The 68,574-nt window shown below is 60.6% G+C and overlaps 1 pseudogene; it reads left to right on the top strand.

Annotated features, from left to right (window-relative positions):
* The first annotated feature begins 12,801 nt into the window (after nt 1–12,801).
* On the top strand, nt 12,802–63,148 carry LOC140405574 (selenide, water dikinase 3-like; annotated as a pseudogene).
* The last annotated feature ends 5,426 nt before the right edge of the window (nt 63,149–68,574 follow it).

Here is a 68,574-nt window from a genome sequence, read left to right as displayed (position 1 = left end):
TCCGTCTTCACCACCAGGCCCTGTATATCGTCCTCATTCTCGGCTGCCTTCGCCTTCACGACCCGAAGCTCCTGCTCCTGGGTCTTTTGTTCCTCCTTTAGCCCTTCGATCGCCTGTAGTATCGAGGCCAACAGCTCTTTCTTCATTTCCTTTTTTATCTCTTCCACGCAGCATTTCAAGAACTCTTGTTGTTCAGGGCCCCATGTGAAACTGCCACCTTCCGACGCCATCTTGGTTTTTGCTTGCCTTCCTTGCCGCTGTTCCAAAGGATCCGCTGCAATCCGGCCACTTTCCTCTCCTTTTTCCATCCGTGTCCAGGGGGAATTCCCTTCTGGTTTACCGCACGGTGTTTTTAGCCGTTAAAATTGCCGTTGGGGCTCCTATCAAGAGCCCAAAAGTCCGTTCCACCGGGAGCTGCCGAAACGTGCGACTTAGCTGGTCATCGCCGCACCCGGAAGTCCGGTGGGGCTAATCTACAAGTTACACCTCTAAGTTAATTATTGCAAATTTAGAACAGATTCCCAACCAGCCACACAACTTTACTGTGTCGTCCCTTTTCCATTTTTTTTCTCAGTCCCCGACACCCAACAGATAAGCTATTAATACTTACTGTTCCGAAGCTCCTCCGCCCCGGGTTCAAACCAACTCTGCTCGCTACCGACTAGGCCGCGAATCCCCGAGATAAGTTATTAATACTTACTGTTCCGAAGCTCCTCCGGCCGGGGTTCACACCAACTCTAGCTCCCTACCGACTAGGCCGCGAATCCCTGAGATACGTTATTAATACTTACTGTTCCGAAGCTCACCGCCCCGGGTTCACACCAACTCTAACTCCCTACCGAGTAGGCCACGAATCCCCGAGGTAAGTTATTAATACTTACTGTTCCGAAACTCCTCCGGCAGGGGTTCACACCAACTCTAGCTCCCCACCGACTAGGCCGCGAATCCCTGAGATAAGTTATTAATACTCACTGTTCCGAAGCTCACCGCCCCGGGTTCACACCAACTCTAGCTCCCTACCGAGTAGGCCGCGAATCCCCGAGGTAAGTTATTAATACTTACTGTTCCGAAGCTCCTCCGGCGGGGTTCAAGCCAACTCTAGCTCCCCACCGACTAGGCCGCGAATCCCCGAGGTAAGTTATTAATACTTATTGTTCCGAAGCTCCTCCGGCCAGGGTTCACACGAAATCTAGCTCCCTACCGACTAGGCCGCGAATCCCCGAGGTAAGTTATTAATACTTCCTGTTCCGAAGTTCACCGCCCCGGGTTCACACCAGCTCTAGCTCCCTACCGACTAGGCCGCGTATCCCCCGAGGTATGTTATTTTTTTTTTTTTTATTAAATATTTTATTGAAAATTTTTGGTCAACCAACACAGTACATTGTGCATCCTTTACACAATATTATAACAACACAAATAACAATGACCTATTTTATAAACAAAAAATAAATTAATAAATAATAAATAACAAAAATGAAAACTAGCCCTAATTGGCAACTGCCTTGTCACAAGTAACACTCTCCAAAAATATAATTTAACAGTCCAATATATAATTATCTGTAGCAACGACCTATACATACTATACAGTATATATTAACAACCCTGAGAGTCCTTCTGGTTCCTCCTCCCCCCCCCCTCCCCCCGCCCCCCCGATCCTGGGCTGCTGCTGCTGCCTTCTTTTTCCCATTCCGTCTATCTTTCTGCGAGGTATTCGACGAACGGTTGCCACCGCCTGGTGAACCCTTGAGCCGACCCCCTTAGGACGAACTTAATCCGCTCTAGCTTTATAAACCCCGCCATGTCATTTATCCAGGTCTCCACCCCCGGGGCTTGGCTTCTTTCCACATTAGCAATATCCTGCGCCGGGCTACTAGGGACGCAAAGGCCAAAACATCGGCCTCTCTTGCCTCCTGCACTCCCGGCTCTTGTGCAACCCCAAATATAGCCAACCGCCAGCTTGGTTCGACCCGGACTCCTACTACTTTTGAAAGCACCTTTGTCACCCCCATCCAAAACCTCTGTAGTGCCGGGCATGACCAAAACATATGGGTATGATTCGCTGGGCTTCTCGAGCACCTCGCACACCTATCCTCCACCCCAAAAAATTTACTGAGCCGTGCTCCAGTCATATGTGCCCTGTGTAATACCTTAAACTGAATCAGGCTTAGCCTGGCACACGAGGACGACAAGTTTACCCTGCTTAGGGCCTCTGCCCACAGCCCCTCCTCGATCTCCTCCCCCAGCTCTTCTTCCCATTTCCCTTTTAGTTCATCTACCATAGTCTCCCCTTCGTCCCTCATTTCCCTATATATATCTGACACCTTACCATCCCCCACCCATGTCTTTGAGATCACTCTGTCCTGCACCTCTTGTGTCGGGAGCTGCGGGAATTCCCTCACCTGTTGCCTCGCAAAAGCCCTCAGTTGCATATACCTGAATGCATTCCCTTGGGGCAACCCATATTTCTCGGTCAGCGCTCCCAGACTCGCGAACTTCCCATCCACAAACAGATCTTTCAGTTGCGTTATTTCTGCTCTTTGCCACATTCCATATCCCCCATCCATTCCCCCCGGGGCAAACCTATGGTTGTTTCTTATCGGGGACCCCCCCAAGGCTCCAGTCTTTCCCCTATGCCATCTCCACTGTCCCCAAATCTTCAGTGTAGCCACCACCACCGGGCTTGTGGTGTAGTTCCTCGGTGAGAACGGCAATGGGGCTGTCACCATAGCCTGTAGGCTAGTCCCCCTACAGGACGCCCTCTCTAATCTCTTCCACGCCGCTCCCTCCTCCTCTCCCATCCACTTACTCACCATTGAAATATTAGCGGCCCAATAATACTCACTTAGGCTCGGTAGTGCCAGCCCCCCCCTATCCCTGCTATGCTGTAAGAATCCCTTCCTCACTCTCGGGGTCTTCCCGGCCCACACAAAACCCATGATGCTCTTTTCAATCCTTTTAAAAAAAGCCTTCGTGATCACCACCGGGAGGCACTGAAACACAAAGAGGAATCTCGGGAGGACCACCATCTTAACCGCCTGCACCCTCCCTGCCATTGACAGGGATACCATATCCCATCTCTTGAAATCCTCCTCCATCTGTTCCACCAACCGCGTTAAATTTAACCTATGCAATGTGCCCCAATTCTTAGCTATCTGGATCCCCAGGTAACGAAAGTCCCTTGTTACCTTCCTCAACGGTAGGTCCTCTATTTCTCTACTCTGCTCCCCTGGATGCACCACAAACAACTCACTTTTCCCCATGTTCAATTTATACCCTGAAAAATCCCCAAACTCCCCAAGTATCCGCATTATTTCTGGCATCCCCTCCGCCGGGTCCGCCACGTATAGTAGCAAATCGTCCGCATACAAAGATACCCGGTGCTCTTCTCCTCCCCTAAGTACTCCCCTCCACTTCTTGGAACCCCTCAACGCTATCGCCAGGGGCTCAATCGCCAGTGCAAACAATAATGGGGACAGAGGGCATCCCTGCCTTGTCCCTCTATGGAGCCGAAAATATGCAGATCCCCGTCCATTCGTGACCACGCTCGCCACTGGGGCCCTATACAACAGCTGCACCCATCTAACATACCCCTCTCCAAAACCAAATCTCCTCAACACCTCCCACAAATAATCCCACTCCACTCTATCAAATGCTTTCTCGGCATCCATCGCCACTACTATCTCCGTTTCTCCCTCTGGTGGGGCCATCATCATTACCCCTAACAACCTCCGTATATTCGTGTTCAGCTGTCTCCCCTTCACAAACCCAGTTTGGTCCTCGTGGACCACCCCCAGGACACATTCCTCTATTCTCATTGCCATTACCTTGGCCAGGACCTTGGCATCTACATTTAGGAGGGAAATAGGTCTATAGGACCCACATTGTAGCGGGTCCTTTTCCTTCTTTAAGAGAAGCGATATCGTTGCTTCAGACATAGTCGGGGTCAGTTGTCCCCTTTCCTTTGCCTCATTAAAGGTCCTCGTCAGTACCGGGGCGAGCAAGTCCACATATTTTCTATAGAATTCGACTGGGAATCCATCCGGTCCCGGGGCCTTTCCCGCCTGCATGCTCCTAATTCCTTTCACCACTTCTTCTACCTCGATCTGTGCTCCCAGTCCCACCCTTTCCTGCTCTTCCACCTTGGGAAATTCCAGCCGATCCAAGAAGCCCATCATTCTCTCCCTCCCATCCGGGGGTTGAGCTTCATATAATTTTTTATAAAATGTCTTGAACACTCCATTCACTCTCTCCGCTCCCCGCTCCATCTCTCCTTCCTCATCCCTCACTCCCCCTATTTCCCTCGCTGCTCCCCTTTTCCTCAATTGGTGTGCCAGCAACCTGCTCGCCTTCTCCCCATATTCGTACTGTACACCCTGTGCCTTCCTCCATTGTGCCTCTGCAGTGCCTGTAGTCAGCAAGTCAAATTCTACATGTAGCCTTTGCCTTTCCCTGTACAGTCCCTCCTCCGGTGCTTCCGCATATTGTCTGTCCACCCTCAAAAGTTCTTGCAGCAACCGCTCCCGTTCCTTACTCTCCTGCTTCCCTTTATGTGCCCTTATTGATATCAGCTCCCCTCTAACCACCGCCTTCAACGCCTCCCAGACCACTCCCACCTGGACCTCCCCATTATCATTGAGTTCCAAGTACTTTTCAATGCACCCCCTCACCCTTAGACACACACCCTCATCTGCCATTAGTCCCATGTCCATTCTCCAGGGTGGGCGCCCTCCTGTTTCCTCCCCTATCTCCAAGTCCACCCAGTGTGGAGCGTGATCCGAAATGGCTATAGCCGTATACTCCGTTCCCCTCACCTTCGGGATCAATGCCCTACCCAGCACAAAAAAGTCTATTCGCGAGTAGACTTTATGGACATAGGAGAAAAACGAGAACTCCTTACTCCTAGGTCTGCTAAATCTCCACGGGTCTACACCTCCCATCTGCTCCATAAAATCTTTAAGCACCTTGGCTGCTGCCGGCCTCCTTCCAGTCCTGGACTTCGACCTATCCAGCCCTGGTTCCAACACCGTATTAAAATCTCCCCCCATTATCAGCTTTCCCATCTCTAGGTCCGGAATGCATCCTAGCATCCGCCTCATAAAATTGGCATCATCCCAGTTCGGGGCATATACGTTTACCAAAACCACCGTCTCCCCCTGTAGTTTGCCACTCACCATCACGTATCTGCCCCCGTTATCCGCCACTATAGTCTTTGCCTCGAACATTACCCGCTTCCCCACTAATATAGCCACCCCCCTGTTTTTCGCATCTAGCCCCGAATGGAACACCTGCCCCACCCATCCTTTGCGTAGCCTAACCTGGTCTATCAGTTTCAGGTGCGCTTCCTGTAACATAACCACATCTGCCTTAAGTTTCTTAAGGTGTGCGAGTACCCATGCCCTCTTTATCGGCCCGTTCAGCCCTCTCACGTTCCACGTGATCAGCCGGGTTGGGGGGCTTCCTATCCCCCCCCCCCCCCCCCCCCCTTGTCGATTAGCCATCACCTTTTTCCAGCTCCTCACCCGGTTCCCACGCAGCTGTATCTCCCCCAGGCGGTGCCCCCCCGCCCATCCTCTCCCATACCAGCTCCCCCCTCTCCCCAGCAGCAGCAACCCAGTAATTCCCCCCTCCCACCCCCCCCCGCTAGATCCCCCGCTAGCGTAATTACTCCCCCCATGTTGCTCCCAGAAGTCAGCAAACTCTGGCTGACCTCGGCTTCCCCCCATGACCTCGGCTCGCACCGTGCGACGCCCCCTCCTTCCTGCTTCTCTATTCCCGCCATGATTATCATAGCGCGGGAACCAAGCCCGCGCTTCTCCCTTGGCCCCGCCCCCAATGGCCAACGCCCCATCTCCTCCACCTCCCCTCCTCCCCCCATCACCACCTGTGGGAGGGAGAAAAGTTACCACATCGCAGGATTAGTACATAAAACCCCTCTTTGCCCCCCACATTCGCCCCACCACTTTGTTCGAACGTTCTTTTTAATAACCCGCTCATTCCAGTTTTTCTTCCACAATAAAAGTCCACGCTTCATCCGCCGTCTCAAAGTAGTGGTGCCTCCCTCGATATGTGACCCACAGTCTTGCCGGTTGCAGCATTCCAAATTTTATCTTCTTTTTATGAAGCACCGCCTTGGCCCGATTAAAGCTCGCCCTCCTTCTCGCCACCTCCGCACTCCAGTCTTGATAAACGCGGATCACCGCGTTCTCCCATTTACTGCTCCGAGTTTTCTTCGCCCATCTAAGGACCATTTCTCTATCCTTAAAACGGAGGAATCTCACCACTATGGCTCTGGGAATTTCTCCTGCTCTCGGTCCTCGCGCCATCACTCTGTATGCTCCCTCCACCTCCAACGGACCCGCCGGGGCCTCCGCTCCCATTAACGAGTGCAGCATCGTGCTCACATATGCCCCGACGTCCGCTCCCTCCACACCTTCAGGAAGACCAAGAATCCTCAGGTTGTTCCTCCTTGCGTTGTTTTCCAGTGCCTCCAACCTTTCCACACATCGTTTCTGATGTGCCTCCTGCGTCTCCGTCTTCACCACCAGGCCCTGTATATCGTCCTCATTCTCGGCTGCCTTTGCCTTCACGACCCGAAGCTCCCGCTCCTGGGTCTTTTGTTCCTCCTTTAGCCCTTCGATCGCCTGTAGTATCGGGGCCAACAGCTCTTTCTTCATTTCCTTTTTGATCTCTTCCACACAGCATTTCAAGAACTCTTGTTGTTCAGGGCCCCATGTTAAACTGCCACCTTCCGACGCCATCTTGGTTTTTGCTTGCCTTCCTTGCCGCTGTTCTAAAGGATCCACTGCAATCTGGTCACTCTCTCCTCCTTTTTCCATCCGTATCCAGGGGGGATTCCCTTCTGGTTTACCGCACAGTGTTTTTAGCCGTCAAAATTGCCGTTGGGGCTCCTATCAAGAGCCCAAAAGTCCGTTTCACAGGGAGCTGCCGAAACGTGCGACTCAGCTGGTCATCGCCGCACCCGGAAACCCCCGAGGTATGTTATTAATATACCTCGTGGGCAGCACGGTAGCATTGTGGATAGCACAAATGCTTCACAGTTCCAGGGTCCCAGGTTCGATTCCGGCTTGGGTCACTGTCTGTACGGAGTCTGCACATCCTCCCCGTGTGTGCGTGGGTTTCCTCCGGGTGCTCCGGTTTCCTCCCACAGTCCGAAGATGTGCGGGTTAGGTGGATTGGCCATGCTAAATTGCCCATAGTGTCCAAAATTGCCCTTAGTGTTGGGTGGGGTTACTGGGTTATGGGGATAGGGTGGAGGTGTGGACAAAGAACAAAGAACAAAGAACAAAGAAATGTACAGCACAGGAACAGGCCCTTCGGCCCTCCAAGCCCGTGCCGACCATACTGCCCGACTAAACTACAATCTTCTACACTTCCTGGGTCCGTATCCTTCTATTCCCATCCTATTCATATATTTGTCAAGATGCCCCTTAAATGTCCCTATCGTCCCTGCCTCCACTACCTCCTCCGGTAGTGAGTTCCAGGCACCCACTACCCTCTGCGTAAAAAACTTGCCTCGTACATCTACTCTAAACTTTGCCCCTCTCACCTTAAACCTATGCCCCCTAGTAATTGACCCCTCTACCCTGGGGAAAAGCCTCTGACTATCCACTCTGTCTATGCCCCTCATAATTTTGTATACCTCTATCAGGTCGCCCCTCAACCTCCTTCGTTCCAGTGAGAACAAACCGAGTTTATTCAATCGCTCCTCATAGCTTATGCCCTCCATACCAGGCAACATTCTGGTAAATCTCTTCTGCACCCTCTCTAAAGCCTCCACATCCTTCTGGTAGTGTGGCGACCAGAATTGAACACTATACTCCAAGTGTGGCCTAACTAAGGTTCTATACAGCTGCAACATGACTTGCCAATTCTTATACTCAATGCCCCGGCCAATGAAGGCAAGCATGCCGTATGCCTTCTTGACTACCTTCTCCACCTGTGTAGCCCCTTTCAGTGATCTGTGGACCTGTACTCCTAGATCTCTTTGACTTTCAATACTCTTGAGGGTTCTACCATTCACTGTATATTCCCTACCTGCATTAGCCCTTCCAAAATGCATTACCTCACATTTGTCCAGGTTAAACTCCATCTGCCATCTCTCCGCCCAAGTCTCCAGACAATCTAAATCCTGCTGTATCCTCAGACAGTCCTCATCGCTATCCGCAATTCCACCAACCTTTGTGTCGTCTGCAAACTTACTAATCAGACCAGTTACATTTTCCTCCAAATCATTTATATATACTACAAAGAGCAAAGGTCCCAGCACTGATCCCTGTGGAACACCACTGGTCACAGCCCTCCAATTAGAAAAGCATCCCTCCATTGCTACCCTCTGCCTTCTATGGCCTAGCCAGTTCTGTATCCACCTTGCCAGTTCACCCCTGATCCCGTGTGACTTCACCTTTTGTACTAGTCTACCATGAGGGACCTTGTCAAAGGCCTTACTGAAGTCCATATAGACAACATCTACTGCCCTACCTGCATCAATCATCTTAGTGACCTCCTCGAAAAACTCGATCAAGTTAGTGAGACACGACCTCCCCTTCACAAAACCGTGCTGCCTCTCACTAATACGTCCATTTGCTTCCAAATGGGAGTAGATCCTGTCTCGAAGAATTCTCTCCAGTAATTTCCCTACCACTGAAGTAAGGCTCACCGGCCTGTAGTTCCCGGGATTATCCCTGCCACCCTTCTTAAACAGAGGAACAACATTGGCTATTCTCCAGTCCTCCGGGACATCCCCTGAAGACAGCGAGGATCCAAAGATTTCTGTCAAGGCCTCAGCAATTTCCTCTCCAGCCTCCTTCAGTATTCTGGGGTAGATCCCATCCGGCCCTGGGGACTTATCTACCTTAATATTTTTTAAGACACCCAACACCTCATCTTTTTGGATCACAATGTGACCCAGGCTATCTACACCCCCTTCTCCAGACTCAACATCTACCAATTCCTTCTCTTTGGTGAATACTGATGCAAAGTATTCATTTAGTACCTCGCCCATTTCCTCTGGCTCCACACATAGATTCCCTTGCCTATCCTTCAGTGGGCCAACCCTTTCCCTGGCTACCCTCTTGCTTTTTATGTAAGTGTAAAAAGCCTTGGGATTTTCCTTAACCCTATTTGCCAATGACTTTTCATGACCCCTTCTAGCCCTCCTGACTCCCTGCTTAAGTTCCTTCCTACTTTCCTTATATGCCACACAGGCTTCGTCTGTTCCCAGCCTTTTAGCCCTGACAAATGCCTCCTTTTTCTTTTTGACGAGGCCTACAATATCATTCGTCATCCAAGGTTCCCGAAAATTGCCGTATTTGTCTTTCTTCCTCACAGGAACATGCCTGTCCTGTATTCCTATCAACTGACACTTGAAAGCCTCCCACATGTCAGATGTTGATTTGCCCTCAAACATCCGCCCCCAATCTATGCTCTTCAGTTCCCGCCTAATATTGTTATAATTAGCCTTCCCCCAATTTAGCACATTCATCCTCGGACCACTCTTATCCTTGTCCACCAGTACTTTAAAACTTACTGAATTGTGGTCACTGTTACCGAAATGCTCCCCTACTGAAACATCTACCACCTGGCCGGGCTCATTCCCCAATACCAGGTCCAGTACCGCCTCTTCCCTAGTTGGACTGTTTACATATTGTTTTAAGAAGCCCTCCTGGATGCTCCTTACAAACTCTGCCCCGTCTAAGCCCCTGGCACTAAGTGAGTCCCAGTCAATATTGGGGAAATTGAAGTCTCCCATCACCACAACCCTGTTGTTTTTACTCTTTTCCAAAATCTGTCTACCTATCTGCTCCTCTATCTCCCGCTGGCTGTTGGGAGGCCTGTAGTATACCCCCAACATTGTGACTGCACCCTTCTTATTCCTGATCTCTACCCATATAGCCTCACTGCCCTCTGAGGTGTCCTCTCGCTGTATAGCTGTGATACTCTCCTGAACAAGTAGCGCAACTCCGCCTCCCCTTTTACATCCCCCTCTATCCCGCCTGAAACATCTAAATCCTGGAACGTTTAGCTGCCAATCCTGCCCTTCCCTCAACCAGGTCTCTGTAATGGCAACAACATCATAGTTCCAAGTACTAATCCAAGCTCTAAGTTCATCTGCCTTACCCGTAATGCTCCTTGCATTAAAACATTGGGTGGGGTGCTCTTTCCAAGAGTCGGTGCAGACTCGATGGGCCGAATGGCCTCCTTCTGCACTGTAAATTCTATGATTCTATGAATACTTACTGTTCCGAAGTTCCTCCGGCCGGGGTTCAAGCCAACTCTGCTCCCTACCGACTACTTAGATTAACTCCAATGTTCTGTGTCCCTTCTTTGTCCTCGTCACTATCAATTGGAGCCCTTATAAACCACAAAAGTTATTTTCAAACTATAATTGCTGAAAGTTGAAAAGACTTACCGACCTTGTCCATTGCTTACCATTCAGCTCTCTCCCTTCTATGCTCAGCTACAGCAGGGCAGGACACTCTCAATTCCATCTCCGCTCAGCTTCAAATTCCCAAGTTTAAAGCTTAAACCTCACTCCGCCTGTGAGAAAATGAAATACACGTTGAGACGTTCGATTGGAGGTTTTACATCAAACGGCAGCTATTTGTCATGTATTTCAAGGAACTGTTCACCGTCAAAAGCTACGGGGGTGCGATTGGTGGGGTTGTTTGTTGTCCATATTGTTGATCTGTTTTCTATTTGTGTATTTATACATTCAAAAAATATTCAATAGAGGGCAGCACGGTGGCGCAGTGGTTAGCACTGCTGCCTCACGGCGCCGAGGTCCCAGGTTCGATCCCGGCTCTGGGTCACTGTCGGTGTGGAGTTTGCACATTCTCCCCGTGTCAGCGTGGGTTTTGCCCCCACAACACAAAGATGTGCAGGGTAGGTGGATTGGCCGCGCTAAATTGCCTCTTAATTGGAAAAAATGAATTGGGTACTCTAAATTTATCTAAAATAAAATATTCAATAAACATATATTTTAAAAATAATATCAAGTTAATCGTGTTTAAATTTACTAACCTGGCGGCTGTAGTTATTGGGCAGCTGAAGACCTTGTGTATTTAAAAAAACAAAAAGTTAATTTGAACCGTGTGGCAATTTAGCATGGCCAATCCTGCACATCTTCGGAAACTGGAGCACCCGGAGGAAACGCACGCAAACACGGGGAGAAGGTGCAATCTCGGAATAAGGGTCAGGCCATTTAGGAGTGGAATGATGAGGATTTTCTTCCGTTTCGAAATCTCTGGCCCAGAGTGGGCCGATGGTTGGCTCAGTCATTGAGCCTGATCCAGGCCGAAGTCTCCATATTTCCAGATATTAAGGATATCCAGGGACATGGGGTTAGAGCATGGAAAAAAAATGGCGTCGGCCGCATGCCGGGGCTGAATTGTGGGGCAGGCTTGAGGGGGACGAATGGACTCCCTGGCAGGTTAGGTGGGGTGACGGGGACTGGGGCTGGGTTGGGGGTGGTTGCCAGCCAAGGTCGAGTGCCCTTTCGCAGGGTTGATACCAACGCGATGGGCTGAATGGCCCCCCTTCTGCACTGTCAGGATCCTATCCATCCATCAGTGTTCAACCCTGTCCCCATGCCAATAGAGGATGAGGCTCCCTTAGGTGCCAACCCCACACCCCTCTCAAGCACAGCTTGTTCCCCAGACAGCACGGGCTATTCGGCCGCAGGGTGTGTCGCGGAAGGGCCAGATGTGTCTCCTGGGCAGGGGGCAGGACGTTAGATTCCTTCCGTCACCCCGAAGCAAAGGCCCCTGACAACCCTCTATGATGCGGGTATGCCGGCGTTGGACTGGGGGTGAGCACAGCAGGACGTCGGACAACACCAGGTTAAGGTCCAACAGGTTTATTTCGAATCACTAGCTTTCGGAGCGCTGCTCCTTCCTCAGGGGAATGAAGAGGTGGGTTCCACAAGCACATATATAGACAAAGTCAATGATGGAAGATGATATTTTGAATGTGAGTCTTTGCAGGTAATTAAGTCTTTACAGGTCCAGACGGTGCAACTAGGAGGGATAATCCCAGGTTAAAGCGGTGTGGGGGCAACATGGAGGCCCCGAGCGGCTGATAATCAGCACGCGCATATTCATGAGGGGTCATTAATATTCATGATGGTAATTAATATTCAGAATTGCCTCATCAATATGCATGCTAGGCGGACAGCACCATCCAGTGGAGAGGAGGGGTGGTACAGCAGTGACAGTCCATCACTGCGGGCAGCATCCATGTCTGCAGCCCTGACCCATCTCAGCAGCATGGTTAACAACCTGTGGAATGCACATACGGGGCCATATTCACACTCTCCCGTTCAGCGATGATTGATGGCCGCCGGAGGCAGTCAGTATCCCCCCCCCCCGCAAAATGGTTCGGTCCGCCGCAAGCCGCGCAGGCGCAGAGAGAGGCGGTTGCCGCCGTTGGGATTTGAATCGTGCGTGGTGGGGGGGGGGGGGAAGAGAGGAGGCGAGCACAACGGGATGGAGAGGTAGCGCATGCGCGGTGGGAGGGAGCGGCTGGGGAGGGAGCGGAGCGCATGCGCGACATTGAGAGGCGGGGAAGCACGCACAATGGGCGGAAAGCGTGGAGTGCAGCACATGCGCAGTGGCTGTGAACGTCTGGGGGAGTGGGGTTCATGCGCAGTGAGAGTGAGGGGGCGGCGCATGCGTGGTGGGAATGAAGGGCGGGGGCAGCGCGTTTGGGGGCGGGGTACCCCGCAGGCGCATGCGCGGTAGGAGTGCGGGGCGGGCGATGCAGCGCATGCGCAATGAGGGGGAGGGGCCGGTACTGTCCGGCTTCGCCCCACTCGGACTTGCAGGGGGACAACATGGCGGCCGCCTTTTACCGCTCCTTCGACCCCGAGGACCACGAGCTGGACAAGGGCTTCCGCCTGACCGCCCTCTCCGACCTGAAGGGATGAGGTTGCAAAGTCCCGCAGGAGGTGCTGCTCAAACTCCTGCAGGGACTCGGGCCCGAGCCGCAGCCCGATGCCGGGGGCGGCGCTGGCGGCGGGGGAGGAGGCGAGGACGAGAACCAGTTCCTGGGGACCGTCATGCCGCGGATCGGTGAGTTAGGCGAGGCCGGGGATCCTGGGGAGCGGCCAGGCCCCGCGGGGGGCGGGGCTCCCTCCCAGCCCGTCTCCAATCAGCGGGGCGCCCATTGGTTGGTAGGTCCAGCCAATCACCCAGGGCGGGGCCTGGTTCGGGCCGGTCATTGGACAGTGAGGACTGACTGACAGGCACAGCGGCTAATCAGCGGAGCTAGCATCCTATAGGTCGGTTTTGGCTGATTGGCAGCGGAATTGGCCAATCATGGCTAGGTGGCGGGGGGTTCAGGCCTCTGGTCGGCACGGTGGCCAATCAGAGCCGGTATTGAGTGAATGCCGACTGATGGACAGCTGGACCAGCCAATCACTTGTTCCTATTGTTGATTGGCGCGCCCATCCGCTAATCAGAGGCCGCTGATGGTAAAGGGGGCGGGGTTTGTCCTGTTGTGATCTTAAAGGGGGCATTACCCCTCCACCTTATTCCATCTCTGCTTCTGGAATGTTCCATGTGGAGGTGCATCTGCTGCTCCTTTACCTCCTCCCCCGTCAGCTCCCACTGGCCAAGGTGTAGGGGGAGATGTCACGTTGCTGGGAATATTCGACTTATTGGGGGCATCACTGAGCGAGACCCCCTGTTCTCCCTCTTGTCTGAGTCTATTTGGGACAGGGGGCCTCCAGCTGATTGTGAGCAGCCACCTCCCTGCCTGGAGCATTCACCCCCCCCCCCCCCCCCCCCCCCCCCCCCCCCCAGAAAAAGACCCTGAGGACAAACAGAAAAAGTTACCTGACGCTCCACGTGTCCGAATTCACGACGATGCAGCATTTGGCCTCTTGAGCCAGCTCCGTTTGACCTGGCTGACTATTCAACCTGCGAAGGGCGTCATGGCTAAGTGCGATCCAGTCCGTGTGGACTCCGCACATTCTTCTATCTGTGCGTGGGTTTCATCCCCATGACCCAACGATGCGCTGGGTAGGTGGATTGGCCACGCTAAATTGCCCCTTAATTTAAAAAAAAACACTGCACCAACCCTCGGAAAGAGCATCCTACCCCGCCACCATCTCCCTCGGCTACCTGCCAGGTACATTTAGACTCCCTCTTGCCGATGGTTTTGTGGCCTCCGGAACGGCCGCGTAACCCGTCGCCCCCGGATTTCTGACGGTTCGAATGTGATTGCTGGGGCAGAGTTCAAAGCTTTACGCTCCCCTCCCTTGGGGGGGGGGGGGGTTAAACCAGGCGCAGAGAGAGGTGGAGGGAGGGGAAGAGCGATTAGCGGGGGGGGGGGGGGGGGCAAGGTGGCTGCCACGAGGATGTTGTTTCTTCGTGGGGCATCTCAGAACTAGAAGAGACAGAATAAAGGGTCCTGTTGAAGATGGGGAGGAATTGTGTGTCTCAGTGGGGAGGGGGGAGAGTTTGAAATTCTCTCCCTCGACAGAGCGGTGGGAGCTGTGGCCTCATTGATTCAAGGTCGTTAGACAGAATCCTGGGAGGTGAGGGATATTTGGGGGGGGAGTGGGGGTGGAGGAGCCTCAAAGACGGGAAAGGGGAGTTGCGAGCTCAATTGGATCGGATCTTACTGAGAATGGCAGGAGGAGGCCGATGGGCTGATTGGCCTCCTGTTCCTATACCTTGTGGAGTTGGTTTGTGACTCTCTGTTTCTCTCGCTTTTGTTTCCCAGGGATCGGCATGGATTCGTGCGTGATCCCGTTACGGCATGGGGGCCTCTCGCTCGTACAGACAACAGATTTCTTCTACCCGTTAGTCGATGACCCGTACATGATGGTACGTTCTGAGCACCTCCGCGGGGTTTTTGTGGGGGTGGGGGGGACTCTGAGTGAGCGTCTGGCGACCGTGATTTGAGCGTCACTCTCCAGTACCAGGGAGGGGGGCCCATATGGCCAGCTCCTCTTGCCCCATCGGCGTCAGGTACGCCGTTTGAACTGCCATCGACGCCCAGCCTACGGGCCTCAGCATTTAGTCCACGAAACTGCCAGCTGATTAGCGACTGCATTCGCCTCAGCGTTACTGCAATACGGCAGCTATCTATGCGGGCTCCGGTTATATGGCAGCTATCGATCTGGGCTCCGGTTATATGGCAGCTATCTATGCGGGCTCCGGTTATATGGCAGCTATCGATCTGGGCTCCGGTTATATGGCAGCTATCTATGCGGGCTCCGGTTATATGGCAGCTATCGATCTGGGCTCCGGTTATATGGCAGCTATCGATGTGGGCTCCGGTTATATGGCAGCTATCGATCTGGGCTCCGGTTATATGGCAGCTTTCGATGTGGGCTCTGGTTATATGGCACTATCGATGTGGGCTCTGGTTATATGGCAGCTATCGATGTGGGCTCCGGTTATATGGCACTATCGATGTGGGCTCCGGTTATATGGCAGCTATCGATGTGGGCTCCGGTTATATGGCACTATCGAAGTGGGCTCCGGTTATATGGCAGCTATCGATGTGGGCTCCGGTTATATGGCAGCTATCGATGTGGGCTCCGGTTATATGGCACTATCGAAGTGGGCTCCGGTTATATGGCAGCTATCGATGTGGGCTCTGGTTATATGGCAGCTATCGATCTGGGCTCCGGTTATATGGCAGCTATCGATGTGGGCTCCGGTTATATGGCAGCTATCGATGTGGGCTCTGGTTATATGGCAGCTATCGATGCGGGCTCCGGTTATATGGCAGCTATCGATGTGGGCTCCGGTTATATGGCAGCTATCGATGTGGGCTCCGGTTATATGGCAGCTATCGATGTGGGCTCCGGTTATATGGCACTATCGATGTGGGCTCCGGTTATATGGCAGCTATCGATCTGGGCTCCGGTTATATGGCAGCTATCGATGTGGGCTCTGGTTATATGGCACTATCGATGTGGGCTCTGGTTATATGGCAGCTATCGATGTGGGCTCTGGTTATATGGCAGCTATCGATGTGGGCTCTGGTTATATGGCACTATCGATGTGGGCTACGGTTATATGGCAGCTATCTATGCGGGCTCCGGTTATATGGCAGCTATCGAAGTGGGCTCCGGTTATATGGCAGCTATCGATGTGGGCTCCGGTTATATGGCAGCTATCGATCTGGGCTCCGGTTATATGGCAGCTATCGATGTGGGCTCTGGTTATATGGCACTATCGATGTGGGCTCCGGTTATATGGCACTATCGATGTGGGCTCCGGTTATATGGCAGCTATCGATGTGGGCTCTGGTTATATGGCAGCTATCGATGTGGGCTCCGGTTATATGGCAGCTATCGATGTGGGCTACGGTTATATGGCAGCTATCGATGTGGGCTACGGTTATATGGCAGCTATCGAAGTGGGCTCCGGTTATATGGCAGCTATCGATGTGGGCTCCGGTTATATGGCAGCTATCGATGTGGGCTCCGGTTATATGGCAGCTATCGATGTGGGCTCCGGTTATATGGCAGCTATCAATGTGGGCTCCGGTTATATGGCACTATCGATGCGGACTCCGGTTATATGGCACTATCGATGTGGGCTACGGTTATATGGCAGCTATCGATGTGGGCTCCGGTTATATGGCAGCTATCGATGTGGGCTCCGGTTATATGGCAGCTATCGATGCGGACTCCGGTTATATGGCACTATCGATGTGGGCTCTGGTTATATGGCAGCTATCGATGCGGGCTCCGGTTATATGGCAGCTATCTATGCGGGCTCCGGTTATATGGCAGCTATCGATGTGGGCTCCGGTTATATGGCAGCTATCGATGCGGACTCCGGTTATATGGCAGCTATCGATGCGGACTCCGGTTATATGGCACTATCGATGCGGGCTCCGGTTATATGGCAGCTATCGATGTGGGCTCCGGTTATATGGCAGCTATCGATGCGGGCTCCGGTTATATGGCAGCTATCGATGCGGACTCCGGTTATATGGCACTATCGATGTGGGCTCTGGTTATATGGCAGCTATCGATGCGGGCTCCGGTTATATGGCAGCTATCGATGCGGGCTCCGGTTATATGGCAGCTATCGATGTGGGCTCCGGTTATATGGCAGCTATCGATGCGGACTCCGGTTATATGGCAGCTATCGATGCGGACTCCGGTTATATGGCACTATCGATGCGGGCTCCGGTTATATGGCAGCTATCGATGTGGGCTCCGGTTATATGGCAGCTATCGATGCGGGCTCCGGTTATATGGCAGCTATCGATGCGGACTCCGGTTATATGGCAGCTATCGATGCGGACTCCGGTTATATGGCAGCTATCGATGCGGGCTCCGGTTATATGGCACTATCGATGCGGGCTCCGGTTACCTGACGCTTCTGTTTTCTCTCTCGTGCAGGGGCGAATTGCCTGTGCGAACGTGCTAAGTGACCTTTATGCCATGGGCATAACTGAATGCGACAACATGCTGATGCTGCTGAGCGTGAGTCAGAAAATGACAGAGAAGGTGAGGCTAGAACCCTCTGTGTGAGGCTTCCTCTCTCGAATGACCACGGGGCGGGGGGGCAGTCCTTAATTCCCCCAAACCCCTCGATCTCCCGCATATACTCGATGACTGAGATCGCTCTGGGTTGGGGGAAGGTTGACACAACCTTCTGAGTGAACCACAGAATCCCTAGTGGTGCAGAATGAGGCCATTCGGCCCATGGAGTCGACACCGGCCCTCTGAAGGGGCATTCTACCGAGGCCCACTCCCGCGCCCAACGCCCGTAACCCCACCTAACCTGTACGTCGTAGGACTGTGGGAGGAAACCCACGCCGACACGGGGAGAACGTGCAGACTCCGCACAGACAGTGACCCAAGCTGGGAATCGGACCTGGGTCCCTGGAGCTGTGAAGCAACAGTGCTAACCACTGTTGTGCCTTCGAAATCCTGGTCCAAAATCCCTCTGGGGGGGGGGGGGGGGGCTGTTGGGGAAAGAGGAGGAGAACCAGGCAGTCCGAATCGGCCTCCCCCTCAATTAGATCACCTCTCGTTCTTCTCAACACCAGGAATTTATCGGAACGGAGGTCACTGAGATTTAGGGGGCGGGGGTTAGGTAGCTGAGATTCGGAGGGGGGAGGTAGCTGAGATTCGGAGGGGGGAGGTAGCTGAGATTCGGAGGGGGGAGGTAGCTGAGATTCGGAGGGGGGAGGTAGCTGAGATTCGGAGGGGGGAGGTAGCTGAGATTCGGGGGGGGGGGTAGCTGAGATTCGGAGGGGGGAGGGTAGCTGAGATTCGGAGGCGGGAGGTAGCTGAGATTCGGAGGGGGGAGGGTAGCTGAGATTCGGGGGGGGGAGGTAGCTGAGATTCGGAGGGGAGGGAGGTAGCTGAGATTCGGAGGGGAGGGAGGTAGCTGAGATTTGGAGGGGGGGGGTAGCTGAGATTCGGAGGGGGGAGGGTAGCTGAGATTCGGAGGCGGGAGGTAGCTGAGATTCGGAGGGGGGAGGTAGCTGAGATTCGGAGGGGAGGGAGGTAGCTGAGATTTGGGGGGGGGGTAGCTGAGATTCGGAGGGGGGAGGGTAGCTGAGATTCGGAGGCGGGAGGTAGCTGAGATTCGGAGGCGGGAGGTAGCTGAGATTCGGAGGGGAGGGAGGTAGCTGAGATTCGGAGGGGGAGGGTAGCTGAGATTCGGAGGGGGGAGGTAGCTGAGATTCGGAGGGGAGGGAGGTAGCTGAGATTTGGGGGGGGGGGTAGCTGAGATTCGGAGGGGGGAGGGTAGCTGAGATTCGGAGGCGGGAGGTAGCTGAGATTCGGAGGGGGGAGGTAGCTGAGATTCGGAGGGGAGGGAGGTAGCTGAGATTTGGAGGCGGGAGGTAGCTGAGGGGTGGGGGGGTTAGCTGAGATTTATGAGGGGGGAGGTAGCTGAGATTCCGAGGGGGAGGGTACCTGAGATTCGAAGGGGGGAGGGGAAGGTAGCTGAGAATTACGGGGGATGGGGGGGGAGGTAGCTGAGATTTATGAGGGGGAGGGTAGCTGAGATTCGGAGGGGAGGGTAGCTGAGATTCGGAGGGTAGCTGAGGTTCGGAGGGGGGAGGTAGCTGAGATTCGGAGGGGGGAGGTAGCTGAGATTCGGAGGGGGGAGGTAGCTGAGATTCGGAGGGGGGAGGTAGCTGAGATTCGGAGGGGAGGGAGGGCAGCTGAGATTCGGAGGGGGGGAGGTAGCTGAGATTCGGAGGGGGGGGAGGTAGCTGAGATTCGGAGGGGAGGGAGGGTAGCTGAGATTCGGAGGGGAGGGAGGGTAGCTGAGATTCGGAGGGGAGGGAGGTAGCTGAGATTCGGAGGGGAGGGAGGGGAGCTGAGATTCGGATGGGGGAGGTAGCTGAGATTCGGAGGGGGGAGGTAGCTGAGATTCGGAGGGGAGGGAGGGTAGCTGAGATTCGGAGGGGGGAGGTAGCTGAGATTCGGAGGGGGGAGGTAGCTGAGATTCGGAGGGGGGAGGTAGCTGAGATTCGGAGGGGGGAGGGTAGCTGAGATTCGGGGGGGGAGGTAGCTGAGATTCGGAGGGGGGAGGTAGCTGAGATTCGGAGGGGGGAGGTAGCTGAGATTCGGAGGGGAGGGAGGTAGCTGAGATTCGGAGGGGGGAGGTAGCTGAGATTCGGAGGGGGGAGGTAGCTGAGATTCGGAGGGGGGAGGTAGCTGAGATTCGGAGGGGGGAGGTAGCTGAGATTCGGAGGGGGGAGGGTAGCTGAGATTCGGAGGGGGAGGGTAGCTGAGATTCGGAGGGGGGAGGTAGCTGAGATTCGGAGGGGGGAGGTAGCTGAGATTCGGAGGGGGGGGGTAGCTGAGATTCGGAGGGGGGAGGTAGCTGAGATTCGGAGGGGGGAGGTAGCTGAGATTCGGAGTGGAGGGAGGTAGCTGAGATTCGGAGGGGGGAGGGGAGCTGAGATTCGGAGGGGGGAGGGTAGCTGAGATTCGGAGGGGGGGAGGTAGCTGAGATTCGGAGGGGGGGAGGTAGTTGAGATTCGGAGGGGGGGAGGTAGCTGAGATTCGGAGGGGGGGAGGTAGCTGAGATTCGGAGGGGAGGGAGGGTAGCTGAGATTCGGAGGGGGGAGGGTAGCTGAGATTCGGAGGAGAGGGAGGGTAGCTGAGATTCGGAGGGTGGAGGTAGCTGAGATTCGGGGGGGGAGGGTAGCTGAGATTCGGAGGGGAGGGACGTAGCTGAGATTCGGAGTGGGAACGTAGCTGAGATTCGGAGGGGGGAGGTAGCTGAGATTCGGAGGGGGGAGGTAGCTGAGATTCGGAGGGGGGAGGTAGCTGAGATTCGGAGGGGGAGTAGCTGAGATTCGGAGTGGAGGGAGGGTAGCTGAGATTCGGAGGGGAGGGAGGATAGCTGAGATTCGGGGGGGGAGGGTAGCTGAGATTCGGAGGGGGAGGGTAGCTGAGCTTCGGAGGGGGGAGGTAGCTGAGATTCGGAGGGGGGAGGTAGCTGAGATTCGGAGGGGGGAGGGTAGCTGAGATTCGGATGGGAGGGAGGTAGCTGAGATTCGGAGGGTGGAGGTAGCTGAGATTCGGGGGGGGAGGGTAGCTGAGATTCGGAGGGGAGGGACGTAGCTGAGATTCGGAGTGGGGACGTAGCTGAGATTCGGAGGGGGGAGGTAGCTGAGATTCGGAGGGGGGAGGTAGCTGAGATTCGGAGGGGGGAGGTAGCTGAGATTCGGAGGGGGAGGTAGCTGAGATTCGGAGTGGAGGGAGGGTAGCTGAGATTCGGAGGGGAGGGAGGATAGCTGAGATTCGGGGGGGGAGGGTAGCTGAGATTCGGAGGGGGAGGGTAGCTGAGCTTCGGAGGGGGGAGGTAGCTGAGATTCGGAGGGGGGAGGTAGCTGAGATTCGGAGGGGGGAGGGTAGCTGAGATTCGGATGGGAGGGAGGTAGCTGAGATTCGGAGGGGAGCTGAGATTCGGAGGGGGGAGGTAGCTGAGATTCGGAGGGGAGCTGAGATTCGGAGGGGGGAGGTAGCTGAGATTCGGAGGGGGGAGGTAGCTGAGATTCGGAGGGGGGAGGTAGCTGAGATTCGGAGGGGGGAGGTAGCTGAGATTCGGGGGGGGGAGGTAGCTGAGATTCGGAGGGCGGAGGTAGCTGAGATTCGGAGGGGGGGGTAGCTGAGATTCGGAGGGGGAGGTAGCTGAGATTCGGAGGGGGAGGGTAGCTGAGATTCGGGGGGGGGGTAGCTGAGATTCGGAGGGGGGAGGGTAGCTGAGATTCGGGGGGGGGGGTAGCTGAGATTCGGAGGGGGGAGGGTAGCTGAGATTCGGAGGGGGGAGGTAGCTGAGATTCGGAGGGGGGAGGTTCCTGAGATTCGGAGGGTAGCTGAGATTCGGAGGGGGGAGGTAGCTGAGATTCGGAGGGGAGGGAGGGTAGCTGAGATTCGGAGGGGGGAGGTAGCTGAGATTCGGAGGGGGGAGGGTAGCTGAGATTCGGAGGGGGGAGGTTCCTGAGATTCGGAGGGTAGCTGAGATTCGGAGGGGGGAGGTAGCTGAGATTCGGAGGGGGGAGGTAGCTGAGATTCTGAGGGGGGTGGCTGAGATTCGGAGGGGGGAGGTAGCTGAGATTCGGAGGGGGGAGGTAGCTGAGATTCTGAGGGGGGAGGTAGCTGAGATTCGGAGGGGAGGGAGGTAGCTGAGATTCGGAGGGGGAGGGTTGCTGAGATTCGGAGGGGGGAGGGTAGCTGAGATTCGGAGGGGGGAGGTAGCTGAGATTCGGAGGGGGGGAGGTAGCTGAGATTCGGAGGGGGGGAGGTAGCTGAGATTCGGAAGGGGGGAGGTAGCTGAGATTCGGAGGGGAGGGAGGGTAGCTGAGATTCGGAGGGGAGGGAGGGTAGCTGAGATTCGGAGGGGGAGGTAGCTGAGATTCGGAGGAGAGGGAGGGTAGCTGAGATTCGGAGGGGGGAGGGTAGCTGAGATTCGGAGGAGAGGGAGGGTAGCTGAGATTCGGAGGGGGGGAGGTAGCTGAGATTCGGAGGGGAGGGAGGGTAGCTGAGATTCGGAGGGGAGGGAGGGTAGCTGAGATTCGGAGGGGAGGGAGGGTAGCTGAGATTCGGAGGGGGAGGTAGCTGAGATTCGGAGGAGAGGGAGGGTAGCTGAGATTCGGAGGGGGGAGGGTAGCTGAGATTCGGAGGAGAGGGAGGGTAGCTGAGATTCGGAGGGTGGAGGTAGCTGAGATTCGGGGGGGAGGGTAGCTGAGATTCGGAGGGGAGGGAGGGTAGCTGAGATGCGGAGGGGGAGGTAGCTGAGATTCGGAGGAGAGGGAGGGTAGCTGAGATTCGGAGGAGAGGGAGGGTAGCTGAGATGCGGAGGGGGAGGTAGCTGAGATTCGGAGGAGAGGGAGGGTAGCTGAGATTCGGAGGAGAGGGAGGGTAGCTGAGATTCGGAGGAGAGGGAGGGTAGCTGAGATTCGGAGGGTGGAGGTAGCTGAGATTCGGGGGGGGGGGTAGCTGAGATTCGGAGGGGAGGGACGTAGCTGAGATTCGGAGTGGGGATGTAGCTGAGATTCGGAGTGGGGATGTAGCTGAGATTCGGAGTGGGGATGTAGCTGAGATTCGGAGGGGGGAGGTAGCTGAGATTCGGAGGGGGGAGGTAGCTGAGATTCGGAGGGGGGAGGTAGCTGAGATTCGGAGGGGGGAGGTAGCTGAGATTCGGAGGGGAGGGAGGGTAGCTGAGATTCGGAGGGGAGGGAGGGTAGCTGAGATTCGGAGGGGAGGGAGGATAGCTGAGATTCGGGGGGGGAGGGTAGCTGAGATTCGGAGGGGAGGGAGGGTAGCTGAGATTCGGAGGGGAGGGAGGGTAGCTGAGATTCGGAGGAGAGGGAGGGTAGCTGAGATTCGGAGGGTGGAGGTAGCTGAGATTCGGGGGGGGGAGGGTAGCTGAGATTCGGAGGGGAGGGACGTAGCTGAGATTCGGAGTGGGGATGTAGCTGAGATTCGGAGTGGGGATGTAGCTGAGATTCGGAGGGGGGAGGTAGCTGAGATTCGGAGGGGGGAGGTAGCTGAGATTCGGAGGGGGGAGGTAGCTGAGATTCGGAGGGGGGAGGTAGCTGAGATTCGGAGGGGGGAGGTAGCTGAGATTCGGAGGGGAGGGAGGGTAGCTGAGATTCGGAGGGGAGGGAGGGTAGCTGAGATTCGGAGGGGAGGGAGGATAGCTGAGATTCGGGGGGGGAGGGTAGCTGAGATTCGGAGGGGGGAGGTAGCTGAGATTCGGAGGGGGGTGGTAGCTGAGATTCGGAGGGGGGAGGGTAGCTGAGATTCGGAGGGGAGGGAGGTAGCTGAGATTCGGAGGGGAGCTGAGATTCGGAGGGGGGAGGTAGCTGAAATTCGGAGGGGAGCTGAGATTCGGAGGGGGGAGGGAGCTGAGATTCGGAGGGGGGAGGTAGCTGAGATTCGGAGGGGGGAGGTAGCTGAGATTCGGAGGGGGGAGGTAGCTGTGATTCGGAGGGGGGAGGTAGCTGAGATTCGGAGGGGGGAGGTAGCTGAGATTCGGAGGGGGGGGGTAGCTGAGATTCGGAGGGGGGAGGTAGCTGAGATTCGGAGGGGTGCTGAGATTCGGAGGGGGGGGATAGCTGTGATTCGGAGGGGGAGGTAGCTGAGATTCGGAGGGGGGAAGGTAGCTGAGATTCGGGGGGGCGTAGCTGAGATTCGGAGGGGGGAGGGTAGCTGAGATTCGGGGGGGGGGGTAAGCAGAGATTCGGAGGGGGGAGGGTAGCTGAGATTCGGGGGGGTAGCTGAGATTCGGAGGGGGGAGGGTAGCTGAGATTCGGAGGGGGAGGTAGCTGAGATTCGGAGGGGAGCTGAGATTCGGAGGGGGGAGGTAGCTGAGATTCGGAGGGGAGCTGAGATTCGGAGGGGGGAGGTAGCAGATTCGGAGGGGGGAGGTAGCTGAGATTCGGAGGGGGGAGGTTCCTGAGATTCGGAGGGTAGCTGAGATTCGGAGGGGGGAGGTAGCTGAGATTCGGAGGGGAGGGAGGGTAGCTGAGATTCGGAGGGGGGAGGTAGCTGAGATTCGGAGGGGGGAGGGTAGCTGAGATTCGGAGGGGGGAGGTTCCTGAGATTCGGAGGGTAGCTGAGATTCGGAGGGGGGAGGTAGCTGAGATTCGGAGGGGGGAGGTAGCTGAGATTCGGAGGAGGGAGGGTAGCTGAGATTCGGAGGAGGGAGGGTAGCTGAGATTCGGAGGGGGGAGGTAGCTGAGATTCGGAGGGGGGAGGTAGCTGAGATTCGGAGGGGGGAGGTAGCTGGGATTCGGAGGGGGGAGGGTAGCTGAGATTCGGAGGGGGGAGGGTAGCTGAGATTCGGAGGGGGGAGGTAGCTGAGATTCGGAGGGGGGAGGTAGCTGAGATTCGGAGGGGGGAGGTAGCTGAGATTCGGAGGGGGGAGGTAGCTGAGATTCGGAGGGGGGAGGGTAGCTGAGATTCGGAGGGGGGAGGGTAGCTGAGATTCGGAGGGGGAGGTAGCTGAGATTCGGAGGTGGGAGATAGCTGAGATTCGGAGGGGGGAGGTAGCTGAGATTCGGAGGGGGAGGGTAGCTGAGATTCGGAGGAGAGGGAGGGTAGCTGAGATTCGGAGGGTGGAGGTAGCTGAGATTTGGGGGGGGAGGGTAGCTGAGATTCGGAGGGGAGGGACGTAGCTGAGATTCGGAGGGGGGAGGTAGCTGAGATTCGGAGGGGGGAGGTAGCTGAGATTCGGAGGGGGGAGGTAGCTGAGATTCGGAGGGGGGAGGTAGCTGAGATTCGGAGGGGGGAGGTAGCTGAGATTCGGAGGGGGGGTAGCTGAGATTCGGAGGGGAGGGAGGGTAGCTGAGATTCGGAGGGGAGGGAGGATAGCTGAGATTCGGAGGGGGAGGGTAGCTGAGATTCGGAGGGGAGGGAGGTAGCTCAGATTCGGAGGGGAGCTGAGATTCGGAGGGGGGAGTTAGCTGAGATTCGGAGGGGAGCTGAGATTCGGAGGGGGGAGGTAGCTGAGATTCGGAGGAGGGAGGTAGTTGAGATTCGGAGGGGGGAGGTAGTTGAGATTCGGAGGGGGGAGGTAGCTGAGATTCGGAGGGGGGAGGTAGCTGAGATTCGGAGGGGGGAGGTAGCTGAGATTCGGAGGGGGGAGGTAGCTGAGATTCGGAGGGGGGAGGTAGCTGAGATTCGGAGGGGGGAGGTAGCTGAGATTCGGAGGGGGGAGGTAGCTGAGATTCGGAGGGGGGAGGTAGCTGAGATTCGGAGGGGGGAGGTAGCTGAGATTCGGAGGGGGGAGGTAGCTGAGATTCGGAGGAGGGAGGTAGCTGTGATTCGGAGGGGGGGGGGTAGCTGAGATTCGGAGGGGGAGGTAGCTGAAATTCGGAGGGGGGAGGGTAGCTGAGATTCGGGGGGGGTAGCTGAGATTCGGAGGGGGTAGGGTAGCTGAGATTCGGGGAGGGGGTAGCTGAGATTCGGAGGGGGGAGGGTAGCTGAGATTCGGAGGGGGGAGGTAGCTGAGATTCGGAGGGGGAGGTAGCTGAGATTCGGAGGGGGGAGGGTAGCTGAGATTCGGAGGGGGGAGGTTCCTGAGATTCGGAGGGTAGCTGAGATTCGGAGGGGGGAGGTAGCTGAGATTCGGAGGGGAGGGAGGGTAGCTGAGATTCGGAGGGGAGGGAGGTAGCTGAGATTCGGAGGGAGGGAGGGAGCTGAGATTCGGAGGGGGGGGGGTCGCTGAGATTCGGAGGGGGGAGGTAGCTGAGATTCGGAGGGGAGCTGAGATTCGGAGGGGGGAGGTAGCTGAGATTCGGAGGGGGGAGGTAGCTGAGATTCGGGGGAGGGAGGTAGCTGAGATTCGGAGGGGGGAGGTAGCTGGGATTCGGAGGGGGGAGGTAGCTGAGATTCGGAGGGGAGCTGTGATTCGGAGGGGGGGTAGCTGAGATTCGGAGGGGGAGGTAGCTGAGATTCGGAGGGGGGAGGGTAGCTGAGATTCGGAGGGGGGCGGTAGCTGAGATTCGGAGGGGGGCGGTAGCTGAGATTCGGAGGGGGGCGGTAGCTGAGATTCGGAGGGGGGAGGTAGCTGAGATTCGGAGGGGGGAGGTAGCTGAGATTCGGAGGGGGGAGGTAGCTGAGATTCGGAGGGGGGAGGTAGTTGAGATTCGGAGGGGGGAGGTAGCTGAGATTCGTAGGGGGGAGGTAGCTGAGATTCGGAGGAGGGAGCGTAGCTGAGATTCGGAGGGGGGAGGTAGCTGAGATTCGGGGAGGGAGGTAGCTGAGATTCGGAGGGGGGAGGTAGCTGAGATTCGGAGGGGGGAGGTAGCTGAGATTCGGAGGAGAGCTGAGATTCGGAGGGGGGAGGTAGCTGTGATTCGGAGGGGGGGGGTAGCTGAGATTCGGAGGGGGAGGTAGCTGAAATTCGGAGGGGGGAGGGTAGCTGAGATTCGGGGGGGGTAGCTGAGATTCGGAGGGGGTAGGGTAGCTGAGATTCGGGGAGGGGGTAGCTGAGATTCGGAGGGGGGAGGGTAGCTGAGATTCGGAGGGGGGAGGTAGCTGAGATTCGGAGGGGGAGGTAGCTGAGATTCGGAGGGGGGAGGGTAGCTGAGATTCGGAGGGGGGAGGTTCCTGAGATTCGGAGGGTAGCTGAGATTCGGAGGGGGGAGGTAGCTGAGATTCGGAGGGGGGAGGGTAGCTGAGATTCGGAGGGGAGGGAGGTAGCTGAGATTCGGAGGGAGGGAGGGAGCTGAGATTCGGAGGGGGGGGGTCGCTGAGATTCGGAGGGGGGAGGTAGCTGAGATTCGGAGGGGAGCTGAGATTCGGAGGGGGGAGGTAGCTGAGATTCGGACGGGGGAGGTAGCTGAGATTCGGGGGAGGGAGGTAGCTGAGATTCGGAGGGGGGAGGTAGCTGGGATTCGGAGGGGGGAGGTAGCTGAGATTCGGAGGGGAGCTGTGATTCGGAGGGGGGGTAGCTGAGATTCGGAGAGGGGAGGTAGCTGAGATTCGGAGGGGAGGGAGGGTAGCTGAGATTCGGAGGGGGAGGTAGCTGAGATTCGGAGGGGGGGGGTAGCTGAGATTCGGAGGGGGGCGGTAGCTGAGATTCGGAGGGGGGCGGTAGCTGAGATTCGGAGGGGGGCGGTAGCTGAGATTCGGAGGGGGGAGGTAGCTGAGATTCGGAGGGGTGGAGGGTAGCTGAGATTCGGAGGGGGGAGGTAGCTGAGATTCGGAGGGGGGAGGTAGTTGAGATTCGGAGGGGGGAGGTAGCTGAGATTCGGAGGGGAGCTGAGATTCAGAGGGGGGAGGTAGCTGAGATTCGGAGGGGGGGAGGTAGCTGAGATTCGGATGGGGGAGGTAGCTGAGATTCAGAGGGGGGAGGTAGCTGAGATTTGGAGGGGGGAGGTAGCTGAGATTCGGAGGGGGGAGGTAGCTGAGATTCGGAGGGGGGAGGTAGCTGAGATTCGGAGGGGGGAGGTAGCTGAGATTCGGAGGGGGGAGGTAGCTGAGATTCGGAGGGGGGAGGTAGCTGAGATTCGGAGGGGGGGTAGCTGAGATTCGGAGGGGGGAGGTAGCTGAGATTCGGAGGAGGGAGGGTAGCTGAGATTCGGAGGGGGGAGGGAGCTGAGATTCGGAGGGGAGGGAGGGGAGCTGAGATTCGGAGGGGGGAGGTAGCTGAGATTCGGAGGGGGGGAGGGTAGCTGAGATTCGGGTTGGAGGTAGCTGAGATTCGGAGGGGGGAGGTAGCTGAGATTCGGAGGGGGGAGGTAGCTGAGATTCGGGCGGGGGAGGTAGCTGAGATTCGGAGGGGGGAAGTTCCTGAGATTCGGAGGGGGGAGGTAGCTGAGATTCGGAGGGGAGGGAGGGTAGCTGAGATTCGGAGGGGGGGGTAGCTGAGATTCGGAGGGGAGGGAGGGTAGCTGAGATTCGGAGGGGAGGGAGGGTAGCTGAGATTCGGAGGGGAGGGAGGGTAGCTGAGATTCGGAGGGGAGGGAGGGTAGCTGAGATTCGGAGGGGGGAGGTAGCTGAGATTCGGAGGGGGAGGGAGCTCAGATTCGGAGGGGAGAGAGTGTAGCTGAGATTCGGAGGGGAGGGAGGGTAGCTGAGATTCGGAGGGGGGAGGTGGCTGAGATTCGGAGGGGGAGGGAGCTGAGATTCGGAGGGGAGGGAGGTAGCTGAGATTCGGGGGGGGAGGGTAGCTGAGATTCGGAGGGGGAGGTAGCTGAAATTCGGAGGGGGGAGGGTAGCTGAGATTCGGAGGGGGTAGGGTAGCTGAGATTCGGGGAGGGGGTAGCTGAGATTCGGAGGGGGGAGGGTAGCTGAGATTCGGAGGGGGGAGGTAGCTGAGATTCGGAGGGGGAGGTAGCTGAGATTCGGAGGGGGGAGGGTAGCTGAGATTCGGAGGGGGGAGGTTCCTGAGATTCGGAGGGTAGCTGAGATTCGGAGGGGGGAGGTAGCTGAGATTCGGAGGGGAGGGAGGGTAGCTGAGATTCGGAGGGGAGGGAGGTAGCTGAGATTCGGAGGGAGGGAGGGAGCTGAGATTCGGAGGGGGGGGGTCGCTGAGATTCGGAGGGGGGAGGTAGCTGAGATTCGGAGGGGAGCTGAGATTCGGAGGGGGGAGGTAGCTGAGATTCGGAGGGGGGAGGTAGCTGAGATTCGGGGGAGGGAGGTAGCTGAGATTCGGAGGGGGGAGGTAGCTGGGATTCGGAGGGGGGAGGTAGCTGAGATTCGGAGGGGAGCTGTGATTCGGAGGGGGGGTAGCTGAGATTCGGAGGGGGAGGTAGCTGAGATTCGGAGGGGGGGAGGGTAGCTGAGATTCGGAGGGGGCGGTAGCTGAGATTCGGAGGGGGGCGGTAGCTGAGATTCGGAGGGGGGCGGTAGCTGAGATTCGGAGGGGGGAGGTAGCTGAGGTTCGGAGGGGGGAGGGAAGCTGAGATTCGGAGGGGGGAGGGAAGCTGAGATTCGGAGGGGGGAGGTAGCTGAGATTCGGAGGGTAGCTGAGATTCGGAGGAGAGGGAGGGGAGCTGAGATTCGGAGGGGAGGGAGGGGAGCTGAGATTCGGAGGGGATGGAGGGTAGCTGTGATTCGGAGGGGGGGAGGTAGCTGAGATTCGGAGGGGGGAGGTAGCTGAGATTCGGAGGGGGGAGGTAGCTGAGATTCGGAGGGGGGGTAGCTGAGATTCGGAGGGGGGAGGTAGCTGAGATTCGGAGGAGGGAGGGTAGCTGAGATTCGGAGGGGGGAGGGAGCTGAGATTCGGAGGGGAGGGAGGGGAGCTGAGATTCGGAGGGGGGAGGTAGCTGAGATTCGGAGGGGGGAGGGTAGCTGAGATTCGGGTTGGAGGTAGCTGAGATTCGGAGGGGGGAGGTAGCTGAGATTCGGAGGGGGGAGGTAGCTGAGATTCGGGCGGGGGAGGTAGCTGAGATTCGGAGGGGGGAAGTTCCTGAGATTCGGAGGGGGGAGGTAGCTGAGATTCGGAGGGGAGGGAGGGTAGCTGAGATTCGGAGGGGGGGGTAGCTGAGATTCGGAGGGGAGGGAGGGTAGCTGAGATTCGGAGGGGAGGGAGGGTAGCTGAGATTCGGAGGGGAGGGAGGGTAGCTGAGATTCGGAGGGGAGGGAGGGTAGCTGAGATTCGGAGGGGGGAGGTAGCTGAGATTCGGAGGGGGAGGGAGCTCAGATTCGGAGGGGAGAGAGTGTAGCTGAGATTCGGAGGGGAGGGAGGGTAGCTGAGATTCGGAGGGGGGAGGTAGCTGAGATTCGGAGGGGGAGGGAGCTGAGATTCGGAGGGGAGGGAGGTAGCTGAGATTCGGGGGGGGAGGGTAGCTGAGATTCGGAGGGGGAGGTAGCTGAAATTCGGAGGGGGGAGGGTAGCTGAGATTCGGGGGGGGGGTAGCTGAGATTCGGAGGGGGTAGGGTAGCTGAGATTCGGGGAGGGGGTAGCTGAGATTCGGAGGGGGAGGGTAGCTGAGATTCGGAGGGGGGAGGTAGCTGAGATTCGGAGGGGGAGGTAGCTGAGATTCGGAGGGGGGAGGGTAGCTGAGATTCGGAGGGGGGAGGTTCCTGAGATTCGGAGGGTAGCTGAGATTCGGAGCGGGGAGGTAGCTGAGATTCGGAGGGGAGGGAGGGTAGCTGAGATTCGGAGGGGAGGGAGGTAGCTGAGATTCGGAGGGAGGGAGGGAGCTGAGATTCGGAGGGGGGGGTCGCTGAGATTCGGAGGGGGGAGGTAGCTGAGATTCGGAGGGGAGCTGAGATTCGGAGGGGGGAGGTAGCTGAGATTCGGAGGGGGGAGGTAGCTGAGATTCGGGGGAGGGAGGTAGCTGAGATTCGGAGGGGGGAGGTAGCTGGGATTCGGAGGGGGGAGGTAGCTGAGATTCGGAGGGGAGCTGTGATTCGGAGGGGGGGTAGCTGAGATTCGGAGGGGGAGGTAGCTGAGATTCGGAGGGGGGGAGGGTAGCTGAGATTCGGAGGGGGGCGGTAGCTGAGATTCGGAGGGGGGCGGTAGCTGAGATTCGGAGGGGGGCGGTAGCTGAGATTCGGAGGGGGGCGGTAGCTGAGATTCGGAGGGGGGAGGTAGCTGAGATTCGGAGGGGGGAGGTAGCTGAGATTCGGAGGGGGGAGGTAGCTGAGATTCGGAGGGGGGAGGTAGCTGAGATTCGGAGGGGGGAGGTAGCTGAGATTCGGAGGGGGGAGGTAGCTGAGATTCGGAGGAGGGAGGGTAGCTGAGATTCGGAGGGGGAGGTAGCTGAGATTCGGGGAGGGAGGTAGCTGAGATTCGGAGGGGGGAGGTAGCTGAGATTCGGAGGGGGGAGGTAGCTGAGATTCGGAGGGGGGAGGTAGCTGTGATTCGGAGGGGGGGTAGCTGAGATTCGGAGGGGGAGGTAGCTGAAATTCGGAGGGGGGAGGGTAGCTGAGATTCGGGGGGGGGTAGCTGAGATGCGGAGGGGGTAGGGTAGCTGAGATTCGGGGAGGGGGTAGCTGAGATTCGGAGGGGGGAGGGTAGCTGAGATTCGGAGGGGGGAGGTAGCTGAGATTCGGAGGGGGAGGTAGCTGAGATTCGGAGGGGGGAGGGTAGCTGAGATTCGGAGGGGGGAGGTTCCTGAGATTCGGAGGGTAGCTGAGATTCGGAGGGGGGAGGTAGCTGAGATTCGGAGGGGGGAGGGTAGCTGAGATTCGGAGGGGAGGGAGGTAGCTGAGATTCGGAGGGAGGGAGCTGAGATTCGGAGGGGGGGGGTCGCTGAGATTCGGAGGGGGGAGGTAGCTGAGATTCGGAGGGGAGCTGAGATTCGGAGGGGGGAGGTAGCTGAGATTCGGACGGGGGAGGTAGCTGAGATTCGGGGGAGGGAGGTAGCTGAGATTCGGAGGGGGGAGGTAGCTGGGATTCGGAGGGGGGAGGTAGCTGAGATTCGGAGGGGAGCTGTGATTCGGAGAGGGGAGGTAGCTGAGATTCGGAGGGGAGGGAGGGTAGCTGAGATTCGGAGGGGGAGGTAGCTGAGATTCGGAGGGGGGGGGGTAGCTGAGATTCGGAGGGGGGCGGTAGCTGAGATTCGGAGGGGGGCGGTAGCTGAGATTCGGAGGGGGGCGGTAGCTGAGATTCGGAGGGGTGGAGGGTAGCTGAGATTCGGAGGGGTGGAGGGTAGCTGAGATTCGGAGGGGTGGAGGGTAGCTGAGATTCGGAGGGGGAGGTAGCTGAGATTCGGAGGGGGGAGGTAGTTGAGATTCGGAGGGGGGAGGTAGCTGAGATTCGGAGGGGAGCTGAGATTCAGAGGGGGGAGGTAGCTGAGATTCGGAGGGGGGAGGTAGCTGAGATTCAGAGGGGGGAGGTAGCTGAGATTCGGAGGGGGGATGGTAGCTGAGATTCGGAGGGGGGAGGGTAGCTGAGATTCGGAGGGGGGAGGTAGCTGAGGTTCGGAGGGTGGAGGTAGCTGAGATTCGGAGGGGGGAGGGAAGCTGAGATTCGGAGGGGGGAGGTAGCTGAGATTCGGAGGGTAGCTGAGATTCGGAGGAGAGGGAGGGGAGCTGAGATTCGGAGGGGAGGGAGGGGAGCTGAGATTCGGAGGGGATGGAGGGTAGCTGAGATTCGGAGGGGAGCTGAGATTCGGAGGGAGGTAGCTGAGATTCGGAGGGAGGGAGCTGAGATTCGGAGGGGGGGGGTCGCTGAGATTCGGAGGGGGGAGGTAGCTGAGATTCGGAGGGGAGCTGAGATTCGGAGGGGGGAGGTAGCTGAGATTCGGAGGGGGGAGGTAGCTGAGATTCGGAGGGGGGAGGTAGCTGAGATTCGGAGGGGGGAGGTAGCTGAGATTCGGAGGGGGGAGGTAGCTGAGATTCGGAGGGGGGAGGTAGCTGAGATTCGGAGGGGGGAGGTAGCTGAGATTCGGAGGGGGGAGGTAGCTGAGATTCGGAGGAGGGAGGGTAGCTGAGATTCGGAGGGGGGAGGTAGCTGAGATTCGGGGAGGGAGGTAGCTGAGATTCGGAGGGGGGAGGTAGCTGAGATTCGGAGGGGGGAGGTAGCTGAGATTCGGAGGGGGGAGGTAGCTGTGATTCGGAGGGGGGGGTAGCTGAGATTCGGAGGGGGAGGTAGCTGAAATTCGGAGGGGGGAGGGTAGCTGAGATTCGGGGGGGGGTAGCTGAGATGCGGAGGGGGTAGGGTAGCTGAGATTCGGGGAGGGGGTAGCTGAGATTCGGAGGGGGGAGGGTAGCTGAGATTCGGAGGGGGGAGGTAGCTGAGATTCGGAGGGGGAGGTAGCTGAGATTCGGAGGGGGGAGGGTAGCTGAGATTCGGAGGGGGGAGGTTCCTGAGATTCGGAGGGTAGCTGAGATTCGGAGGGGGGAGGTAGCTGAGATTCGGAGGGGGGAGGGTAGCTGAGATTCGGAGGGGAGGGAGGTAGCTGAGATTCGGAGGGAGGGAGCTGAGATTCGGAGGGGGGGGGTCGCTGAGATTCGGAGGGGGGAGGTAGCTGAGATTCGGAGGGGAGCTGAGATTCGGAGGGGGGAGGTAGCTGAGATTCGGACGGGGGAGGTAGCTGAGATTCGGGGGAGGGAGGTAGCTGAGATTCGGAGGGGGGAGGTAGCTGGGATTCGGAGGGGGGAGGTAGCTGAGATTCGGAGGGGAGCTGTGATTCGGAGAGGGGAGGTAGCTGAGATTCGGAGGGGAGGGAGGGTAGCTGAGATTCGGAGGGGGAGGTAGCTGAGATTCGGAGGGGGGGGGGTAGCTGAGATTCGGAGGGGGGCGGTAGCTGAGATTCGGAGGGGGGCGGTAGCTGAGATTCGGAGGGGGGCGGTAGCTGAGATTCGGAGGGGGGAGGTAGCTGAGATTCGGAGGGGTGGAGGGTAGCTGAGATTCGGAGGGGTGGAGGGTAGCTGAGATTCGGAGGGGGAGGTAGCTGAGATTCGGAGGGGGGAGGTAGTTGAGATTCGGAGGGGGGAGGTAGCTGAGATTCAGAGGGGGGAGGTAGCTGAGATTCGGAGGGGGGAGGTAGCTGAGATTCAGAGGGGGGAGGTAGCTGAGATTCGGAGGGGGGATGGTAGCTGAGATTCGGAGGGGGGAGGGTAGCTGAGATTCGGAGGGGGGAGGTAGCTGAGGTTCGGAGGGTGGAGGTAGCTGAGATTCGGAGGGGGGAGGGAAGCTGAGATTCGGAGGGGGGAGGTAGCTGAGATTCGGAGGGTAGCTGAGATTCGGAGGGGGGAGGTAGCTGAGATTCGGGGAGGGAGGTAGCTGAGATTCGGAGGGGGGAGGTAGCTGAGATTCGGAGGGGGGAGGTAGCTGAGATTCGGAGGGGGGAGGTAGCTGTGATTCGGAGGGGGGGGTAGCTGAGATTCGGAGGGGGAGGTAGCTGAAATTCGGAGGGGGGAGGGTAGCTGAGATTCGGGGGGGGGTAGCTGAGATGCGGAGGGGGTAGGGTAGCTGAGATTCGGGGAGGGGGTAGCTGAGATTCGGAGGGGGGAGGGTAGCTGAGATTCGGAGGGGGGAGGTAGCTGAGATTCGGAGGGGGAGGTAGCTGAGATTCGGAGGGGGGAGGGTAGCTGAGATTCGGAGGGGGGAGGTTCCTGAGATTCGGAGGGTAGCTGAGATTCGGAGGGGGGAGGTAGCTGAGATTCGGAGGGGGGAGGGTAGCTGAGATTCGGAGGGGAGGGAGGTAGCTGAGATTCGGAGGGAGGGAGCTGAGATTCGGAGGGGGGGGGGTCGCTGAGATTCGGAGGGGGGAGGTAGCTGAGATTCGGAGGGGAGCTGAGATTCGGAGGGGGGAGGTAGCTGAGATTCGGACGGGGGAGGTAGCTGAGATTCGGGGGAGGGAGGTAGCTGAGATTCGGAGGGGGGAGGTAGCTGGGATTCGGAGGGGGGAGGTAGCTGAGATTCGGAGGGGAGCTGTGATTCGGAGAGGGGAGGTAGCTGAGATTCGGAGGGGAGGGAGGGTAGCTGAGATTCGGAGGGGGAGGTAGCTGAGATTCGGAGGGGGGGGGGTAGCTGAGATTCGGAGGGGGGCGGTAGCTGAGATTCGGAGGGGGGCGGTAGCTGAGATTCGGAGGGGGGCGGTAGCTGAGATTCGGAGGGGGGAGGTAGCTGAGATTCGGAGGGGTGGAGGGTAGCTGAGATTCGGAGGGGTGGAGGGTAGCTGAGATTCGGAGGGGGAGGTAGCTGAGATTCGGAGGGGGGAGGTAGTTGAGATTCGGAGGGGGGAGGTAGCTGAGATTCAGAGGGGGGAGGTAGCTGAGATTCGGAGGGGGGAGGTAGCTGAGATTCAGAGGGGGGAGGTAGCTGAGATTCGGAGGGGGGATGGTAGCTGAGATTCGGAGGGGGGAGGGTAGCTGAGATTCGGAGGGGGGAGGTAGCTGAGGTTCGGAGGGTGGAGGTAGCTGAGATTCGGAGGGGGGAGGGAAGCTGAGATTCGGAGGGGGGAGGTAGCTGAGATTCGGAGGGTAGCTGAGATTCGGAGGAGAGGGAGGGGAGCTGAGATTCGGAGGGGAGGGAGGGGAGCTGAGATTCGGAGGGGATGGAGGGTAGCTGTGATTCGGAGGGGGGGAGGTAGCTGAGATTCGGAGGGGGGGAGGTAGCTGAGATTCGGAGGGGGGGAGGTAGCTGAGATTCGGAGGGGGGGTAGCTGAGATTCGGAGGGGGGAGGTAGCTGAGATTCGGAGGAGGGAGGGTAGCTGAGATTCGGAGGGGGGAGGGAGCTGAGATTCGGAGGGGAGGGAGGGGAGCTGAGATTCGGAGGGGGGAGGTAGCTGAGATTCGGAGGGGGGGAGGGTAGCTGAGATTCGGGTTGGAGGTAGCTGAGATTCGGAGGGGGAGGTAGCTGAGATTCGGAGGGGAGGGAGGGTAGCTGAGATTCGGAGGGGGGAGGTAGCTGAGATTCGGAGGGGGGAGGTAGCTGAGATTCGGGCGGGGAGGTAGCTGATATTCGGAGGGGGGAAGTTCCTGAGATTCGGAGGGGGGAGGTAGCTGAGATTCGGAGGGGAGGGAGGGTAGCTGAGATTCGGAGGGGGGGGTAGCTGAGATTCGGAGGGGAGGGAGGGTAGCTGAGATTCGGAGGGGAGGGAGGGTAGCTGAGATTCGGAGGGGAGGGAGGGTAGCTGAGATTCGGAGGGGAGGGAGGGTAGCTGAGATTCGGAGGGGGGAGGTAGCTGAGATTCGGAGGGGGAGGGAGCTCAGATTCGGAGGGGAGAGAGTGTAGCTGAGATTCGGAGGGGAGGAGGGTAGCTGAGATTCGGAGGGGGGAGGTAGCTGAGATTCGGAGGGGGAGGCAGCTGAGATTCGGGGGGGGAGGGTAGCTGAGATTCGGAGGGGGGGGAGGGTAGCTGAGATTCGGGGGGGGGGGTAGCTGAGATTCGGAGGGGGGAGGTAGCTGAGATTCGGAGGGGGGAGGGTAGCTGAGATTCGGAGGGGAGGGAGGGTAGCTGAGATTCGGAGGGGAGGGAGGGTAGCTGAGATTCGGAGGGGGGAGGGTAGCTGAGATTCGGAGGGGGGAGGGAGCTGAGATTCGGAGGGGAGGGAGGGTAGCTGAGATTCAGATGGGGGAGGTAGCTGAGATTCGGAGGGGGGAGGCGAGCTGAGATTCGGAGGGGGGAGGTAGCTGAGATTCGGAGGGGGGAGGTAGCTGAGATTCGGAGGGGGGAGGTAGCTGAGATTCGGGTGGGAGGTAGCTGAGATTCGGAGGGGGAGGTAGCTGAGATTCGGAGGGGAGGGAGGGTAGCTGAGATTCGGAGGGGGAGGTAGCTGAGATTCGGAGGGGGGAGGTAGCTGAGATTCGGGCGGGGGAGGTCGCTGAGATTCGGAGGGGGGAAGTTCCTGAGATTCGGAGGGGGGAGGTAGCTGAGATTCGGAGGGGAGGGAGGGTAGCTGAGATTCGGAGGGGGGGGTAGCTGAGATTCGGAGGGGAGGGAGGGTAGCTGAGATTCGGAGGGGAGGGAGGGTAGCTGAGATTCGGAGGGGAGGGAGGGTAGCTGAGATTCGGAGGGGAGGGAGGGTAGCTGAGATTCGGAGGGGGGAGGTAGCTGAGATTCGGAGGGGAGGGAGTGTTGCTGAGATTCGGAGGGGAGGGAGGGTAGCTGAGATTCGGAGGGGGGGAGGTAGCTGAGATTCGGAGGGGGAGGGAGCTGAGATTCGGAGGGGAGGGAGGTAGCTGAGATTCGGGGGGGGAGGTTAGCTGAGATTCGGAGGGGAGGGAGGGTAGCTGAGATTCGGGGGGGAGGGTAGCTGAGATTCGGAGGGGGGTGGTAGCTGAGATTCGGAGGGGGGAGGTAGCTGAGATTCGGAGGGGGGAGGTAGCTGAGATTCGGGGGGGGGAGGTAGCTGAGATTCGGAGGGGGGAGGGAGCTGAGATTCGGAGGGGAGGGAGGGTAGCTGAGATTCGGAGGGGAGGGAGGTAGCTGAGATTCGGAGGGGGGAGGGAGGTGAGATTCGGAGGGGGAGGGAGGTGAGATTCGGAGGGGGAGGGAGCTGAGATTCGGAGGGGAGGGAGGTAGCTGAGATTCGGAGGGGGAGGGAGCTGAGATTCGGAGGGGAGGGAGGGTAGCTGAGATTCGGAGGGGGGAGGTAACTGAGATTCGGAGGGGGGAGGTAACTGAGATTCGGAGGGGAGGGAGGGTAGCTGAGATTCGGAGGGGGGAGGTAGCTCAGATTCGGAGGGGGGAGGGTAGCTGAGATTCGGAGGGGAGCTGAGATTCGGAGGGAGGAGGTAGCTGAGATTCGGAGGGGGGGGAGGGTAGCTGAGATTCGGAGGGGAGGGAGGTAGCTGAGATTCGGAGGGGGGAGGTAGCTGTGATTCGGAGGGGGGAGGTAGCTGAGATTCGGAGGGGGGAGGTAGCTGAGATTCGGAGGGGGGAGGTAGCTGAGATTCGGAGGGGGGAGGTAACTGAGATTCGGAGGGGGGAGGGTAGCTGAGATTCGGAGGGGAGGGAGGGTACTGAGATTCGGAGGGGAGGGAGGGTAGCTGACATTCGGAGGGGGGAGGTAGCTGAGATTCGGAGGGGAGGGAGGGTAGCTGAGATTCGGAGGGGGGAGGTAGCTGAGATTCGGAGGGGGGAGGGTAGCTGAGATTCGGAGGGGGGAGGGTAGCTGAGATTCGGAGGGGGGAGGTAGCTGACATTCGGAGGGGAGAGGTAGCTGAGATTCGGAGGGGGGAGGTAGCTGAGATTCGGGGGGGAGGTAGCTGAGATTCGGAGGGGGAGGTAGCTGAGATTCGGAGGGGGGAGGGAGCTGAGATTCGGAGAGGGGAGGTAGCTGAGATTCGGAGGGGGGAGGTAGCTGAGATTCGGAGGGGAGCTGAGATTCGGAGGGGGGGAGGTAGCTGAGGTTCGGAGGGGGGAGGTAGCTGAGGTTCGGAGGGGGGAGGTAGCAGAGATTCGGAGGGGAGGGAGGGTAGCTGAGATTCGGAGGGGGGGTAGCTGAGATTCGGAGGTGGGAGGGGAGCTGAGATTCGGAGGGGGGAGGTAGCTGAGATTCGGAGGGGGGAGGTAGCTGAGATTCGGAGGGGGGAGGTAGCTGAGATTCGGAGGGGGGAGGTAGCTGAGATTCGGAGGGGGGAGGTAGCTGAGATTCGGAGGGGGGAGGTAGCTGAGATTCGGAGGGGGGAGGTAGCTGAGATTCGGAGGGGGGAGGTAGCTGAGATTCGGAGGGGGGAGGTAGCTGAGATTCGGAGGGGGGAGGTAGCTGAGATTCGGAGGGGGGAGGTAGCTGAGATTCGGAGGGGGGAGGTAGCTGAGATTCGGTGGGGGGAGGTAGCTGAGGTTCGGAGGGGGAGGTAGCTGAGATTCGGAGGGGGGAGGCAGCTGAGATTCGGAGGGGGGAGGTAGCTGAGATTCGGAGGGGAGGGAGGTAGCTGAGATTCGGAGGGGGGAGGTAGCTGAGATTCGGAGGGGAGCTGAGATTCGGAGGGGAGGAGTAGCTGAGATTCGGAAGGGGGAGGTAGCTGAGATTCGGAGGGGGGAGATAGCTGAGGTTCGGAGGAGGTTCGGAGGGGGGAGGTAGCTGAGATTCGGAGGGGAGGGAGGGGAGCTGAGATTCGGAGGGGGGAGGTAGCTGAGATTCGGAGGGGGGAGGTAGCTGAGGTTCGGAGGGGGGAGGTAGCTGAGATTCGGAGGGGTGAGGTAGCTGAGATTCGGAGGGGAGGGAGGTAGCTGAGATTCGGAGGGGGGATGTAGCTGAGATTCGGAGGGGAGCTGAGATTCGGAGGGGGGAGGTAGCTGAGACTCGGAGGGGGGAGGTAGCTGAGATTCGGAGGGGAGCTGAGATTCGGAGGGGGGGGGTAGCTGAGATTCGGAGGGGGGGTGGTGCTGAGATTCGGAGGGGCGAGGTAGCTGAGATTCGGAGGGGGTAGGTAGCTGAGGTTCGGAGGGGGGAGGTAGCTGAGGTTCGGAGGGGGGAGGTAGCTGAGATTCGGAGGGGAGGGAGGGCAGCTGTGATTCGGAGGGGGGAGGCAGCTGAGATTCGGAGGGGGGAGGTAGCTGAGGTTCGGAGGGGGGAGGTAGCTGAGATTCGGAGGGGAGGGAGGGTAGCTGAGATTCGGAGGGGGGGTAGCTGAGATTCGGAGGGGGGAGGGTAGCTGAGATTCGGAGGGGAGGGAGGTAGCTGAGATTCGGAGGGGGGAGGTAGCTGAGATTCGGAGGGGGAGGTAGCTGAGATTCGGAAGGGGGAGGTAGCTGAGATTCGGAGGGGGGAGGTAGCTGAGATTCGGAGGGTGGAGGTAGCTGAGATTCGGAGGGGGGAGGTAGCTGAGATTCGGAGGCGGGAGGTAGCTGAGATTCGGAGGGGGGAGGTAGCTGAGATTCGGAGGGGAGGGAGGTAGCTGAGATTCGGAGGGGAGGGAGGTAGCTGAGATTCGGAGGGGGGAGGTAGCTGAGATTCGGAGGGGGGAGGTAGCTGAGATTCGGAGGGGGGAGGTAGCTGAGATTCGGAGGGGGGAGGTAGCTGAGATTCGGGGGAGGGAGGTAGCTGAGATTCGGAGGGGGGAGGTAGCTGGGATTCGGAGGGGGCAGGTAGCTGAGATTCGGAGGGGAGCTGTGATTCGGAGGGGGGGTAGCTGAGATTCGGAGGGGGAGGTAGCTGAGATTCGGAGGGGGGGAGGGTAGCTGAGATTCGGAGGGGGGGCGGTAGCTGAGATTCGGAGGGGGGCGGTAGCTGAGATTCGGAGGGGGGCGGTAGCTGAGATTCGGAGGGGGGAGGTAGCTGAGATTCGGAGGGGGGAGGTAGCTGAGATTCGGAGGGGGGAGGTAGCTGAGATTCGGAGGGGGGAGGTGGCTGAGATTCGGAGGGGGGAGGTAGCTGAGATTCGGAGGGGGGAGGTAGCTGAGATTCGGAGGAGGGAGGGTAGCTGAGATTCGGAGGGGGGAGGTAGCTGAGATTCGGGGAGGGAGGTAGCTGAGATTCGGAGGGGGGAGGTAGCTGAGATTCGGAGGGGGGAGGTAGCTGAGATTCGGAGGAGAGCTGAGATTCGGAGGGGGGAGGTAGCTGTGATTCGGAGGGGGGGGTAGCTGAGATTCGGAGGGGGAGGTAGCTGAAATTCGGAGGGGGGAGGGTAGCTGAGATTCGGGGGGGGGTAGCTGAGATTCGGAGGGGGGAGGTAGCTGAGATTCGGAGGGGAGCTGAGATTCGGAGGGGGGAGGTAGCTGAGATTCGGACGGGGGAGGTAGCTGAGATTCGGGGGAGGGAGGTAGCTGAGATTCGGAGGGGGGAGGTAGCTGGGATTCGGAGGGGGGAGGTAGCTGAGATTCGGAGGGGAGCTGTGATTCGGAGGGGGGGTAGCTGAGATTCGGAGGGGGGGTAGCTGAGATTCGGAGAGGGGAGGTAGCTGAGATTCGGACGGGAGGGAGGGTAGCTGAGATTCGGAGGGGGAGGTAGCTGAGATTCGGAGGGGGGGGGTAGCTGAGATTCGGAGGGGGGCGGTAGCTGAGATTCGGAGGGGGGCGGTAGCTGAGATTCGGAGGGGGGCGGTAGCTGAGATTCGGAGGGGGGAGGTAGCTGAGATTCGGAGGGGTGGAGGGTAGCTGAGATTCGGAGGGGGGAGGTAGCTGAGATTCGGAGGGGGGAGGTAGTTGAGATTCGGAGGGGGGAGGTAGCTGAGATTCGGAGGGGGGAGGTAGCTGAGATTCGGAGGAGGGAGGGGAGCTGAGATTCGGAGGGGGGATGGTAGCTGAGATTCGGAGGGGGGAGGGTAGCTGAGATTCGGAGGGGATAGGTAGCTGAGGTTCGGAGGGTGGAGGTAGCTGAGATTCGGAGGGGGGAGGGAAGCTGAGATTCGGAGGGGGGAGGTAGCTGAGATTCGGAGGGTAGCTGAGATTCAGAGGAGAGGGAGGGGAGCTGAGATTCGGAGGGGAGGGAGGGGAGCTGAGATTCGGAGGGGATGGAGGGTAGCTGTGATTCGGAGGGGGGGAGGTAGCTGAGATTCGGAGGGGGGAGGCAGCTGAGATTCGGAGGGGGGAGGTAGCTGAGATTCGGAGGGGGGGTAGCTGAGATTCGGAGGGGGGAGGGAGCTGAGATTCGGAGGGGAGGGAGGTAGCTGAGATTCGGAGGGGGGAGGTAGCTGAGATTCGGAGGGAGCTGAGATTCGGAGGGGAGGAGTAGCTGAGATTCGGAAGGGGGAGGTAGCTGAGATTCGGAGGGGGGAGGTAGCTGAGGTTCGGAGGAGGTTCGGAGGGGGGAGGTAGCTGAGATTCGGAGGGGAGGGAGGGGAGCTGAGATTCGGAGGGGGGAGGTAGCTGAGATTCGGAGGGGGGAGGTAGCTGAGGTTCGGAGGGGGGAGGTAGCTGAGATTCGGAGGGGTGAGGTAGCTGAGATTCGGAGGGGAGGGAGGTAGCTGAGATTCGGAGGGGGATGTAGCTGAGATTCGGAGGGGAGCTGAGATTCGGAGGGGGGAGGTAGCTGAGACTCGGAGGGGGGAGGTAGCTGAGATTCGGAGGGGAGCTGAGATTCGGAGGGGGGGGGGTAGCTGAGATTCGGAGGGGGGGTGGTGCTGAGATTCGGAGGGGCGAGGTAGCTGAGATTCGGAGGGGGTAGGTAGCTGAGGTTCGGAGGGGGGAGGTAGCTGAGGTTCGGAGGGGGGAGGTAGCTGAGATTCGGAGGGGAGGGAGGGCAGCTGTGATTCGGAGGGGGGAGGCAGCTGAGATTCGGAGGGGGGAGGTAGCTGAGGTTCGGAGGGGGGAGGTAGCTGAGATTCGGAGGGGAGGGAGGGTAGCTGAGATTCGGAGGGGGGGTAGCTGAGATTCGGAGGGGGGAGGGTAGCTGAGATTCGGAGGGGAGGGAGGTAGCTGAGATTCGGAGGGGGGAGGTAGCTGAGATTCGGAGGGGGAGGTAGCTGAGATTCGGAAGGGGGAGGTAGCTGAGATTCGGAGGGGGGAGGTAGCTGAGATTCGGAGGGTGGAGGTAGCTGAGATTCGGAGGGGGGAGGTAGCTGAGATTCGGAGGCGGGAGGTAGCTGAGATTCGGAGGGGGGAGGTAGCTGAGATTCGGAGGGGAGGGAGGTAGCTGAGATTCGGAGGGGAGGGAGGTAGCTCAGATTCGGAGGGGGGAGGTAGCTGAGATTCGGAGGGGGGAGGTAGCTGAGATTCGGAGGGGGGAGGTAGCTGAGATTCGGAGGGGGGAGGTAGCTGAGATTCGGGGGAGGGAGGTAGCTGAGATTCGGAGGGGGGAGGTAGCTGGGATTCGGAGGGGGGAGGTAGCTGAGATTCGGAGGGGAGCTGTGATTCGGAGGGGGGGTAGCTGAGATTCGGAGGGGGAGGTAGCTGAGATTCGGAGGGGGGGAGGGTAGCTGAGATTCGGAGGGGGGGCGGTAGCTGAGATTCGGAGGGGGGCGGTAGCTGAGATTCGGAGGGGGGCGGTAGCTGAGATTCGGAGGGGGGAGGTAGCTGAGATTCGGAGGGGGAGGTAGCTGAGATTCGGAGGGGGGAGGTAGCTGAGATTCGGAGGGGGGAGGTGGCTGAGATTCGGAGGGGGAGGTAGCTGAGATTCGGAGGAGGGAGGGTAGCTGAGATTCGGAGGGGGGAGGTAGCTGAGATTCGGGGAGGGGAGGTAGCTGAGATTCGGAGGGGGGAGGTAGCTGAGATTCGGAGGGGGGAGGTAGCTGAGATTCGGAGGAGAGCTGAGATTCGGAGGGGGGAGGTAGCTGTGATTCGGAGGGGGGGGTAGCTGAGATTCGGAGGGGGAGGTAGCTGAAATTCGGAGGGGGGAGGGTAGCTGAGATTCGGGGGGGGTAGCTGAGATTCGGAGGGGGGAGGTAGCTGAGATTCGGAGGGGAGCTGAGATTCGGAGGGGGGAGGTAGCTGAGATTCGGACGGGGGAGGTAGCTGAGATTCGGGGGAGGGAGGTAGCTGAGATTCGGAGGGGGGAGGTAGCTGGGATTCGGAGGGGGGAGGTAGCTGAGATTCGGAGGGGAGCTGTGATTCGGAGGGGGGGTAGCTGAGATTCGGAGAGGGGAGGTAGCTGAGATTCGGACGGGAGGGAGGGTAGCTGAGATTCGGAGGGGGAGGTAGCTGAGATTCGGAGGGGGGGGGGTAGCTGAGATTCGGAGGGGGGCGGTAGCTGAGATTCGGAGGGGGGCGGTAGCTGAGATTCGGAGGGGGGCGGTAGCTGAGATTCGGAGGGGGGAGGTAGCTGAGATTCGGAGGGGTGGAGGGTAGCTGAGATTCGGAGGGGGGAGGTAGCTGAGATTCGGAGGGGGGAGGTAGTTGAGATTCGGAGGGGGGAGGTAGCTGAGATTCGGAGGGGGGAGGTAGCTGAGATTCGGAGGAGGGAGGGGAGCTGAGATTCGGAGGGGGATGGTAGCTGAGATTCGGAGGGGGGAGGGTAGCTGAGATTCGGAGGGGATAGGTAGCTGAGGTTCGGAGGGTGGAGGTAGCTGAGATTCGGAGGGGGGAGGGAAGCTGAGATTCGGAGGGGGGAGGTAGCTGAGATTCGGAGGGTAGCTGAGATTCAGAGGAGAGGGAGGGGAGCTGAGATTCGGAGGGGAGGGAGGGGAGCTGAGATTCGGAGGGGATGGAGGGTAGCTGTGATTCGGAGGGGGGGAGGTAGCTGAGATTCGGAGGGGGGAGGCAGCTGAGATTCGGAGGGGGGAGGTAGCTGAGATTCGGAGGGGGGGTAGCTGAGATTCGGAGGGGGGAGGTAGCTGAGATTCGGAGGAGGGAGGGTAGCTGAGATTCGGAGGGGGGAGGGAGCTGAGATTCGGAGGGGAGGGAGGGGAGCTGAGATTCGGAGGGGGGAGGTAGCTGAGATTCGGAGGGGGGGAGGGTAGCTGAGATTCGGGTTGGAGGTAGCTGAGATTCGGAGGGGGAGGTAGCTGAGATTCGGAGGGGAGGGAGGGTAGCTGAGATTCGGAGGGGGGAGGTAGCTGAGAATCGGAGGGGGGAGGTAGCTGAGATTCGGGCGGGGGAGGTAGCTGAGATTCGGAGGGGGGAAGTTCCTGAGATTCGGAGGGGGGAGGTAGCTGAGATTCGGAGGGGAGGGAGGGTAGCTGAGATTCGGAGGGGGGGGTAGCTGAGATTCGGAGGGGAGGGAGGGTAGCTGAGATTCGGAGGGGAGGGAGGGTAGCTGAGATTCGGAGGGGAGGGAGGGTAGCTGAGATTCGGAGGGGAGGGAGGGTAGCTGAGATTCGGAGGGGGGAGGTAGCTGAGATTCGGAGGGGGAGGGAGCTCAGATTCGGAGGGGAGAGAGTGTAGCTGAGATTCGGAGGGGAGGGAGGGTAGCTGAGATTCGGAGGGGGGAGGTAGCTGAGATTCGGAGGGGGAGGGAGCTGAGATTCGGAGGGGAGGGAGGTAGCTGAGATTCGGGGGGGGAGGGTAGCTGAGATTCGGAGGGGGGGAGGGTAGCTGAGATTCGGGGGGGGAGGGTAGCTGAGATTCGGAGGGGGGAGGTAGCTGAGATTCGGAGGGGGGAGGGAGCTGAGATTCGGAGGGGAGGGAGGGTAGCTGAGATTCGGAGGGGAGGGAGGGTAGCTGAGATTCGGAGGGGGGAGGGTAGCTGAGATTCGGAGGGGGGAGGGAGCTGAGATTCGGAGGGGGAGGGAGGGTAGCTGAGATTCGGATGGGGGAGGTAGCTGAGATTCGGAGGGGGGAGGCGAGCTGAGATTCGGAGGGGGGAGGTAGCTGAGATTCGGAGGGGGGAGGTAGCTGAGATTTGGAGGGGGGAGGTAGCTGAGATTCGGGTGGGAGGTAGCTGAGATTCGGAGGGGGAGGTAGCTGAGATTCGGAGGGGGGGGAGGTAGCTGAGATTCGGAGGGGGGAGGTAGCTGAGATTCGGGCGGGGGAGGTAGCTGAGATTCGGAGGGGGGAAGTTCCTGAGATTCGGAGGGGGGAGGTAGCTGAGATTCGGAGGGGAGGGAGGGTAGCTGAGATTCGGAGGGGGGGGTAGCTGAGATTCTGAGGGGAGGGAGGGTAGCTGAGATTCGGAGGGGAGGGAGGGTAGCTGAGATTCGGAGGGGAGGGAGGGTAGCTGAGATTCGGAGGGAGGGTAGCTGAGATTCGGAGGGGGGAGGTAGCTGAGATTCGGAGGGGGAGGGAGCTCAGATTCGGAGGGGAGGGAGTGTTGCTGAGATTCGGAGGGGAGGGAGGGTAGCTGAGATTCGGAGGGGGGAGGTAGCTGAGATTCGGAGGGGGAGGGAGCTGAGATTCGGAGGGGAGGGAGGTAGCTGAGATTCGGGGGGGGGAGGGTAGCTGAGATTCGGAGGGGAGGGAGGGTAGCTGAGATTCGGGGGGGGGAGGGTAGCTGAGATTCGGAGGGGGGAGGTAGCTGAGATTCGGAGGGGGGAGGTAGCTGAGATTCGGAGGGGGGAGGTAGCTGAGATTCGGGGGGGGAGGTAGCTGAGATTCGGAGGGGGGAGGGAGCTGAGATTCGGAGGGGAGGGAGGGTAGCTGAGATTCGGAGGGGAGGGAGGTAGCTGAGATTCGGAGGAGGGAGGGAGCTGAGATTCGGAGGGGGGAGGGAGGTGAGATTCGGAGGGGGAGGGAGGTGAGATTCGGAGGGGGAGGGAGCTGAGATTCGGAGGGGAGGGAGGTAGCTGAGATTCGGAGGGGGAGGGAGCTGAGATTCGGAGGGGAGGGAGGGTAGCTGAGATTCGGAGGGGGGAGGTAACTGAGATTCGGAGGGGGGAGGTAACTGAGATTCGGAGGGGAGGGAGGGTAGCTGAGATTCGGAGGGGGGAGGTAGCTCAGATTCGGAGGGGGGAGGGTAGCTGAGATTCGGAGGGGAGCTGAGATTCGGAGGGAGGAGGTAGCTGAGATTCGGAGGGGGGGGGAGGGTAGCTGAGATTCGGAGGGGAGGGAGGTAGCTGAGATTCGGAGGGGGGAGGTAGCTGAGATTCGGAGGGGGGAGGTAGCTGAGATTCGGAGGGGGGAGGTAGCTGAGATTCGGAGGGGGGAGGTAGCTGAGATTCGGAGGGGAGCTGAGATTCAGAGGGGGGGAGGTAGCTGAGATTCGGAGGGGGGAGGTAGCTGAGATTCAGAGGGGGGAGGTAGCTGAGATTCGGAGGGGGGATGGTAGCTGCGATTCGGAGGGGGGAGGGTAGCTGAGATTCGGAGGGGGGAGGTAGCTGAGGTTCGGAGGGTGGAGGTTGCTGAGATTCGGAGGGGGGAGGGAAGCTGAGATTCGGAGGGGGGAGGTAGCTGAGATTCGGAGGGTACCTGAGATTCGGAGGAGAGGGAGGGGAGCTGAGATTCGGAGGGGAGGGAGGGGAGCTGAGATTCGGAGGGGATGGAGGGTAGCTGTGATTCGGAGGGGGGGAGGTAGCTGAGATTCGGAGGGGGGGAGGTAGCTGAGATTCGGAGGGGGGGAGGTAGCTGAGATTCGGAGGGTGGAGGTAGCTGAGATTCGGAAGGGGGAGGGAAGCTGAGATTCGGAGGGGGGAGGTAGCTGAGATTCGGAGGGTAGCTGAGATTCAGAGGAGAGGGAGGGGAGCTGAGATTCGGAGGGGAGGGAGGGGAGCTGAGATTCGGAGGGGATGGAGGGTAGCTGTGATTCGGAGGGGGGGAGGTAGCTGAGATTCGGAGGGGGGAGGCAGCTGAGATTCGGAGGGGGGAGGCAGCTGAGATTCGGAGGGGGGGTAGCTGAGATTCGGAGGGGGGAGGTAGCTGAGATTCGGAGGAGGGAGGGTAGCTGAGATTCGGAGGGGGGAGGGAGCTGAGATTCGGAGGGGAGGGAGGGGAGCTGAGATTCGGAGGGGGGAGGTAGCTGAGATTCGGAGGGGGGGAGGGTAGCTGAGATTCGGGTTGGAGATAGCTGAGATTCGGAGGGGGAGGTAGCTGAGATTCGGAGGGGAGGGAGGGTAGCTGAGATTCGGAGGGGGGAGGTAGCTGAGAATCGGAGGGGGGAGGTAGCTGAGATTCGGGCGGGGGAGGTAGCTGAGATTCGGAGGGGGGAAGTTCCTGAGATTCGGAGGGGGGAGGTAGCTGAGATTCGGAGGGGAGGGAGGGTAGCTGAGATTCGGAGGGGGGGGTAGCTGAGATTCGGAGGGGAGGGAGGGTAGCTGAGATTCGGAGGGGAGGGAGGGTAGCTGAGATTCGGAGGGGAGGGAGGGTAGCTGAGATTCGGTGGGGAGGGAGGGTAGCTGAGATTCGGAGGGGGGAGGTAGCTGAGATTCGGAGGGGGAGGGAGCTCAGATTCGGAGGGGAGAGAGTGTAGCTGAGATTCGGAGGGGAGGGAGGGTAGCTGAGATTCGGAGGGGGGAGGTAGCTGAGATTCGGAGGGGGAGGGAGCTGAGATTCGGAGGGGAGGGAGGTAGCTGAGATTCGGGGGGGGAGGGTAGCTGAGATTCGGAGGGGGGGGAGGGTAGCTGAGATTCGGGGGGGGAGGGTAGCTGAGATTCGGAGGGGGGAGGTAGCTGAGATTCGGAGGGGGGAGGGAGCTGAGATTCGGAGGGGAGGGAGGGTACCTGAGATTCGGAGGGGAGGGAGGGTAGCTGAGATTCGGAGGGGGGAGGGTAGCTGAGATTCGGAGGGGGGAGGGAGCTGAGATTCGGAGGGGAGGGAGGGTAGCTGAGATTCGGATGGGGGAGGTAGCTGAGATTCGGAGGGGGAGGCGAGCTGAGATTCGGAGGGGGGAGGTAGCTGAGATTCGGAGGGGGGAGGTAGCTGAGATTTGGAGGGGGGAGGTAGCTGAGATTCGGGTGGGAGGTAGCTGAGATTCGGAGGGGGAGGTAGCTGAGATTCGGAGGGGAGGGAGGGTAGCTGAGATTCGGAGGGGGAGGTAGCTGAGATTCGGAGGGGGGAGGTAGCTGAGATTCGGGCGGGGGAGGTCGCTGAGATTCGGAGGGGGGAAGTTCCTGAGATTCGGAGGGGGGAGGTAGCTGAGATTCGGAGGGGAGGGAGGGTAGCTGAGATTCGGAGGGGGGGGTAGCTGAGATTCGGAGGGGAGGGAGGGTAGCTGAGATTCGGAGGGGAGGGAGGGTAGCTGAGATTCGGAGGGGAGGGAGGGTAGCTGAGATTCGGAGGGGAGGGAGGGTAGCTGAGATTCGGAGGGGAGGGAGGGTAGCTGAGATTCGGAGGGGAGGGTAGCTGAGATTCGGAGGGGGGAGGTAGCTGAGATTCGGAGGGCGAGGGAGCTCAGATTCGGAGGGGAGGGAGTGTTGCTGAGATTCGGAGGGGAGGGAGGGTAGCTGAGATTCGGAGGGGGGAGGTAGCTGAGATTCGGAGGGGGAGGGAGCTGAGATTCGGAGGGGAGGGAGGTAGCTGAGATTCGGGGGGGGGAGGGTAGCTGAGATTCGGAGGGGAGGGAGGGTAGCTGAGATTCGGGGGGGGGAGGGTAGCTGAGATTCGGAGGGGGGAGGTAGCTGAGATTCGGAGGGGGGAGGTAGCTGAGATTCGGAGGGGGGAGGTAGCTGAGATTCGGGGGGGGAGGTAGCTGAGATTCGGAGGGGGGAGGGAGCTGAGATTCGGAGGGGAGGGAGGGTAGCTGAGATTCGGAGGGGAGGGAGGTAGCTGAGATTCGGAGGAGGGAGGGAGCTGAGATTCGGAGGGGGGAGGGAGGTGAGATTCGGAGGGGGAGGGAGGTGAGATTCGGAGGGGGAGGGAGGTAGCTGAGATTCGGAGGGGGAGGGAGCTGAGATTCGGAGGGGAGGGAGGGGAGCTGAGATTCGGAGGGGGGAGGTAACTGAGATTCGGAGGGGGGGGAGGGTAGCTGAGATTCGGAGGGGAGGGAGGTAGCTGAGATTCGGAGGGGGGAGGTAGCTGAGATTCGGAGGGGGGAGGTAGCTGAGATTCGGAGGGGGGAGGTAGCTGAGATTCGGAGGGGAGCTGAGATTCAGAGGGGGGAGGTAGCTGAGATTCGGAGGGGGGGAGGTAGCTGAGATTCGGAGGGGGGAGGTAGCTGAGATTCAGAGGGGGGAGGTAGCTGAGATTCGGAGGGGGGATGGTAGCTGCGATTCGGAGGGGGGAGGGTAGCTGAGATTCGGAGGGGGGAGGTAGCTGAGGTTCGGAGGGTGGAGGTAGCTGAGATTCGGAGGGGGGAGGGAAGCTGAGATTCGGAGGGGGGAGGTAGCTGAGATTCGGAGGGTAGCTGAGATTCGGAGGAGAGGGAGGGGAGCTGAGATTCGGAGGGGAGGGAGGGGAGCTGAGATTCGGAGGGGATGGAGGGTAGCTGTGATTCGGAGGGGGGGAGGTAGCTGAGATTCGGAGGGGGGGAGGTAGCTGAGATTCGGAGGGGGGGAGGTAGCTGAGATTCGGAGGGGGGGTAGCTGAGATTCGGAGGGGGGAGGTAGCTGAGATTCGGAGGAGGGAGGGTAGCTGAGATTCGGAGGGGGGAGGTAGCTGAGATTCGGAGGGGAGGGAGGGTAGCTGAGATTCGGAGGGGGGGGTAGCTGAGATTCGGAGGGGAGGGAGGGTAGCTGAGATTCGGAGGGGAGGGAGGGTAGCTGAGATTCGGAGGGGAGGGAGGGTAGCTGAGATTCGGAGGGGAGGGAGGGTAGCTGAGATTCGGAGGGGGGAGGTAGCTGAGATTCGGAGGGGGAGGGAGCTCAGATTCGGAGGGGAGAGAGTGTAGCTGAGATTCGGAGGGGAGGGAGGGTAGCTGAGATTCGGAGGGGGGAGGTAGCTGAGATTCGGAGGGGGAGGGAGCTGAGATTCGGAGGGGAGGGAGGTAGCTGAGATTCGGGGGGGGGAGGGTAGCTGAGATTCGGAGGGGGGGGAGGGTAGCTGAGATTCGGGGGGGGGGGTAGCTGAGATTCGGAGGGGGGAGGTAGCTGAGATTCGGAGGGGGGAGGGAGCTGAGATTCGGAGGGGAGGGAGGGTAGCTGAGATTCGGAGGGGAGGGAGGGTAGCTGAGATTCGGAGGGGGGAGGGTAGCTGAGATTCGGAGGGGGGAGGGAGCTGAGATTCGGAGGGGAGGGAGGGTAGCTGAGATTCGGATGGGGGAGGTAGCTGAGATTCGGAGGGGGGAGGCGAGCTGAGATTCGGAGGGGGGAGGTAGCTGAGATTCGGAGGGGGGAGGTAGCTGAGATTCGGAGGGGGGAGGTAGCTGAGATTCGGGTGGGAGGTAGCTGAGATTCGGAGGGGGAGGTAGCTGAGATTCGGAGGGGAGGGAGGGTAGCTGAGATTCGGAGGGGGAGGTAGCTGAGATTCGGAGGGGGGAGGTAGCTGAGATTCGGGCGGGGGAGGTCGCTGAGATTCGGAGGGGGGAAGTTCCTGAGATTCGGAGGGGGGAGGTAGCTGAGATTCGGAGGGGAGGGAGGGTAGCTGAGATTCGGAGGGGGGGGTAGCTGAGATTCGGAGGGGAGGGAGGGTAGCTGAGATTCGGAGGGGAGGGAGGGTAGCTGAGATTCGGAGGGGAGGGATGGTAGCTGAGATTCGGAGGGGAGGGAGGGTAGCTGAGATTCGGAGGGGGAGGTAGCTGAGATTCGGAGGGGGAGGGAGCTCAGATTCGGAGGGGAGGGAGTGTTGCTGAGATTCGGAGGGGAGGGAGGGTAGCTGAGATTCGGAGGGGGGGAGGTAGCTGAGATTCGGAGGGGGAGGGAGCTGAGATTCGGAGGGGAGGGAGGTAGCTGAGATTCGGGGGGGGGAGGTTAGCTGAGATTCGGAGGGGAGGGAGGGTAGCTGAGATTCGGGGGGGGAGGGTAGCTGAGATTCGGAGGGGGGAGGTAGCTGAGATTCGGAGGGGGGAGGTAGCTGAGATTCGGAGGGGGGAGGTAGCTGAGATTCGGGGGGGGAGGTAGCTGAGATTCGGAGGGGGGAGGGAGCTGAGATTCGGAGGGGAGGGAGGGTAGCTGAGATTCGGAGGGGAGGGAGGTAGCTGAGATTCGGAGGGGGGAGGGAGCTGAGATTCGGAGGGGGGAGGGAGGTGAGATTCGGAGGGGGAGGGAGGTGAGATTCGGAGGGGGAGGGAGCTGAGATTCGGAGGGGAGGGAGGTAGCTGAGATTCGGAGGGGGAGGGAGCTGAGATTCGGAGGGGAGGGAGGGTAGCTGAGATTCGGAGGGGGGAGGTAACTGAGATTCGGAGGGGGGAGGTAACTGAGATTCGGAGGGGAGGGAGGGTAGCTGAGATTCGGAGGGGGGAGGTAGCTCAGATTCGGAGGGCGGAGGGTAGCTGAGATTCGGAGGGGAGCTGAGATTCGGAGGGAGGAGGTAGCTGAGATTCGGAGGGGGGGGAGGGTAGCTGAGATTCGGAGGGGAGGGAGGTAGCTGAGATTCGGAGGGGGGAGGTAGCTGTGATTCGGAGGGGGGAGGTAGCTGAGATTCGGAGGGGGGAGGTAGCTGAGATTCGGAGGGGGGAGGTAGCTGAGATTCGGAGGGGGGAGGTAACTGAGATTCGGAGGGGGGAGGGTAGCTGAGATTCGGAGGGGAGGGAGGGTACTGAGATTCGGAGGGGAGGGAGGGTAGCTGACATTCGGAGGGGGGAGGTAGCTGAGATTCGGAGGGGAGGGAGGGTAGCTGAGATTCGGAGGGGGGAGGTAGCTGAGATTCGGAGGGGGGAGGGTAACTGAGATTCGGAGGGGGGAGGGTAGCTGAGATTCGGAGGGGGGAGGTAGCTGACATTTGGAGGGGAGAGGTAGCTGAGATTCGGAGGGGGGAGGTAGCTGAGATTCGGGGGGGAGGTAGCTGAGATTCGGAGGGGGAGGTAGCTGAGATTCGGAGGGGGGAGGGAGCTGAGATTCGGAGAGGGGAGGTAGCTGAGATTCGGAGGGGGGAGGTAGCTGAGATTCGGAGGGGAGCTGAGATTCGGAGGGGGGGAGGTAGCTGAGGTTCGGAGGGGGGAGGTAGCTGAGGTTCGGAGGGGGGAGGTAGCTGAGATTCGGAGGGGAGGGAGGGTAGCTGAGATTCGGAGGGGGGGTAGCTGAGATTCGGAGGTGGGAGGGGAGCTGAGATTCGGAGGGGGGAGGTAGCTGAGATTCGGAGGGGGGAGGTAGCTGAGATTCGGAGGGGGGAGGTAGCTGAGATTCGGAGGGGGGAGGTAGCTGAGATTCGGAGGGGGGAGGTAGCTGAGATTCGGAGGGGGGAGGTAGCTGAGATTCGGAGGGGGGAGGTAGCTGAGATTCGGAGGGGGGAGGTAGCTGAGATTCGGAGGGGGGAGGTAGCTGAGATTCGGTGGGGGGAGGTAGCTGAGGTTCGGAGGGGGGAGGTAGCTGAGATTCGGAGGGGGGAGGTAGCTGAGATTCGGAGGGGGGAGGTAGCTGAGATTCGGAGGGGAGGGAGGTAGCTGAGATTCGGAGGGGGGAGGTAGCTGAGATTCGGAGGGGAGCTGAGATTCTGAGGGGAGGAGTAGCTGAGATTCGGAAGGGGGAGGTAGCTGAGATTCGGAGGGGGGAGGTAGCTGAGGTTCGGAGGGGGGAGGTAGCTGAGGTTCGGAGGGGGGAGGTAGCTGAGGTTCGGAGGGGGGAGGTAGCTGAGATTCGGAGGGGAGGGAGGGGAGCTGAGATTCGGAGGGGGGAGGTAGCTGAGATTCGGAGGGGGAGGTAGCTGAGGTTCGGAGGGGGGAGGTAGCTGAGATTCGGAGGGGTGAGGTAGCTGAGATTCGGAGGGGAGGGAGGTAGCTGAGATTCGGAGGGGGGATGTAGCTGAGATTCGGAGGGGAGCTGAGATTCGGAGGGGGGAGGTAGCTGAGACTCGGAGGGGGGAGGTAGCTGAGATTCGGAGGGGAGCTGAGATTCGGAGGGGGGGGGTAGCTGAGATTCGGAGGGGGGGTGGTGCTGAGATTCGGAGGGGCGAGGTAGCTGAGATTCGGAGGGGGTAGGTAGCTGAGGTTCGGAGGGGGGAGGTAGCTGAGGTTCGGAGGGGGGAGGTAGCTGAGATTCGGAGGGGAGGGAGGGCAGCTGTGATTCGGAGGGGGGAGGCAGCTGAGATTCGGAGGGGGGAGGTAGCTGAGGTTCGGAGGGGGGAGGTAGCTGAGATTCGGAGGGGAGGGAGGGTAGCTGAGATTCGGAGGGGGGGTAGCTGAGATTCGGAGGGGGGAGGGTAGCTGAGATTCGGAGGGGAGGGAGGTAGCTGAGATTCGGAGGGGGGAGGTAGCTGAGATTCGGAGGGGGAGGTAGCTGAGATTCGGAAGGGGGAGGTAGCTGAGATTCGGAGGCGGGAGGTAGCTGAGATTCGGAGGGTGGAGGTAGCTGAGATTCGGAGGGGGGAGGTAGCTGAGATTCGGAGGCGGGAGGTAGCTGAGATTCGGAGGGGGGAGGTAGCTGAGATTCGGAGGGGAGGGAGGTAGCTGAGATTCGGAGGGGAGGGAGGTAGCTCAGATTCGGAGGGGGGAGGTAGCTGAGATTCGGAGGGGGGAGGTAGCTGAGATTCGGAGGGGGGAGGTAGCTGAGATTCGGAGGGGGGAGGTAGCTGAGATTCGGGGGAGGGAGGTAGCTGAGATTCGGAGGGGGGAGGTAGCTGGGATTCGGAGGGGGGAGGTAGCTGAGATTCGGAGGGGAGCTGTGATTCGGAGGGGGGGTAGCTGAGATTCGGAGGGGGAGGTAGCTGAGATTCGGAGGGGGGGAGGGTAGCTGAGATTCAGAGGGGGGGCGGTAGCTGAGATTCGGAGGGGGGCGGTAGCTGAGATTCGGAGGGGGGCGGTAGCTGAGATTCGGAGGGGGGAGGTAGCTAAGATTCGGAGGGGGGAGGTAGCTGAGATTCGGAGGGGGGAGGTAGCTGAGATTCGGAGGGGGGAGGTGGCTGAGATTCGGAGGGGGGAGGTAGCTGAGATTCGGAGGGGGGAGGTAGCTGAGATTCGGAGGAGGGAGGGTAGCTGAGATTCGGAGGGGGGAGGTAGCTGAGATTCGGGGAGGGAGGTAGCTGAGATTCGGAGGGGGGAGGTAGCTGAGATTCGGAGGGGGGAGGTAGCTGAGATTCGGAGGAGAGCTGAGATTCGGAGGGGGGAGGTAGCTGTGATTCGGAGGGGGGGGTAGCTGAGATTCGGAGGGGGAGGTAGCTGAAATTCGGAGGGGGGAGGGTAGCTGAGATTCGGGGGGGGGTAGCTGAGATTCGGAGGGGGGAGGTAGCTGAGATTCGGAGGGGAGCTGAGATTCGGAGGGGGGAGGTAGCTGAGATTCGGACGGGGGAGGTAGCTGAGATTCGGGGGAGGGAGGTAGCTGAGATTCGGAGGGGGGAGGTAGCTGGGATTCGGAGGGGGGAGGTAGCTGAGATTCGGAGGGGAGCTGTGATTCGGAGGGGGGGTAGCTGAGATTCGGAGAGGGGAGGTAGCTGAGATTCGGACGGGAGGGAGGGTAGCTGAGATTCGGAGGGGGAGGTAGCTGAGATTCGGAGGGGGGGGGGTAGCTGAGATTCGGAGGGGGGCGGTAGCTGAGATTCGGAGGGGGGCGGTAGCTGAGATTCGGAGGGGGGCGGTAGCTGAGATTCGGAGGGGGGAGGTAGCTGAGATTCGGAGGGGTGGAGGGTAGCTGAGATTCGGAGAGGGGAGGTAGCTGAGATTCGGAGGGGGGAGGTAGTTGAGATTCGGAGGGGGGAGGTAGCTGAGATTCGGAGGGGGGAGGTAGCTGAGATTCGGAGGAGGGAGGGGAGCTGAGATTCGGAGGGGGGATGGTAGCTGAGATTCGGAGGGGGGAGGGTAGCTGAGATTCGGAGGGGGGAGGTAGCTGAGGTTCGGAGGGTGGAGGTAGCTGAGATTCGGAGGGGGGAGGGAAGCTGAGATTCGGAGGGGGGAGGTAGCTGAGATTCGGAGGGTAGCTGAGATTCAGAGGAGAGGGAGGGGAGCTGAGATTCGGAGGGGAGGGAGGGGAGCTGAGATTCGGAGGGGATGGAGGGTAGCTGTGATTCGGAGGGGGGGAGGTAGCTGAGATTCGGAGGGGGGAGGCAGCTGAGATTCGGAGGGGGGAGGCAGCTGAGATTCGGAGGGGGGGTAGCTGAGATTCGGAGGGGGGAGGTAGCTGAGATTCGGAGGAGGGAGGGTAGCTGAGATTCGGAGGGGGGAGGGAGCTGAGATTCGGAGGGGAGGGAGGGGAGCTGAGATTCGGAGGGGGGAGGTAGCTGAGATTCGGAGGGGGGGAGGGTAGCTGAGATTCGGGTTGGAGGTAGCTGAGATTCGGAGGGGGAGGTAGCTGAGATTCGGAGGGGAGGGAGGGTAGCTGAGATTCGGAGGGGGGAGGTAGCTGAGAATCGGAGGGGGGAGGTAGCTGAGATTCGGGCGGGGGAGGTAGCTGAGATTCGGAGGGGGGAAGTTCCTGAGATTCGGAGGGGGGAGGTAGCTGAGATTCGGAGGGGAGGGAGGGTAGCTGAGATTCGGAGGGGGGGGTAGCTGAGATTCGGAGGGGAGGGAGGGTAGCTGAGATTCGGAGGGGAGGGAGGGTAGCTGAGATTCGGAGGGGAGGGAGGGTAGCTGAGATTCGGAGGGGAGGGAGGGTAGCTGAGATTCGGAGGGGAGGGAGGGTAGCTGAGATTCGGAGGGGGGAGGTAGCTGAGATTCGGAGGGGGAGGGAGCTCAGATTCGGAGGGGAGAGAGTGTAGCTGAGATTCGGAGGGGAGGGAGGGTAGCTGAGATTCGGAGGGGGGAGGTAGCTGAGATTCGGAGGGGGAGGGAGCTGAGATTCGGAGGGGAGGGAGGTAGCTGAGATTCGGGGGGGGAGGGTAGCTGAGATTCGGAGGGGGGGGAGGGTAGCTGAGATTCGGGGGGGGGAGGGTAGCTGAGATTCGGAGGGGGGAGGTAGCTGAGATTCGGAGGGGGGAGGGAGCTGAGATTCGGAGGGGAGGGAGGGTAGCTGAGATTCGGAGGGGAGGGAGGGTAGCTGAGATTCGGAGGGGGGAGGGTAGCTGAGATTCGGAGGGGGGAGGGAGCTGAGATTCGGAGGGGAGGGAGGGTAGCTGAGATTCGGATGGGGGAGGTAGCTGAGATTCGGAGGGGGGAGGCGAGCTGAGATTCGGAGGGGGGAGGTAGCTGAGATTCGGAGGGGGGAGGTAGCTGAGATTTGGAGGGGGGAGGTAGCTGAGATTCGGGTGGGAGGTAGCTGAGATTCGGAGGGGGAGGTAGCTGAGATTCGGAGGGGAGGGAGGGTAGCTGAGATTCGGAGGGGGAGGTAGCTGAGATTCGGAGGGGGGAGGTAGCTGAGATTCGGGCGGGGGAGGTCGCTGAGATTCGGAGGGGGGAAGTTCCTGAGATTCGGAGGGGGGAGGTAGCTGGGATTCGGAGGGGGGAGGTAGCTGAGATTCGGAGGGGAGCTGTGATTCGGAGGGGGGGTAGCTGAGATTCGGAGGGGGAGGTAGCTGAGATTCGGAGGGGGGGAGGGTAGCTGAGATTCGGAGGGGGGGCGGTAGCTGAGATTCGGAGGGGGGCGGTAGCTGAGATTCGGAGGGGGGCGGTAGCTGAGATTCGGAGGGGGGAGGTAGCTGAGATTCGGAGGGGGGAGGTAGCTGAGATTCGGAGGGGGGAGGTAGCTGAGATTCGGAGGGGGGAGGTGGCTGAGATTCGGAGGGGGGAGGTAGCTGAGATTCGGAGGGGGGAGGTAGCTGAGATTCGGAGGAGGGAGGGTAGCTGAGATTCGGAGGGGGGAGGTAGCTGAGATTCGGGGAGGGAGGTAGCTGAGATTCGGAGGGGGGAGGTAGCTGAGATTCGGAGGGGGGAGGTAGCTGAGATTCGGAGGAGAGCTGAGATTCGGAGGGGGGAGGTAGCTGTGATTCGGAGGGGGGGGTAGCTGAGATTCGGAGGGGGAGGTAGCTGAAATTCGGAGGGGGGAGGGTAGCTGAGATTCGGGGGGGGGTAGCTGAGATTCGGAGGGGGGAGGTAGCTGAGATTCGGAGGGGAGCTGAGATTCGGAGGGGGGGGGTAGCTGAGATTCGGACGGGGGAGGTAGCTGAGATTCGGGGGAGGGAGGTAGCTGGGATTCGGAGGGGGGAGGTAGCTGGGATTCGGAGGGGGGAGGTAGCTGAGATTCGGAGGGGAGCTGTGATTCGGAGGGGGGGTAGCTGAGATTCGGAGAGGGGAGGTAGCTGAGATTCGGACGGGAGGGAGGGTAGCTGAGATTCGGAGGGGGAGGTAGCTGAGATTCGGAGGGGGGGGGGGGTAGCTGAGATTCGGAGGGGGGCGGTAGCTGAGATTCGGAGGGGGGCGGTAGCTGAGATTCGGAGGGGGGAGGTAGCTGAGATTCGGAGGGGTGGAGGGTAGCTGAGATTCGGAGAGGGGAGGTAGCTGAGATTCGGAGGGGGGAGGTAGTTGAGATTCGGAGGGGGGAGGTAGCTGAGATGCGGAGGAGGGAGGGGAGCTGAGATTCGGAGGGGGGATGGTAGCTGAGATTCGGAGGGGGGAGGGTAGCTGAGATTCGGAGGGGGGAGGTAGCTGAGGTTCGGAGGGTGGAGGTAGCTGAGATTCGGAGGGGGGAGGGAAGCTGAGATTCGGAGGGGGGAGGTAGCTGAGATTCGGAGGGTAGCTGAGATTCAGAGGAGAGGGAGGGGAGCTGAGATTCGCAGGGGAGGGAGGGGAGCTGAGATTCGGAGGGGATGGAGGGTAGCTGTGATTCGGAGGGGGGAGGTAGCTGAGATTCGGAGGGGGGAGGCAGCTGAGATTCGGAGGGGGGAGGCAGCTGAGATTCGGAGGGGGGGTAGCTGAGATTCGGAGGGGGGAGGTAGGTGAGATTCGGAGGAGGGAGGGTAGCTGAGATTCGGAGGGGGGAGGGAGCTGAGATTCGGAGGGGAGGGAGGGGAGCTGAGATTCGGAGGGGGGAGGTAGCTGAGATTCGGAGGGGGGGAGGGTAGCTGAGATTCGGGTTGGAGGTAGCTGAGATTCGGAGGGGGAGGTAGCTGAGATTCGGAGGGGAGGGAGGGTAGCTGAGATTCGGAGGGGGGAGGTAGCTGAGAATCGGAGGGGGGAGGTAGCTGAGATTCGGGCGGGGGAGGTAGCTGAGATTCGGAGGGGGGAAGTTCCTGAGATTCGGAGGGGGGAGGTAGCTGAGATTCGGAGGGGAGGGAGGGTAGCTGAGATTCGGAGTGGGGGTAGCTGAGATTCGGAGGGGAGGGAGGGTAGCTGAGATTCGGAGGGGAGGGAGGGTAGCTGAGATTCGGAGGGGAGGGAGGGTAGCTGAGATTCGGAGGGGAGGGAGGGTAGCTGAGATTCGGAGGGGGGAGGTAGCTGAGATTCGGAGGGGGGAGGTAGCTGAGATTCGGAGGGGGAGGGAGCTGAGATTCGGAGGGGAGGGAGGTAGCTGAGATTCGGGGGGGGGGTAGCTGAGATTCGGAGGGGGGGGAGGGTAGCTGAGATTCGGGGGGGGAGGGTAGCTGAGATTCGGAGGGGGGAGGTAGCTGAGATTCGGAGGGGGGAGGGAGCTGAGATTCGGAGGGGAGAGAGGGTAGCTGAGATTCGGAGGGGAGGGAGGGTAGCTGAGATTCGGAGGGGGGAGGTTAGCTGAGATTCGGAGGGGGGAGGGAGCTGAGATTCGGAGGGGAGGGAGGGTAGCTGAGATTCGGATGGGGGAGGTAGCTGAGATTCGGAGGGGGGAGGCGAGCTGAGATTCGGAGGGGGGAGGTAGCTGAGATTCGGAGGGGGGAGGTAGCTGAGATTCGGAGGGGGGAGGTAGCTGAGATTTGGAGGGGGGAGGTAGCTGAGATTCGGGTGGGAGGTAGCTGAGATTCGGAGGGGGAGGTAGCTGAGATTCGGAGGGGAGGGAGGGTAGCTGAGATTCGGAGGGGGAGGTAGCTGAGATTCGGAGGGGGGAGGTAGCTGAGATTCGGGCGGGGGAGGTCGCTGAGATTCGGAGGGGGGAAGTTCCTGAGATTCGGAGGGGGGAGGTAGCTGAGATTCGGAGGGGAGGGAGGGTAGCTGAGATTCGGAGGGGGGGGTAGCTGAGATTCGGAGGGGAGGGAGGGTAGCTGAGATTCGGAGGGGAGGGAGGGTAGCTGAGATTCGGAGGGGGGAGGTAGCTGAGATTCGGAGGGGGAGGGAGCTCAGATTCGGAGGGGAGGGAGTGTTGCTGAGATTCGGAGGGGAGGGAGGGTAGCTGAGATTCGGAGGGGGGAGGTAGCTGAGATTCGGAGGGGGAGGGAGCTGAGATTCGGAGGGGAGGGAGGTAGCTGAGATTCGGGGGGGGGAGGGTAGCTGAGATTCGGAGGGGAGGGAGGGTAGCTGAGATTCGGGGGGGGGAGGTAGCTGAGATTCGGAGGGGGGAGGGTAGCTGAGATTCGGAGGGGGGAGGGTAGCTGAGATTCGGAGGGGGGAGGTAGCTGACATTCGGAGGGGAGAGGTAGCTGAGATTCGGAGGGGGGAGGTAGCTGAGATTCGGGGGGGAGGTAGCTGAGATTCGGAGGGGGAGGTAGCTGAGATTCGGAGGGGGGAGGGAGCTGAGATTCGCAGAGGGGAGGTAGCTGAGATTCGGAGGGGGGAGGTAGCTGTGATTCGGAGGGGGGGAGGTAGCTGAGGTTCGGAGGGGGGAGGTAGCTGAGGTTCGGAGGGGGGAGGTAGCTGAGATTCGGAGGGGAGGGAGGGTAGCTGAGATTCGGAGGGGGGGTAGCTGAGATTCGGAGGTGGGAGGGGAGCTGAGATTCGGAGGGGAGGTAGCTGAGATTCGGAGGGGGGAGGTAGCTGAGATTCGGAGGGGGGAGTTAGCTGAGATTCGGAGGGGGGAGGTAGCTGAGATTCGGAGGGGGGAGGTAGCTGAGATTCGGAGGGGGGAGGTAGCTGAGATTCGGAGGGGGGAGGTAGCTGAGATTCGGAGAGGGGAGGTAGCTGAGATTCGGAGGGGGGAGGTAGCTGAGATTCGGAGGGGGGAGGTAGCTGAGATTCGGAGGGGGGAGGTAGCTGAGATTCGGAGGGGGGAGGTAGCTGAGATTCGGAGGGGGGAGGTAGCTGAGATTCGGAGGGGAGGGAGGTAGCTGAGATTCGGTGGGGGGAGGTAGCTGAGATTCGGAGGGGAGCTGAGATTCGGAGGGGAGGAGTAGCTGAGATTCGGAAGGGGGAGGTAGCTGAGATTCGGAGGGGGGAGGTAGCTGAGGTTCGGAGGGGGGAGGTAGCTGAGGTTCGGAGGGGGGAGGTAGCTGAGATTCGGAGGGGAGGGAGGGGAGCTGAGATTCGGAGGGGGGAGGTAGCTGAGATTCGGAGGGGGGAGGTAGCTGAGGTTCGGAGGGGGGAGGTAGCTGAGATTCGGAGGGGTGAGGTAGCTGAGATTCGGAGGGGAGGGAGGTAGCTGAGATTCGGAGGGGGGATGTAGCTGAGATTCGGAGGGGAGCTGAGATTCGGAGGGGGGAGGTAGCTGAGACTCGGAGGGGGGAGGTAGCTGAGATTCGGAGGGGAGCTGAGATTCGGAGGGGGGGGTAGCTGAGATTCGGAGGGGGGGTGTTGCTGAGATTCGGAGGGGCGAGGTAGCTGAGATTCGGAGGGGGTAGGTAGCTGAGGTTCGGAGGGGGGAGGTAGCTGAGGTTCGGAGGGGGGAGGTAGCTGAGATTCGGAGGGGAGGGAGGGCAGCTGTGATTCGGAGGGGGGAGGCAGCTGAGGTTCGGAGGGGGGAGGTAGCTGAGGTTCGGAGGGGGGAGGTAGCTGAGATTCGGAGGGGAGGGAGGGTAGCTGAGATTCGGAGGGGGGGTAGCTGAGATTCGGAGGGGGGAGGGTAGCTGAGATTCGGAGGGGAGGGAGGTAGCTGAGATTCGGAGGGGGGAGGTAGCTGAGATTCGGAGGGGGAGGTAGCTGAGATTCGGAAGGGGGAGGTAGCTGAGATTCGGAGGGTGGAGGTAGCTGAGATTCGGAGAGGGGAGGGAGGGTAGCTGAGATTCGGAGGGGGGAGGTAGCTGAGATTCGGAGGGGGGAGGTAGCTGAGATTCGGAGGGGGGAGGTAGCTGAGATTCGGAGGGGGGAGGTAGCTGAGATTCGGGTGGTGGGAGGTAGCTGAGATTCGGAGGGGGGAGGTAGCTGAGATTCGGAGGGGGGAGGTAGCTGAGATTCGGAGGGGGGAGGTAGCTGAGATTCGGGTGGTGGGAGGTAGCTGAGATTCGGAGGGGGGAGGGTAGCTGAGATTCGGAGGGGGGAGGGAGCTGAGATTCGGAGGAGGGAGGGTAGCTGAGATTCGGGGGGGGAGGGTCGCTGAGATTCGGAGGGGGGAGGTAGCTGAGATTCGGAGGGGGGAGGTAGCTGAGATTCGGAGGGGGGAGGTAGCTGAGATTCGGAGGGGGGAGGTAGCTGAGATTCGGAGGGGGGAGGTAGCTGAGATACGGAGGGGGGAGGTAGCTGAGATTCGGAGGGGGGAGGTAGCTGAGATTCGGAGGGGGGAGGTAGCTGAGATTCGGAGGGGGAGGTAGCTGAGATTCGGAGGGGGAGGTAGCTGAGATTCGGAGGGGGGAGGTAGCTGAGATTCGGAGGGGGGAGGGTAGCTGAGATTCGGAGGGGAGGGAGGGTAGCTGAGATTCGGAGGGGAGGGAGGGTAGCTGAGATTCGGAGGGGGGAGGTAGCTGAGATTCGGAGGGGAGGGAGGGTAGCTGAGATTCGGAGGGGGAGGGTAGCTGAGATTCGGAGGAGGGAGGTAGCTGAGATTCGGAGAGGGGAGGTAGCTGAGATTCGGAGGGGAGGGAGGGTAGCTGAGATTCGGAGGGGGGAGGTAGCTGAGATTCCGAAGGGGGAGGTAGCTGAGATTCGGAGGGGGGAGGTAGCTGAGATTCAGAGGGGGGAGGTAGCTGAGATTCAGAGGGGGGAGGTAGCTGAGATTCGGAGGGGGGAGGTAGCTGAGATTCGGGTGGTGGGAGGTAGCTGAGATTCGGAGGGGGGAGGGTAGCTGAGATTCGGAGGGGGGAGGTAGCTGAGATTCGGAGGAGGGAGGGTAGCTGAGATTCGGGGGGGAGGGTCGCTGAGATTCGGAGGGGGGAGGTAGCTGAGATTCGGAGGGGGGAGGTAGCTGAGATTCGGAGGGGGGAGGTAGCTGAGATTCGGAGGGGGGAGGTAGCTGAGATTCGGAGGGGGGGGTAGCTGAGATTCGGAGGGGGGAGGTAGCTGAGATTCGGAGGGGGGAGGTAGCTGAGATTCGGAGGGGGAGGTAGCTGAGATTCGGAGGGGGAGGTAGCTGAGATTCGGAGGGGGGAGGTAGCTGAGATTCGGAGGGGGGAGGGTAGCTGAGATTCGGAGGGGAGGGAGGGTAGCTGAGATTCGGAGGGGAGGGAGGGTAGCTGAGATTCGGAGGGGGGAGGTAGCTGAGATTCGGAGGGGAGGGAGGGTAGCTGAGATTCGGAGGGGGAGGGTAGCTGAGATTCGGAGGGGGGAGGGTCGCTGAGATTCGGAGGGGAGGGAGGTAGCTGAGATTCGGAGGGGGGAGGTAGCTGAGATTCAGAGGGGGGAGGTAGCTGAGATTCGGAGGGGAGGGAGGGTAACTGATTCGGAGGGGAGGGAGGGTAGCTGAGATTCGGAGGGGAGGGAGGGTAGCTGAGATTCGGAGGGGAGGGAGGGTAGCTGAGAGTCGGAGGGGAGGGAGGGTAGCTGAGAGTTGGAGGGGAGGGAGGGTAGCTGAGAGTCGGAGGGGAGGGAGGGTAGCTGAGATTCGGAGGGGAGGGAGGGTAGCTGAGATTCGGAGGGGAGGGAGGGTAGCTGAGATTCGGGGGGGGAGGGAGGTAGCTGAGATTCGGAGGGGGGTGGTAGCTGAGATTCGGGGGGGAGGGAGCGTAGCTGAGGTGTAAGGGAGGGGGAGACCTGCCTGGAACATGTTTGGACAGTTGAATCTGGAGGCAGCGACGGGTTGGGTGAGGGCTTTGGCAGTAGATGAGCTGCAATGAGGGCGGACGTCACAGAGGTGGAAATTGACAGAGGCGAGTGATGGGTTACGAGGTTAGAAGCTCAACTTGGGGTTAAATATGAGACCAGGCGGGCAGCCTGGTCGCGCCTCAGACCGTCACAGGGCTGGTGACAGTGGCACGTGAGCGCCTAAATCCATTAACATGGCCGCCATGTTTGACAGCGCGCGATCCCGTAGCGGGGATTCAGACCGACCCCTGGCGAGGAACTCGGCCTGACTCTCCCGGTTGTCTCCCCTCAACAGGAACGCGACAAAGTGGTGCCGCTGATGATCAGGGGCTTCAAGGACGCAGCGGAGGAGGGAGGTACGTCGGTGACGGGAGGGCAGACGGTGGTCAACCCCTGGATCATCATCGGTGGGGTGGCGACAGTGGTGTGCCAACCCAACGAGTTCATCATGTGAGTGCCGTTCGGTGCCCGGCGGTGGGCTTTCGCCAGGCGGTTGTTTAACCTGCGCTCGGGTGGCCCTGCCCGCTGTCGTTCCCGTTTAATTCACTCCCCCTTCTCCTGCCCCTCCCTCTCTCAGGCCAGACAACGCGGTTCCAGGGGATGTGTTGGTCTTGACGAAACCGCTCGGGACGCAGGTCGCAGTGAACAGCCATCAGTGGCTAGAAAATGTAAGTGTTTGCGTGTTGGAGGTGGGGGTTGGGGGATTGGAAACAGACCCAATAATGGTGGGGTGGGTACTCTGGGGTACTGTCCCAGCTGCGTATCGTCCTACTGTTGTCACATCTCCTCTAGTTATTCTGATCCCGAGAGAGGCTGAATGGGCCTCCTCCTGTTCCTGTGTAACAGGCTGGAGAGGGGCTGAATGGCCTCCTCCTGTTCCTGTGTAACAGGCTGGAGAGGGGCTGAATGGCCTCCTCATGTTCCTGTGTAACAGGCTGGAGAGGGGCTGAATGGCCTCCTCCTGTTCCTGTGTAACAGGCTGGAGAGGGGCTGAATGGCCTCCTCCTGTTCCTGTGTAACAGGCTGGAGAGGGGCTGAATGGCCTCCTCCTGTTCCTGTGTAACAGGCTGGAGAGGGGCTGAATGGCCTCCTCCTGTTCCTGTGTAACAGGCTGGAGAGGGGCTGAATGGCCTCCTCCTGTTCCTGTGTAACAGGCTAGAGAGGGGCTGAATGGCCTTCTCCTGTTCCTGTGTAACAGGCTGGAGAGGGGCTGCTTTTTAAAATAATTCCTCCCTAAGTCAGGCTATTGATATTTTGGTAGCCAGGTCGCCAAGGTTATTGGGATCTCCCCACTCTCTGTGTCTCTCCCCGCTCTCTGTGTCTCTCCCCGCTCTCTGTGTCTCTCCCCGCTCTCTGTGTCTCTCCCCGCTCTCTGTGTCTCTCCCCGCTCTCTGTGTCTCTCCCCGCTCTCTGTGTCTCTCCCCGCTCTCTGTGTCTCTCCCCGCTCTCTGTGTCTCTCCCCGCTCTCTGTGTCTCTCCCCGCTCTCTGTGTCTCTCCCCGCTCTCTGTGTCTCTCCCCGCTCTCTGTGTCTCTCCCCGCTCTCTGTGTCTCTCCCCGCTCTCTGTGTCTCTCCCCGCTCTCTGTGTCTCTCCCCGCTCTCTGTGTCTCTCCCCGCTCTCTGTGTCTCTCCCCGCTCTCTGTGTCTCTCCCCGCTCTCTGTGTCTCTCCCCGCTCTCTGTGTCTCTCCCCGCTCTCTGTGTCTCTCCCCGCTCTCTGTGTCTCTCCCCGACTCTCCCCGCGGCTCTCCGCGACTCTCCCCGCGGCTCTCCGCGACTCTCCCCGCGGCTCTCCGCGACTCTCTCCGCGACTCTCCCCGCGGCTCTCCGCGACTCTCCCCGCGGCTCTCCGCGACTCTCCCCGCGGCTCTCCGCGACTCTCCCCGATGCTCTCCGCGACTCTCCCCGCGGCTCTCCGCGACTCTCCCCGCGGCTCTCCGCGACTCTCCCCGCGGCTCTCCGCGACTCTCCCCGCGGCTCTCCGCGACTCTCCCCGCGGCTCTCCGCGACTCTCCCCGCGGCTCTCCGCGACTCTCCCCGCGGCTCTCCGCGACTCTCCCCGCGGCTCTCTGCGACTCTCCCCGCGGCTCTCTGCGACTCTCCCCGCGGCTCTCTGCGACTCTCCCCGCGGCTCTCTGCGACTCTCCCCGCGGCTCTCTGCGACTCTCCCCGCGGCTCTCTGCGACTCTCCCCGCGGCTCTCTGCGACTCTCCCCGCGGCTCTCTGCGACTCTCCCCGCGGCTCTCTGCGACTCTCCCCGCGGCTCTCTGCGACTCTCCCCGCGGCTCTCTGCGACTCTCCCCGCGGCTCTCTGCGACTCTCCCCGCGGCTCTCTGCGACTCTCCCCGCGGCTCTCTGCGACTCTCCCCGCGGCTCTCTGCGACTCTCCCCGCGGCTCTCTGCGACTCTCCCCGCGGCTCTCTGCGACTCTCCCCGCGGCTCTCTGCGACTCTCCCCGCGGCTCTCTGCGACTCTCCCCGCGGCTCTCTGCGACTCTCCCCGCGGCTCTCTGCGACTCTCCCCGCGGCTCTCTGCGACTCTCCCCGCGGCTCTCTGCGACTCTCCCCGCGGCTCTCTGCGACTCTCCCCGCGGCTCTCTGCGACTCTCCCCGCGGCTCTCTGCGACTCTCCCCGCGGCTCTCTGCGACTCTCCCCGCGGCTCTCTGCGACTCTCCCCGCGGCTCTCTGCGACTCTCCCCGCGGCTCTCTGCGACTCTCCCCGCGGCTCTCTGCGACTCTCCCCGCGGCTCTCTGCGACTCTCCCCGCGGCTCTCTGCGACTCTCCCCGCGGCTCTCTGCGACTCTCCCCGCGGCTCTCTGCGACTCTCCCCGCGGCTCTCTGCGACTCTCCCCGCGGCTCTCTGCGACTCTCCCCGCGGCTCTCTGCGACTCTCCCCGCGGCTCTCTGCGACTCTCCCCGCGGCTCTCTGCGACTCTCCCCGCGGCTCTCTGCGACTCTCCCCGCGGCTCTCTGCGACTCTCCCCGCGGCTCTCTGCGACTCTCCCCGCGGCTCTCTGCGACTCTCCCCGCGGCTCTCTGCGACTCTCCCCGCGGCTCTCTGCGACTCTCCCCGCGGCTCTCTGCGACTCTCCCCGCGGCTCTCTGCGACTCTCCCCGCGGCTCTCTGCGACTCTCCCCGCGGCTCTCTGCGACTCTCCCCGCGGCTCTCTGCGACTCTCCCCGCGGCTCTCTGCGACTCTCCCCGCGGCTCTCTGCGACTCTCCCCGCGGCTCTCTGCGACTCTCCCCGCGGCTCTCTGCGACTCTCCCCGCGGCTCTCTGCGACTCTCCCCGCGGCTCTCTGCGACTCTCCCCGCGGCTCTCTGCGACTCTCCCCGCGGCTCTCTGCGACTCTCCCCGCGGCTCTCTGCGACTCTCCCCGCGGCTCTCTGCGACTCTCCCCGCGGCTCTCTGCGACTCTCCCCGCGGCTCTCTGCGACTCTCCCCGCGGCTCTCTGCGACTCTCCCCGCGGCTCTCTGCGACTCTCCCCGCGGCTCTCTGCGACTCTCCCCGCGGCTCTCTGCGACTCTCCCCGCGGCTCTCTGCGACTCTCCCCGCGGCTCTCTGCGACTCTCCCCGCGGCTCTCTGCGACTCTCCCCGCGGCTCTCTGCGACTCTCCCCGCGGCTCTCTGCGACTCTCCCCGCGGCTCTCTGCGACTCTCCCCGCGGCTCTCTGCGACTCTCCCCGCGGCTCTCTGCGACTCTCCCCGCGGCTCTCTGCGACTCTCCCCGCGGCTCTCTGCGACTCTCCCCGCGGCTCTCTGCGACTCTCCCCGCGGCTCTCTGCGACTCTCCCCGCGGCTCTCTGCGACTCTCCCCGCGGCTCTCTGCGACTCTCCCCGCGGCTCTCTGCGACTCTCCCCGCGGCTCTCTGCGACTCTCCCCGCGGCTCTCTGCGACTCTCCCCGCGGCTCTCTGCGACTCTCCCCGCGGCTCTCTGCGACTCTCCCCGCGGCTCTCTGCGACTCTCCCCGCGGCTCTCTGCGACTCTCCCCGCGGCTCTCTGCGACTCTCCCCGCGGCTCTCTGCGACTCTCCCCGCGGCTCTCTGCGACTCTCCCCGCGGCTCTCTGCGACTCTCCCCGCGGCTCTCTGCGACTCTCCCCGCGGCTCTCTGCGACTCTCCCCGCGGCTCTCTGCGACTCTCCCCGCGGCTCTCTGCGACTCTCCCCGCGGCTCTCTGCGACTCTCCCCGCGGCTCTCTGCGACTCTCCCCGCGGCTCTCTGCGACTCTCCCCGCGGCTCTCTGCGACTCTCCCCGCGGCTCTCTGCGACTCTCCCCGCGGCTCTCTGCGACTCTCCCCGCGGCTCTCTGCGGCTCTCCCCGCGGCTCTCTGCGGCTCTCCCCGCGACTCTCCCCGCTCTCTGCGACTCTCCCCGCTCTCTGCGACTCTCCCCGCTCTCTGCGACTCTCCCCGCTCTCTGCGACTCTCCCCGCTCTCTGCGACTCTCCCCGCTCTCTGCGACTCTCCCCGCTCTCTGCGTCTCTCCCCGCTCTCTGCGGCTCTCCCCGCTCTCTGCGGCTCTCCCCGCTCTCTGCGGCTCTCCCCGCTCTCTGCGGCTCTCCCCGCTCTCTGCGGCTCTCCCCGCTCTCTGCGACTCTCCCCGCGACTCTCCCCGCTCTCTGGGACTCTCCCCGCTCTCTGCGACTCTCCCCGCTCTCTGCGACTCTCCCCGCTCTCTGCGACTCTCCCCGCTCGCTGCGACTCTCCCCGCTCGCTGCGACTCTCCCCGCTCGCTGCGACTCTCCCCGCTCTCTGCGACTCTCCCCGCTCTCTGCGACTCTCCCCGCTCTCTGCGACTCTCCCCGCTCTCTGCGACTCTCCCCGCTCTCTGCGACTCTCCCCGCTCTCTGCGACTCTCCCCGCTCTCTGCGACTCTCCCCGCTCTCTGCGACTCTCCCCGCTCTCTGCGACTCTCCCCGCTCTCTGCGACTCTCCCCGCTCTCTGCGACTCTCCCCGCTCTCTGCGACTCTCCCCGCTCTCTGCGGCTCTCCCCGCTCTCTGCGACTCTCCGCGACTCTCCCCGCTCTCTGCGGCTCTCCCCGCTCTCTGCGGCTTTCCCCGCTCTCTGCGGCTTTCCCCGCTCTCTGCGACTCTCCCCGCTCTCTGCGACTCTCCCCGCTCTCTGCGACTCTCCCCGCTCTCTGCGGCTCTCCCCGCTCTCTGCGGCTCTCCCCGCTCTCTGCGGCTCTCCCCGCTCTCTGCGGCTCTCCCCGCTCTCTGCGGCTCTCCCCGCTCTCTGCGACTCTCCCCGCTCTCTGCGACTCTCCCCGCTCTCTGCGACTCTCCCCGCTCTCTGCGACTCTCCCCGCTCTCTGCGACTCTCCCCGCTCTCTGCGGCTCTCCCCGCTCTCCGCAACTCTCCCCGCGGCTCTCCGCGCGACTCTCCCCGCTCCCCGCGGCTCTCCCCGCGACTCTCCCCGCTCCCCGCGACTCTCCCCGCGACTCTCCCCGCGACTCTCCCCGCTCTCTGCGACTCTCCCCGCTCTCCGCGACTCTCCCCGCTCTCCGCGACTCTCCCCGCTCTCCGCGACTCTCCCCGCTCTCCGCGACTCTCCCCGCTCTCCGCGACTCTCCCCGCTCTCCTCGACTCTCCCCGCTCTCCGCGACTCCCCGCTCTCCGCGACTCTCCCCGCTCTCCGCGACTCTCTCTGCGGCTCTCCCCGCTCTCTGCGGCTCTCCCCGCTCTCTGCGGCTCTCCCCGCTCCACGCGACTCTCCCCGCGACGCTCCCCGCGACTCTCCCCGCGACTCTCCCCGCTCCCCGCTACTCTCCCCGCTCTCCGCTACTCTCCACGCTCTCCGCGACTTTCTCCGCGACTCTCCCCGCTCTCCGCGACTCTCCCCGCTCTCCGCGACTCTCCCCGCTCTCCGCGACTCTCCCCGCTCTCCGCGACTCTCCCCGCGACTCTCCCCGCTCTCCGCGACTCTCCCCGCTCTCCGCGACTCTCCCCGCTCTCCTCGACTCTCCCCGCTCTCCGCGACTCTCCCCGCTCTCCGCGACTCTCCCCGCTCTCCGCGACTCTCCCCGCTCTCCGCGACTCTCCCCGCTCTCCGCGACTCTCCCCGCTCTCCGCGACTCTCCCCGCTCTCC

The sequence above is a fragment of the Scyliorhinus torazame genome, unplaced genomic scaffold (assembly GCF_047496885.1).
Source record: "Scyliorhinus torazame isolate Kashiwa2021f unplaced genomic scaffold, sScyTor2.1 scaffold_85, whole genome shotgun sequence".
In the NCBI taxonomy this organism is placed as follows: Eukaryota; Metazoa; Chordata; class Chondrichthyes; order Carcharhiniformes; family Scyliorhinidae; genus Scyliorhinus; species Scyliorhinus torazame.
The sequence above is the reverse complement of the archived record's forward strand: the minus strand, read 5'-3'. Positions and strand labels throughout refer to the sequence as shown.